The following is a 72,089-nucleotide window of genomic DNA, read 5'->3' on the forward strand; positions in this document are numbered from 1 at the left end:
TAAAGGGTTCCGCGAGAAATTTTTTGAGGTGAGACCAAAGGACAAGCAGACGTTGCTTCAATACGATTCGTGCATAGTAGGTCATTTCGACCGTTGGATGGAGCTGGTGAATGTGGACGAACCATATCACGCTCTTCACGATGTAATGAATTCAGAGCAGTTCTGGAAGGGATGCTGCCTCACTCTGCGGGTACTTCTGAAGGAAACGAATTGTAGGAAATTAAACTCTTTGGCGCAGAACGCTGATTGTTTTTTGAAAGCCCGACATTTGTTCAATTTGGGCAACGACAAGCTATGTGAGGAGAGCTGAGCAGATGCACATAAAACGAACACAGCTAAGCGCCAGTTCAAGGGCCAATGTCCTTACTCCCTCTCTATAAGGGGCTCGGCAGCAACACCAAGATGCAGTGCTCAAACCCGCTGCTGTTTTTCATGCAGATATTGCTTGGCTTGCTGCGGTTATCATCAACAGCGGCACAATGGGATGCGCTACAGCTGCAACATTTAGCGCCTAACACGACGATCGAAGGACTACCGCCCCATGACGTGCTTCGCTACCGGCCATGTGATGGCGTCCCGGGCGGCGCTACACTACAATTCTTGGAACCGGCAGATCTATCGGCATCGAGGATCACAGCTATAAAGCAAGCTCCGCAAGGACCGTGTGGCAGTGGGCTCGGCAGCAACACCAAGATGCAGTGCTCAAACCCGCTGCTGTTTTTCATGCAGATATTGCTTGGCTTGCTGCGGTTATCATCAACAGCGGCACAATGGGATGCGCTACAGCTGCAACATTTAGCGCCTAACACGACGATCGAAGGACTACCGCCCCATGACGTGCTTCGCTACCGGCCATGTGATGGCGTCCCGGGCGGCGCTACACTACAATTCTTGGAACCGGCAGATCTATCGGCATCGAGGATCACAGCTATAAAGCAAGCTCCGCAAGGACCGTGTGGCAGTGGGCTCGGCAGCAACACCAAGATGCAGTGCTCAAACCCGCTGCTGTTTTTCATGCAGGTGAGAAAACGCAACGCTAAATCTTATCATAGCGATGACGTCTGCCTACTTTTGCTGCCGTGCCCACGGTCCATAACGCTATTGTGTGAAATGTTACACGATGTCATTAATTCTCTAACATTTTTGTTGCTTCTCGGTGGCGACATCGAAGAAAATCCGGGACCTACAGTAGCAGAACAGCTAAAACTGATAGCTGAAGACATTCAGGAAATTAAGAACGGAAAAACTGAAATCAACGAAAAGTTGAATGCAATAGATAAAAAGATTGAGAAAATCGGCGGGCTTGAAAAACAAATAGTAGACTGCACGAAAAGAATATCGGAGCTGGAAAACGGTCTCTCGGCTATGGCGAAAAAAGTCGACGAGTTAGAAAACAGAAGCCGGCGATCTAACCTTATCATTTATGGTGTGAAAGAACAACAGAATGAAACGTCTAAACTTTTACACGATGTGGTTGCGAAAAATATATTCCAAGATATACTAGAATTCACTACCTCAGGAATAGAGAGAATTCACCGACTCGGTGCTCGAAAACCGGGTAACGAACAAAAAGTAAGACCAGTAATCCTAAGGCTATTGGACTACCGTGACAAAATTAACATCCTAAAACGGTGTTCAAGACTCAAAGACACAGGCTTCTCGATTAGCGAAGACTTCTCCCAGCCAATTCGTGACATCAGAAGAAAGTTGTGGCAAAAAACAAAAGTCAATCGTGAGCGCCATGAGAAGGTCTCATTAGTTTACGATAAAGTTCGCATAAATGGCCGCCTATTCTCCTGGGACAGTGAACGAAATGACATCGTTGAGGCTGAAAAAAACGAAGAACAAAGACGCGCAAAAACGCGACACACTCGCAACCATCCACGTTGACACTTTTGAATGTGAATTGTCGAAGCATTATCAATAAAACACATGAACTCGAAGCTGTCCTACTGTCTTATCAACCTGATATTGTAGCGCTCACTGAAACGTGGATGCATTCCGGTATCCTAGACCACGAGGTAGTACCGCCAGGGTATGCGATTCTACGCAAGGACAGGAAAACGAGAGGAGGAGGAGTAGCCTTATTAATTCGTCACGGTATTCCCTACACAGCTATGCCCATGGCATCTGACATCGAAGCAGTATGGTGTAAATTCTACGTCAAGGATGAAATAACCTACATTGGCGTCGTTTACAGACCACCTGATGCTGAAGTTTCATTTTTAGAAGCACTGTACGATTATATGCATACGCACGCTCTTCGCGGTAAAAAAATCATTGTAGCAGGTGATTTTAACCTGCCTGAAGTGAAATGGGACTCGCTGAATCTGGCGACGAAGACTGGTAACGTGCTTGCTGATATCATGTTCACATTTAACCTCACACAAGTTGTTACAGTTCCTACACGTAATCAAGGCTCTTTCGCTTCTATTCTAGATCTTTTTTTTGTAAGTGATCACTTTTTAAAATATCCTATTAACGTAGAAACATTAGAAGGCCTATCTGATCATAAAATAGTCTCGTGTTGTTTGCAATATCCAAGCGCTATTCATACGAAAGCTACAACAAAACGGGTACCTGCTTTTAAAAGAGCGGACGACGCTGCCATCATGACATACCTTGCTCTCGAATTTTCCAACTTTTTGGATCTCTACTCAAATGAACACTCAACGGTAAATATGATATGGTCAACATTCAGTAATATTGTCAGGCACTGCATAGACAACTTTGTTCCAACAGTTACAAAAAGCATCAAAAAGCACAATCCATGGATCACGCGCGACATAATTCATATGAAGCGTAAACTAAAAAGGCTCAGAAAAGCTCAGAAAGTTCACCCACGCAGTTGTATTGCGTCGGAAATCCCTGCACTAGCTAGGTCCCTTAAGAAACAAGTGAATTTGGCAAAAAAGCGCTTTCTCAGTCACTCTTTACACAGTTTTATCAAAACAGCGCCTCATAAGTTCTGGCGATACATAAGTGTGAAACATACTAACAAAGCCTATACGCCTACCCCGGGAGGAAAACAGACAGCCGATCATTTCAACAGCTACTTTCAGTCTGTTTTCACCGCTGATAATGGCCTACTTCAACGCGACCAGTTCAGACCAAGTGGCGTAGATACACCATTAGATACCCCCTTCATATCGCAGGCGGGTGTATTATCCCTCTTGCTAAACCTCGACGAAAAGAAAAGCACTGGTCCAGATGACATTCCAAATGCCTTTTTAAAGCGGTACGCTGAGCCTGTAAGCAAATTCCTTCAGCTAATATATTTAAAGTCACTTCGCGTTGGTCATCTTCCAGCTGACTGGAAATTAGCAAAGATAATACCCGTGCATAAATCAGGTGATACGTTTTCCCCTGCTAACTACAGGCCCATATCTCTGACATGCACATCTTGCAAAATACTGGAACATATCATCCTGAAATATTTAACATAGTTTGTCGAAAGTCACAACATATTACACTCCAATCAGCATGGGTTCCGCAGTGGCCTGTCGACTGTTACTCAATTAGTAGAAACGCTTCATGACTTTGCCAAAGATGTTAACAGCCAACTACAAACAGATGTAATATTTATGGACTTTTCAAAGGCTTTCGACCGGGTTTCCCACCTGAAGCTTAACTATAAACTAAGATGTCTATTAGGCGAAGGACCACTCACACGTTGGATTGAAGATTATCTTTCAGACCGTTATCAGTACGTACAGTACAATGCCCATGTATCTGATACTGTTCCCGTTCTATCTGGTGTACCGCAGGGTTCTGTATTAGCCCCGATGCTATTCTTACTATATATAAACGATATTACTAAGCACGTCGACGTAAACATTAGATTATTTGCAGATGACTGTGTACTGTACCACACAATCAAAACTGAAGATGACCAAACAAAACTTAGTAATTCTCTGTACAAAGTGTCTCAATGGTGCTCAGACTGGCAAATGGTGTTAAATGCAGAAAAGACAGTCTACATGAACATTACTAACAAAAAATCAACACTTACCTTTCCTTACAGTATCAACGGCACCCCACTACGAAATGTTTCACAGTACAAATATCTGGGTGTAACGATAAGCAGTGACCTAAGCTGGAATGCGCATGTGCAGCAAATTTCTAAAAAAGCAATGAATAAATTGTTCTTTCTCAAACGATCGCTTGCCGGATCTACCTTTGAAACACGTTCTCTTGCCTACACCAGTCTTATCCGACCGACATTGGAATACGCCAGTATTACGTGGTTTCCACACACTAAATACAACATCGCTGCGCTTGAGCGCGTACAAAGGAAAGCTGTCCGTTTTATTTTCAATCGCTACAGGCGTAGCGATTCCCCAACAGAACTTCTTCGGCAGGCTGGTCTCACTACCTTGTCTAACCGAGCGAGAGTGCACAGATTGAAATTCCTATATTTGTTGTTAAAAAATAATTTTAAGATCAACCCCAGGTCATTTGTTACATACAGCTCTGCCAGAGAAACGCGACACAAACACAAATTCACGTTAGAAGAATTTCGTCCTACTAATAATGTATTTCGCTTCTCTTTTTTTCCACGAGTTGTAAGAGACTGGAATGCCTTAGATGAAATTACTGTTACTCAGCCTACGCTAGAATTATTCTCTGAACTCGTGGAGAGAGCTGTGTGACACAGACACATGTCACTCTGGTTATTGTTATTGTGATATGGATGTAGTATGCTTGTTTTAATCTCTTGCTGTGTGTAAATTTAGAGTGTGTCTTTTCGTTTATACGTGTATATGTCTATTTATTACAGAGCGCATAATATGCTCTCCGCATTACTTCTGTACATTCATGTATAAATCAACTCCCACCCCTGTAATAATCCCTTTGAGGGATTGGCAGTATTTTGAAATAAATAAAATAAATAAATAAAATAAGTGAGGGCACTACGCGTCTGAATGTTGTTCTTGGACAAGAAATAACCCGCCAGCAATAACTCGGCTGATCGAGTCGCAGGTGCGGATCTTCTGCTGAGAAAACTTGAACCCAGGAAAAGTGGTCGGCTTCATGCATGCTGTCACCCAAAGAAGCGGAAAAACACTGACATACCAGCGAAACTGCATGAATGGTACGTCGTACTCCAAAATGAGGAGACTAACCTGACTTCGACACTTACCCTAACTGTGGCTGATATCAGACGGAACTCTGCCTGTAGTGGGAGAATCGCTCGGAGGCAAGGCTGTATCTGCAGTTCAAGACACGGTATGCAGCGTGGTAGTGGCACGAGAAAGGCTTGCCCCGGAATAAAATTTACCGGCACTAGAAGTCCTATTTTCTTGCTTCATTGAACAGTGCACTACTTGCCAGAGGCAATACTTCCTACTGACACGCCGTTCTTTACCGATGTCGTGCGAGCTAAATGAAAAGAGCCCTCTTTTTCATGTGGTGCTAGGCAACGCCTAATGTGTCCAGTCTGTAAAGCTAGAAGATCCGCACAAGCCGCAAGAGCATCGTGAGAGGCAACGTGAAGATAGCGAAGTGGAGGCCGTCAGTGAACTCGCTAACTAGCTCGTGCGCATTATCATGGATGACACGTAAGGTGATATCGAAAGGGTTCAGGCTACCTGCCAGCAGCCGCAGAGACAACTTGCACGCCTCATGGAACCGGAGGTTAAGAACCACTGGGTGACGGTAGTGCAGCGGTGGAAGAAACACGCACCACAAGCAGGCTACCTGTTCCGAAAGCCACTGCCACCATCGTAGATAAAATGACTCTTGAGGAATACTAAAAAATGTCCCACCTTTACGGCATGGTTATAAGAATCTCGATAAGAAGGTGTTTTTAAAGAATCGTGAAACCGCTAATTTTTGCCGACGGTATTTTATATCGGAAGCACAGACTACCTTCGAAGAAGAAACTCGCGCAAACCGAGGCAGTTGCGACCGATGGTGCTCAAGCTCGCCCCCGAAGGCAACCTCGCCGGCCACCAAGGGATATCACGAAAAACTGAGCGCATTATTGCATGATTTCACTGACCTGGGGTTCAATCGGAAACAAAAATGTTTGTAAAGTTCTGCGACATTTGTCAGTGGACTGTTCCGTGCCATTTAATCGGTCAGGCTCCGCTAAGTACCATGTTAATTATTAGAACCGCGTTTTCACGCTGGGTATTGACATCGTCAGCCATTTGTCGCCGACATCTTCCAAGAGCAACAGGTACATTATGACTATGGTGGATTTCGCGACGAGGTATGCAGACGCCATCGCACTTCTTTGGAGTGAAAGCGAGGTCCTAGCAGAAGGGCTTATGGAAATGCTGTCGCGAGTCGGTTTACCGCGTGAAATCGTAAGTCACGAAGGAGTTCAGCCGACTACTATCTATAAGACAACATACCGACAACTCTTATTACCCGATGGTAAACGCGTTAACGCAGCCATTCATCCGCACGTTGAAGTGCATGCCCCGTTGAATATGTCAGGAAAGTCCGAAAAATTGGGACCGCTACTTCGGCCCTCTTCTTTTTGCGTAGTAATGGGAGATGACACAAAAGAGTTTCAGGTACTCGCCATTCGAGTTATTCTATGGCCAATACATTCGCGGCCCAATGAAAATTTAGACAGAGTTTTAGACCACCCTCAAGTTGATTGACGTGACCAAGTCCACCTAAGAATATATTGTAGAGTTACGAGAATGACAGCAACGAACCAGTGAAACTGCATCTCAGGATCTTGCGAAGACACAGAATCGCCAGACCTATTATATAGGTGACCAAGTTCTCGTGCTGCTACAATCAGATCGCAACAAACGAACATACTAACATGGAAGGACTTCTTTACTGTATTAGACAAGCTTATTGGACTACGCTGTCGACCTCGGTTACAGAACCACTGCTTTTGACATTAACGTGCTGAATACGTACGAGCTGCGGAAGGCCCACGACACTTCAACGATGACAGCTGCTGAGGTAATGTCAATACAGCAAAGAAAAATCAAAAGCGCAGCAATTCATTATATGCCCCATTTGCGCAAACGCAGAGTTAGAGGGATGTGGCTGTAGCTTCTAGCTTTACAAGCGAACAAAGAAATAAGTCAGCGAGCTTCTTTCCACTGTAACGACAAATGAATACACGAGTCGTGCTCTAGAGCCTCCTCGTGATGGACTACGACTTTCGCTTAGAATACGTTCGGGGCTCAGATAATGTCGGTGCCGAATATCCTAGTCACGCATTCTTCACTACCAAATAGACTATCTTTCATTACTCGCGTAGGCACACATAGGCTACTTAACGTGATTATTAAGTTACACACTGAGGTTATGCCGCCCTTCTTCCTCTACCACCTCGATGTTCTTGAACTGCAGAGAAGATTTGGTGAGAAATATTGTCCCGGGGTCAGCTTCGTGGTTTGACCTAGAAGATTGGTGCGGAAGGCCTATTTTTTGGGATTGTTGTGAGGGGCTGGCTTATCAGTTCAAGTGCGTGGGTATCGCCTTGATGGTGGAAACGATGAAGCGTGCCCATGCGCCCGCTCGTGCGTGGACCTAAAAGTAAGCTATTCACTTGGAACACCGCAAAATCTATTTCCTGTCAATGTGAGGTGATCCTCAGAAGTTTCGCGGTAGAGTGCCTGGGTTAAATGTTTATCTCTACAAATCAGAATTTTCATTAACTAACCTATGTGCAGTTTGCAATAAACCGGAAACAAAAGAACACTTTCTTTTCACACGCTGCCACTTCGCCTCACTGTGCCGAATAATCTTTGGGAGACCAATTGGTATGCTCGGATTGCCAGCTAATACATCCACCTTTTTATCATTTGGAGCCAGTCAGTTGGGTGCGGGCCACAGGGCTATTCTACGAGCACTACATAAATTCATTCAGGCAACCGGAAGGATACGCTGCTAGTGGTACTGCCAGATATATTCGATTCTTTGTCCCCCTTCATCTTGCTAATTTGTTGTATAAATTCTGGTTTACGGAATTCTTCTGCACTTTTTCACGTTTTTTCAAAGGAACATTATTATTATTCTCATCTACTTTCGCTCTTTTTTTGCAAGCGTTTTATAAAAGATGTACATTATAAGGTACAGTGTGGCCAATCCCCCTTGGGGGTATGAGCCGAGATCTTCTAGGTGACAAGACAAGGCAAGGTAAGCTCCCGAGCCTCGGAGACAGCAGAGAGAAGAGTGGATGATCGAAGATTAGGCCACGCCACGACTGCCGTTCTGACCCTCTATGTTCGGGCCTCGTCTCAGCGTCAAAGTCCTCGGGAGCGTTCTGGACTGGGGATCGCCCCACGTGAACCCGAATTGGTCAGAATCCCCGTTGTACAGGGATTGCTACTGTTCTGTTTATGGGTGAGCTGCTGTCCCGGGTCTGTTCGTGGAACCCGTCGATAGCTTTTCTGGGTGGGTATGGGCGACGACTGCGATGCTGAAAAGATTCGAGGTCTTCACAAGTGGCAACAGACGCCCATGGAGGTAGCGTCACGCTTTCATCAGCAACACGCTGCGCAGGTCAACGACGGCTATCGGCACCACGATCTTTTGCACGTTGCGCCGAGAAAGTCATCATTCGCTCGCGGAGATTTATAATCGCGCCGTTCTGTTGATGCAAGTCCATACCAAGGATAAGCTGGCGAGAACATGATGATTAATTGATTTACATATCGGGTTTAACGTCCCAAAACCACCACATGATTATGAGGGACACTTGGTGAAAGTGCACTCATAATGTTGTAGCCGGCGAGCAAGGCGACGCTGGACTCAGTTGATGGCGAAGGTTTAATGTGATAAGCAAGCGGCTCGCATGCCAATATAAGTACAGGCACATGACTAAGCCTGTGACGTCAGTACGGCGCGTCATACGTTGGCTACTACATCTCTTCCCCCTTTATTTAGCAGCATAGCCAAAACGTTCGGGAGGCTTTCGAATTCTTGTGCTTCGTCGCAATTCAGGTGGCGCGACGTTTTCTTGGGAGCTGGCGTCAGGCGCCTGGTGTGATGGCAGTTCCGTCACGCTGGCTCGGTCAGGTGGCGGAAGTCGTTGCTCTGGTTCCGGCCCGTCCGGCGGCGATGTGGTGTCGCTGTCGCTTTGTGACGGAGTGGAACCCGGCTGTGCCATGCGGGTTTGCTCAGGAATGCACATGCTTCTGGGAAGAGGAGCAAGGCATGTGTTAGGAACAATATCGTCCGCATGCAGAAAGCGCTCGTGGTCTTCGTTTCGGACAATGTATGTTCCTTTGCGAACTCGTCGCACAACTGTTCCTTCCAACCAACGTGGATCACTCGGTCGGTTTCCTCGCACACGAACGTTGTCGCCAACCTCGAACTCCCTCCATGAAGTATGGGTTTCCTGACCCTGTCTTCGAGCTATATTTGCTTCGGCGCGTTTCGCTAGCTCCGGATGCAAAATGCTCAGCCTCGTGCGTGGCCTCCATGAGAGAAACAGTTCGGCTGGCGTCTTACCGGTCGTCGAACACGGTGTGTTTCGGTAGGTGAACAGAAACTGGTCTACCCGATGTTGCATCGTCCGAGTCACTCCCGTGTTCTGCTCGTCCCGTATCTGTTTGATGAAGCTTCGCTTGACGGTCTGGACAAGCCTCTCCGCCGTGCCATTTGAAGCTGGGTGGTAAGGTGGTGTCTTGGTGTGCTGCACTGCATTGGAGTTGAGCAAATTTGTGAATTCAGCAGACACAAATTGGGGCCCATTGTCAGTCACAATTCTCTCGGGAAGCCTAAATGCAGCAAAAACAGTGCGGAGTTTTTCAACTGTCGCCTGTGCTGTAGTGGACTTCATGTGCAGAACATCCACCCACTGGGAGTGCGCATCGAGAAACACTAAAAACCAGTCGTTCTTGTAGTAGGCAAAATCCAAGTGAACTCTCTGCCACCTGCGGGTTGGCCATCCCCACGATAATATCGGCACGTGGGGCGCAGAGTTCTGCGTTAGTTGGCAAGTTGAACAACCCCTTACAGTTTCTTCAATGCGGTCGCACAACTTTGGCCACCACACATGGCTTCTTGATAGCATTTTCATGCGAGTGATGCCTGGATGCCCTTCATGCAAAAGCGATAAGACTTCAGATTGTACCGCTTCAGGTATAACAACCCGAGTTCCCCATGTTATGCAACCACAGTCTACCGACAGTTAGTCTTTCCGCGAGAAGAATGGGGCTACGTTGTCTTCTAACACGTACGATGGCCATCCATTCAAAACATACATCAGCACCTTAGACAAAACTGGGTCTTTTTGAGTTTCGTCACTGATCCTTTTCGCAGATAGTGGTACGGCTTCTACTGCTGAAAAGAAGTGAATGTAGTCGCTTTCGTCGGTGTCGTTCGGAAGCGGTAATCGCGATAACGCGTCCGCGTTTGCTACTTGGGCTCCCTTTCTGTACACCAATTTGTAGCGATATGCAGCTAGCACTAGCATCCAGCGCTGCATGCGTGCTGCTGCCATTTGCTGAATTGGCTTTGTTTGCCCCAGCAGTTCCTCCAGGGGAAGGTGATCGGAATAAATGGTGAATTCACGGCCGTAAAGATACTTGTGAAACCGTTTGATTCCGAAAATCACAGCCAGCGCTTCCTTTTCCATGTGTGCGTAGCCACTTTCGGCCTTGCTCAAAGTGCGTGACGCATAAGCTGTCGGCCTTTCTTCCCCGTTCACGACATGAAACAACACTGCGCCAACCCGTAAAGAAAGGCGTCGCAGACTAATCCAAGAAACTTCTTTGGGTCATAGAATGTTAGCACGCTCGCTTGCGTAAGGAGGCTCTTACTCTCCGCGAAGGCTTTTGCTTCTTTTGCAGACCAGACCCACTTCTTATCCTTCTGAAGCAGTGCATGTCTTCGAGGCTTTAGCCTCGAAGACATGTTTGGCATGAACTTGGAGTAAAAAGTTATCATGTCGAGGTACGCTTTAAGCTCACTGATGTTGTCAGGTGTGGGTGCTTCTCTTATGGCTTCAACCATCTCGACGCACGGGTGCACACCATTTTCGTCAATGATATGCCTAAGATATTTGACAGAATTCAAGAAAAACTTGCATTTTTCCTTCCTCACTTTTACGCCGTGGTCCCTGAAAACCTCCAGGACTGCTTCCAGCCGAGCCAGGCATTCGGTATGCGATGCTCCCGTGATGAGGCTGTCGTCGAGGTAGCATACCACTCCCGGTAGTCCTTTCAACAGCTCGTTCATGATTGCCTGGAAAACTGCAGGTGCACTTGAGATTCCGTACGGCATTCGAACATACTGGAACAACCCCATGCGAGAGTTTATAGTCAGCAAGGGTCGCGAGTCAGGGTGCACCTCGATTTGCTGATATGCCGTCGAAAGGTCCAGACCGGCGAAAACTTTGCCCCCAGCCAGTGTCGTGAACAAATCCTCCACCGCGGGCAGTGGGTAATGGTCGGTTTTCACACATGGAATCACTGTCAATTTATAGTCTCCACACAATCGTACTGTGCCGTCTGGCTTGTGGACAGCTACCAGCGGCGTGGCCCAGTCGCTGCGGGTTACGGGCACCAGTACGCTTTCTTTTTGCAAGTTGCCTAGCTCATGCTCGACAGGTTCACGAATGGCATACGGCACAGACCGCGCCTTGCAAAAGACTGGCATGCTTCCTTCCTTAAGCACCAGTTTTGCTTGGTAACCCTTTATCAACCCTAAACCAGGTGAAAAAACGCTGGCATACCTTGACAGGATGCTGTCGACAGACGGTTGTGCGTGCACCCCGTGAATGCTGTTTAGGTCCATTGCGAGGTTCGCAATCCAGTCGTGGCCTAGGAGTGCTGGCTTCTCTCCTGGTACCACAATGATTGGCAGGACTTTCCGCTGCCCCTTATAATCGACCAAAACCTCCGCTTGGCCTTTCACTTGTGGCGTCGCTCCGCCGTAAGTCTTGAGCTTCATCTCGCACTTCGCAAGCTACGGCGGCTGCTTTAGCTGCCGGTAAACGCATTCCGGAACGAGTGATACGGCTGCGCCCGTATCTACTTGCATCTTCACAAGCTGGCCGGCTATCTCTACTTCAACTTCATATGGTTGTTCTGTGCCCACCAGATACACACCGTGCAGCAGCAGCTCTGTGCCTCCGCTCGCTTCGTCACTCACGTTGTGGACGGTGCCAGGCGCCGGTTGCTTGCATCTGCACATGCGCGCCAAATGTCCCACGCGCTTGCAAAGATGGCATTTGAATTTACGATAACGGCAGCAACGGGTGTCATGCTCTTGACCGCATTGATAGCAGCTTTGCATTGAACTGTTCTTCGGCTTGCTGGCAAACTCCGGTTCCTTCCCCGTCTTCTTTAGAGCGTGAATGTCGGCATCCGTGTTCGCAGTTGGTCGGAATCCCCTCGACTCCCGCTCCGCTAGCTCAACGCTCTTAGCAAAAACGCAGGCCGATTTGAACGTCAGTTTCTTCCTCTTCAGTAAACCCGTCTGAATGGTGGAATTCCGTAACCCAGCGACGAACCGGTCCCGTAAAGCGTCGTCGAGAAACGTACCGTAGTTGCACTTGGCTGCCATGTGCTTCAGCGTGACTGCAAATGCCGCGACGGACTCCCCTTCTCCTTGGTACCTCCTGTTGAATTTGAAACGCTCTGCAATGACTTGACTTGAAGGCTCGTAGTGGCCACTCAGCACTTTCACCAAGTCCTCGAACGTCTTCTCTTCAGGTTTTGCAGGTAGAAGAAGGTCCTTAAGCGTCTTGTACGCTTTCTTTCCTATGGCAGAGATGAAGGCTGACTTTTTAAGTTCTTCGTCTTGTACGCCGGCTACTTTGCAATAGTGCCCAAACCGTTTTACATACGATGCGAAATCTTCGTCTCCTTCTTCTATGAAGGCGTCAAATTCCCACATCTTCGCCATACCTTGCCTTTCGCCTTCCAGCTGTCGTTGCTCACAGGATCCGCCCCCGTCGTTCGGTGCAGCCTATCCCATCCTCATCGCCATCTGTTGTAGCCGGCGAGCAAGGCGACGCTGGACTCAGTTGGTGGCGAAGGTTTAATGTGATGAGCAAGCGGCTCGCATGCCAATATAAGTACAGGCACATGACGTAGCCTGTGACGTCAGTACGGCGCGTCACCGTAGTGAAGGGCTCGGGAAATTTCGACCACCAGGGGTTTTAACGTGCACTTAAATCTGCGCACACGGGCCTACAACACTTCCGCCTCCATCGGAAATGCAGCCGCCGCAGCCGGGATCTGAACCGCGACATGCGGGTTAGCAGCCGAGTACCTTAGCCACGAGACCACCGCGGCGGGGCGAGCCGGCGAGAACAGTCGCGCAGTACGGTGCAGGTGAGCACAAGTGTTGACTTGCGTATTTTCACTTTTGCGGTGCAGCTACTCAACGGAGAGACAACGTGGCGTCCAGCCATGGGAATACACGTCCTATTTCAAGGAGTCATTTTTTATAAGATTGGTAGGCAATTTGCCGCCAATGATAAAATATTGCGCACGAGCATTTGCAAATGCGCTGACTTGAATACCGTCTATCAGCACGGTAATGTCAAGCGAGACTCGATCACTGCGTTTAGATGTATTTTTCCAACGTTTCACTTGCACTGCACTCAAACGTCAATTGAATATCAACAGAATTCCGCGCAGTTGTCGATGGGAGTTCTTCCGCACTTTGAGTTCCTGCGATTTCGGCCCGAAGCTCACTGCCTTCAGTTTTCCCGCCAATGCTTCGGAAAGCGTCCCTATGCCATCCTATAGAAACTCGGTCCAATGGCTGCGGGTTTCCGGAGTGATAGAGACTGCTATTGACGCCGTGAGAAAGATAGGCGTTGCTGCGCAAGGTAGCCACCTCTCATCAACTTGGGGATGAGGCGAATCAATAGAAAAACCCCGCAGTCCAAGTTGTAGGTAGGGGTATTCCTGGCAGTTCATTTATTTATTTATTTAATTATTTATATATTTATTTTATTTATTTACAAAATACTGCAGGCCACGTGGCCCATGCAGGAGGGGCAGGGTGGAACATAAGTACATCTACAAAGCACAATTGAATATCACCAACAAGTCAGGTAACGATAAAAAACAACTCTAAATAAAATATAATTAGGAAATAGTGAAGAAGTATTTCTGTATTGATTCAGTCGAGTCCAGATTATCAATAGGTATTAGGTTCCATTCTTCTATGGTGCAGATAAAAAAAGAATATTCAAAGAGTTTAGATCTGTCAACATAAGGGGAGAGTGTGAGGGGATGGGAAGGACGGGTTTTCCTAGTCTCAGAAAGGGTTATGTAAGGACTGGGATCTATAAAAAATTTACGATTTAACAAAGAATAGAGGAACTTCAGTCGGGATATTTTGCGCCTCATTTGAAGTGTGTGAAAATTGTTAGAACGTATGAGAATCGTTACAGAATACTCATGGCTGTATTTAGAATAAAATGAATCACATGGCTTTTTTGTGTATTTTTTCAAGACAATAAATATTGATTTTGGTGCAAATAATGCAGGTGTATTCTAACTTGGGTCTGATAAAAGTTGTATAGGCTAAACTTTTCACGCCATGGGACGTGTGTTTAAGCTTGTGTCGGAGTAGACATAATTTTCTGAAAGCTGAAGAGGCGGTGTTAGAAATGTGGGTGCTCCAGCTGAGGTTGTTCGTAATGGTAACTCCAAGATATTTGTACTCCTTAACTTCAATCAATGGATCTTGGCCAACGGAGTATGAAAACATCAGTGGTACTGTTTTTTTAGGTATACGCAGCAGCACAGACTGAGAAGAATTTAGTTTCATGCCCCATTTATCGCTCCACTTAAAAATATTGTTTGAGGCTGCACTAAACAAGAATTGGACTTCAACTGTATTGATTTCGTTAAAAATAACACAGTCGTCTGCGAAAAGACGAATATTTACTGGGCTTGTATGACATCTGTTATGTCGTTGCGATAAATAAGGAATAATAGTGGGCCTAGTGCACTTCCCTGAGGGACCCTTGAGGTTACCGGGAAAGATTCAGATTGTTGTCTGTCAGTGATAACACACTGTTTCCGATGCATTAAGTAAGCAGATAACCATGATAGAATGAAGCCATGAAAACCAAGGAACTGTAATTTGCAGATTAATTTGTCATGCGGAACTACATTAAAAGCCTTTTGAAAGTCTAGAAAGACAACGTCCATCTGTCCACCTCTGTCAAGAACAGAAGCGAAAGAACGTATTCATTCTATCAAGGTTATCTGCTTACTTAATGCATCGAAAACAGTGTGTTATCATTGACGGACAACAATCTGACTCTTTCCCGGTAACCTCAAGAGAGAGCAATGTGGCAGCACGTTGACAGCAATGCTGAACGAGCACGTCTTCTTTCTTGTGCAGATTTTGACTGTCGCCTTTGGTGAGCATGCGCTTGCCTTGGAAAATGCTTCCATCCAGTTGGATTCGCCAGCTGCTGCAGTTCGAGAAGAAAACGACGCATTCACTGTTTCGACAATCTGCGATTTCATCGAGCCGATGCAGTATGAACGTGTGAAAGCTACTGACTACAGCGTTTCCTTCGGAGTGACGTCACGACTTGACAGCTACTTATACCGGCTGACGTCCCTCTGGCACTTCAGTGGGCAATGTGGCAGCACGTTGACAGCAATGCTGAATGAGCACGTCTTCTTTCTTGTGCAGGTTAGTTATCTGCCCAATGCCAAGTGTGTTCGTAGTAATAATGTTTGCTTAGTGCTGCTACCTTGCCCCCATGTGCTAAATGATGTTTGTTCCATTCTGTGCGTTTTTGTTGACTTGATTGTACAATGTGGGGATGTCGAGCAAAATCCGGGGCCTGATTCTGATAGCAATGAAGGGGTAACCGAGTTCAAAGCATCGCTCTCCGGTTTAAGTGATCGCGACTTGTTACTCAATGTTCTAACAGGCCAGAAAACAATTATCAAGCGCATGAATGACTTCAGTGCTGCGCAGAATACATTATCTGACACACTAACCGAATGTAAGGGTAGGCTTGATTCGTTGGAATCGGCTCTTGCCAATTTATCCTTGACGCAAGGCAAACTGGAAGCCGTTGAATCCGAAGTTAGCAATCTGCAAAAAATGGTTGTTGCTATGGTGGATAAAATTGATGATCTAGAAAATCGCGGTCGTCGTAACAACATTATTATTCATGGTCTTGAAGAACCCGCTAGCGAAACTCCTGCATTATTACGGGAGAGCATAATCCAAACTTTTTTGCTCGACCAGCTCGGCCTTACTATATCGGGAATAGAAAGATGTCACAGACTTGGTAGTAAACGGCCTGATGAAACGCGGCCTGTCATCGTGAATTCACTTGACTTTCGTGAAAAACTTACAATTCTAAAAAACTGCGCTAAGCTGAAGGGATCAAACTACTATGTCACAGAAGACTTTTCTCAGAAAGTGAGAGATATTAGATCAAAATTGTGGGACTGCACCGCAGAATACAGAAAAAATAAACAGTGAGTGAGGCTTATCTTCGACAAAGTGTCTATTAATGATGTTCTTTACATGTGAGACGAAACCAGCGGTTCTATTGTTCGTGTTACTAAACGCCATCATACATGACGAACAACCGGCTGCAATTCCTTAAAGCTGCTTAATGTGAACTGTCGAAGCATAGTGAATAAGGGTCTTGATCTTGAACACTTGGTGGCGATTCATGAGCCTGATGTTATTGCGCTTACTGAAACCTGGCTGCACATAGGTGTTTATGATAATGAATTCACTCCCCCAAAATTTTATGTTTATCGTCGTGATCGCAACTCTCGTGGTGGGGGAGTTGCCCTTCTCTTCAAAAAAAAAATTTGAACGTGGCCAGAATGTCTGATGCTGTAGACGTCGAAGCACTCTTCTGTAAGCTGTTGCATGAGGGCCAAAATGTGATCGTTGGTGTTGTATACCGACCACCAGCGAGTGATTTAGAAGTACTAGAGAATCTTAGAAAGTACATTGATTGCAATACAACTGATAACAATAAATTTATATTGTGTGGTGATTTTAACCTCCCCGGCATTAACTGGAACGCTCTTTCGGCTGACAGAAGCGACGCAAATAATAATGAAGCATTAATTGATATTGCGTTTCAATTTGGTTTAACCCAACTAGTTAAAGACTTCACACGTGTTCCCGGAACTAGTAAATCTGTGCTTGACCTTGTTTTGTTAGTTCAAGTATTCGTGGTGATTCTAAATGTGAAATAGTTGAGGGAATTTCCGACCATAAATGTGTTTTAATAGAGTTATCTTCATTACTGCAGAAACCCATCGTTAACGTATCTCATTTTCCTTACTTCTCAGCTGCTGATGATACGTTGATATTAAACAGACTGGAAATAGCCTACGATGAACTTTGCAGTAGTATGATCACTGAAGTGTATGACGTCAATTAATTATGGCTGAATTTCAAAATACAATTCACGCCTGCATTCAGCTCTTTGTACCAGTGAAGTATCGAAAAATCAATATTGCGAATCCTTGGATAACGCGTGATAGCATTCACATTAAAAGAAAACTAAACCGTGCCAGGAAACAAATTAAGAAGAACAGTAGTCAAAAACGTATTGCTGAAGTGGCAGTGCTCTCTCGTGAACTTCAGAAAAAGACGAAGCAGGAACGTTTCAACTTCTATAACGTCCGTTTAGGCACGCTGGTAAAGGAGGCACCAGCTAAGTTTTGGAGGACCATCACACCGAAGACCTCAAGTACTAATACACTTAACATAGGTAATGATTTCACATCCGATGCTGCTAAGATTTCTGATTCGTTCAACACCCTCTTTGAATTCATTTTTTCCAAAGATGATGGCAGCATACTCTTATTTGACAAGTTCCAGACATTGCCTCCGATTGAAGATTTGGAAATAACAGAACGTGAAATATTTAACCTCTTGCTTAATTTAGATTTGAAAAAATAATATGGACCCGATAATATACCTAATGCATTCCTTAAACAATATGCTGAGTGGTCCTCTAAACTTTTGTTAATTATTTACCGTACATCCCTTTTGACGGGTACTTTGCCTGATGACTGGAGAATTTCCAAGATAAAACCACTGTTTAAAATGGCGATAAGCAGCTTATTTCTAACTATCGACCTATTGCTTTAACATGCACGTGTTGTAAAATTCTCGAGCATCTTATTCATAAGCATATTACGCTCTTCTTGGAAAATTACTCAATATTAACACCAATGCAACTTGGGTTCCGTCACGGCTTTTCTACTGTAACTCAACTGGTTGAAATGACACATGACTTCGCTGCAGCTATTAATGAGAGAAAACAGATAGACGTAATTTTTTTAAATTTTGCTAAAGCATTTGACAAGATTTCCCATTCTAAATTGCTCATTAAACTGAACACATTATTAAAAAACAGGAAACTGTGTAGCTGGATTAAATCGTATCTAACATCCCGGCAGTAATACATTGTTTTTAAAGACACTCCCTCAAACATGTTACCTGTTGGCTCAGGGATTCCCCAGGACTGTGTGCTCGACCCGTTGTTGTTTTTGGTGTTCATTAGTGATATTGTTGATAATTGCATTTTTAAATTACGATTATATGCTGATGATTGTGCGTTGTATTCTCTTATTCACACAGTTGAAGACCAAGTAAAGCTTAACACAGAAATTGAGAAACTCATGAAGTGGTGTGATTCTTGGCAAATGTGTGTAAACTATCAAAAAAGTGTGGCCATGTCAATAACAAATAAGAAGTGTCCCCTTGTTTACAATTATACAGCTGATGGAAATATCCTAAATCGAGTAACAGAGTACAAGTATCTAGGCTTGCATATATGTAGCAACCTCCACTGGGATCGACATATCAACTACTTATCTAATAATGCAATGATGAAATTACATTTTTTGAGACGTTCTCTTCGCTATTCATCATACGACACTAAAATTCTGGCGTACAAATCTCTTATCCCACCCATTTTTGATTATGGAAACATTATCGGGGATCCTTACACCAATGTCAATATCCATAAACTAGCTAGAATCCAAAACAAGGCTGTCCGATTTATTTTCAAGAAATACGGCCTAACGCCAGTCTCTGAATTAGTTGCCAAAGCGGGATTCAAACGGACTTCAGAACGAAATAGAATTTCCCGTTTGTTGTTTTTCTTTAAGATAGTTAATGGTCGAATAAATAGTACCACAGGGGAATACCCGCAAAGTGTTCTCATATGAAAAAGGTGACTACCCATCACTGTCGCGTGAACTGGATGCATTTTTTCCTGAGTTCCAATCGCATAGTTCATCGTTAGACATGAATGCGCAGTGGAATTTCTTCAAAACAAAGATAATGTCCTTGACCCAAACTTTCATTCCTTCGTGTATCATTTCGGCCAGGCGACGCAATGATAAACCATGGCTCAGTAGGGAACTCCGATCAAAGATAAATAGAAAGAATCGATTGTATCAAAAGTATTGCCAAGTGCCTGATCCTGCGTTGCTTTCAAAAATGAAAGAGATAGGCAAAATGGTGACAAAAGCTATGCGCAGAGCACAAGAAATGTACCTTTGTGGTCTAGGCGAGAAGCTTAAAACCAACCCCAAGGAAGTGTGGAAATACGTGAAAAATAAAAGTAATTCTAGACCCACTATTCCTGACATCATGGACGGGATAAATTACGAATCTAACACGAAAGCCAAAGCTCATGGTTTCAATACATACTTTCAGTCTGTGTTCTCGCATCCAGTTAACACATGTAGTCTATGCCAGAATGATGGCTCGCTCCCGCAAATGAAGGACATAGAAATTTCCGAACGCGGTGTCGTGCTCTTGTTGGAAAAAATAAATGTTCACTCTGCTCCTGGTCCTGCCTGTATATCCAACTTCGTCTTGAAAAACTGCGCAGTGTCTATCGCCCCTTTTTCAACTCTCATGTACAAAACGTCGCTTGAACAATGCGTTTTACCGGCTGATTGGAAAAATGCCAACGTAACCCCAGTATATAAAAGCGGAGATAAAACAAAAAAGTGTAACTACAGGCCCATTTCTCTGACAAGCGTATGCTGCAAGACACTCGAACATATCATTTACACAAACTTAATGAATCATCTTCAAAGTAATAACTTCTTTCCCCATTGCAACACGGTTTCAGGGCGGGTTTCTCGTGCGATACACAACTGGTCGAGTTCACGCACGATATTGCAGCTTCTATTAACTCAGGCCTTCAGGTTGACTGTATATTTCTGGATTTCCAGAAGGCATTCGATTCCGTGTCACATGTGTTGTTGTTGCAAAAGCTTCATTGTCTAGGCATACCTAATGCCCTTCTCATGTGGATTGGGGCGTACCTTTCAGAAAGACAGCAGTGCGTGATTCTTGACGGTGTGTGATCATCAAGCGTCAGTGTATTGTCAGGAGTGCCGCAAGAGTCAGTTTTGGGGCCCCTGCTTTTTCTTATTTTTATAAATGATATCTCTGACAATCTCTCTAGCCGTGTTCGGTTGTATGCTGATGATTGCTGCATTTACAGTAACATTACCTCTGAAGCGGACACCGTTCAATTGCAGAATGACTTGAACTCCATAGTTTCTTGGTGTGATTCATGAAGAATGACACTAAATCTGTCGAAGTGTAAATTGGTGAGGTTTACGAACAAAAAACAGCCTCGGATTTCAAATTACGTCATGGCCGGGGCTACCTTGCCGGTTGAAACAGAATATAAATATCTAGGGGTCATTTTTTCTGCCAACCTATCTTGGAACGCTCATATTAATTACTTAACATTAAAGGCTAGTCGAGTGCTAAATTTTTTTAGGCGCAATTTCAGACAGGCACCAACTAAGTTGAAAGAAACACTATACATATCCAATGTGCGTCCCATATTAGAATATGCCTGCAGTGCCTGGGACCCCTCAACAAAATCAAATATAGAAGCCCTGGAGCGTGTACAGGCACGCGCAGCACGCTTTGTGGCAAGCAATTATAACTTTACCATAAGATCAGCTGACATTCGTTCAGGATTGCAATGGCCTCTGTTAGCTGACCGGCGAAAATACCTACGACTGTCCCTATTTTACAGCATATTCATGAACAAAACAGGCATCGACAAGGATCAGTATATAAAGCCACCTACCTATGTGTCACCCCGTACTGACCATTTTTTAAAACTGCGTGAATACACTTCCAGGATCAACGCATTCAAATGCGCCTTTTTTCCAAAGACCACGCATGAGTGGAACGGCTTGCCAGAGGAAATTGTCTTTGCGCCTCCCTTATCTTTTGTTAAAAATTTGCACAATTTTTTGTTGAACTAAGCATTACTGTACATTTCTGATACGTTCCGTACTAATTATTTTTTTGTTTTTATTGCCCTATGTTACCAATAGCACTCTTCTCTTTCAACGTTGTGCTTTGTATTTGCAATTTGATGCCTTATTTATGACAGTGTTGTTTCACTTCGTTGTTTCACTTTGTTATGAATATGTTCTTTCAAACGATACAGCCTTTTATCCGCAACCATCTTTTTCGGTATATCGACTGTACTGTATTCTTTTGCTTGTTCTCCCCCCTACAATAATGCCCGTAAGGGCGATGTAGGTACATGTATATATAAATAAAATAAATAGAATAAAGTTCTCTTCCGGTTACTCTACCAGACAATGTCACAAACACACTGTCGTTCCTTTCCAGCCCAATATTAATACTTCCAAGTATTCCTTTTTTCCGCGCACTGCCAAAGAATGGAATGAGCTTGACAGCAAAATTATTGAAACAGCCAGTATCGAGGCATTTGAAAAATCTATATCTGACTAGCTAAACATTTTTTATGTTGTTTGAAGTGCTTTGTTCTCTGTTGACTGCAGTATTGTACTGTCGATTTTGTTGTACTATGTACACCCACTCTGCTACGGCCCCACGTTGGGGCTAGCAGTATTGCTAAATAAATAAATAAAAATAAATAAATGTATGGCCGTACTTAATTGGGTAATTGTCGAAAGGCCCTTCCTAAAGCCATGTTGAAAAGGAGTTAGAATGTCATGCTCATTTAAAAAGTTATTATTGTAGTCCGAAGCGATATCCTCAATCATTTTGCAAGAAAATGATAAAATTGAAATGAGACGGTAATTTAAGACTGAAGATGGGTGGCCCTTTTTTGAAATTGGTACAATGCATGCAATTTTCCAGTCGGGTGGAAGTATCACGGATTCTAGAGAGACCTGAAAGATTGGGACAAGAAATATGCTTAGTGGTTCCCGCAACGCCGGAGGAAGGAGTTAAAAATGCTATCAGGACCAACGGAAGATTTTGTCTTCAATTGTAGAAGCATGGTAAGCACACCTTTTTGAGAAATATTGATATCCGAAAAGGAAGACCGTGAAATTTGAAAACATGGGTGAGTAGGCGGGAAGAAGACACTGTGAAAGTGGGCAATTAAAAGGTTAGCAATGCTTTTGGGGTCAGTTATTGCAGTACCGTCGTGGGTAATGCTCATTATTGATTTCTTTTGTTCCTTAATAAAGTTCAAAAACTTCTGTGGATCTTCCCTTATAAACTTAGGTAAATTGTTGCTGAAATAAAACTTCTTTACTTCTGTAATAGATTCCAAAAGAGCTGTACGAACAGTGGTTAATATAACGGCCGCAACTGCTTTTTTTCGTAATAGTTTGGTTTTATGTTTCAAATGAGTGGTACACCTGTTATTTCAAGGTGTTTGTTTATATGGTTTTACTCGTTTGTTCGGTATGAACTGGTCTATGCAGAATAAGCACATGGCTCTATACTTGGCCCAAAGCTCAACGACGTTACTTGCGCGAATTTCACAAAAGCAAGATTCAGTATACTCCATTACTCTGATATCGTCAGCCCGTGCAAAGTCTTTCACTATCACAGGTGCATGCGTGTCAGGCGTATGTTTAACATTCAACGAAAAGTATACAGCAACAATATCATGGTCAGATAGGCCAGGCTCGACAGATACACGGTAATTAGAAAAGGGACGATCATGAAAGACGAGATCAAGGAGCGAATCGATACCGGTTCTATGACTAGTACGCTCGCGAACTACTTGTACAAAATTGTGTAAAGCATCAAATCAAAAAGAACGTTTGCGTCACGTACAGAACCGGCACCCGATTTGATGCGATCCCAGGCAATGCCAGGTAGGTTAAAATCACCAACCACCAGAAGTTCACTTTTACGGAATTGTGAAATGTGGCCACTAATTTTTAGATAGATAGATATGTGGGGTTTAACGTCCCAAAACCACCATTTGATTATGAGAAACGCCGTAGTGGAGGGCTCCGGAAATTTTGACCACTGGTCACTAATTTTTAATATGTAATCAGGGGCTGAGTCAGGTGGCCTGTAAACGGTGCATAAAACAAAGACATGAACATAAATGTTTACTTTAACACAGGGGCTTTCGGTGTCCTTCGAATAGATCAACAAAATTACCTGAACAGATGACTTCGCAACAATTGCCACACCACCACTCCTACAGGTTCTATCTCTTCGAATTATTTTGCAGCCGGGTGGAATTAGGTATTTGTCGCTAACTTCATCGTGTAGCCAGGTTTCAGTTAAAACAATAACATGTGGGAAGTGTAACAAAAGAACCAATTCTAATTGATTAGTTTTATTCACTATACCATGTGCGTTAATGTTCAGTAACCTGACAAGCCTTTCCTTGACTTGTCAAGTAGAATGTACATTGGCACAAAAACCAGAAGTTATCACATGTTGGTTTGTTGTTTCATTTCAGATAAATACATCATTATCAACCCGTAGCTTATCGTGCTGAAGTGAAACTTTCTTCCCGGGTGACTTGTCATGCTTCGCACTTTCCCGAAATAGCTTACGTTTCTTCAAAGAGACTTGGGAATAGTCATTGTGAACAAAAATGTTTGATCTCTTCAGCTTTGAAACATTCTAAAAAATCGCTACTTTCTCGTTAAAATCCTGTAGAAACAATATTACTGGACTTTTAGATCCAGTCCTTCCAAGTCTGTGAATACGGCCAATAGAGATGCACCTAACACCTAGCCTATTTTTGAGTGTTTCAGTAATAACTTAACGCTTCAGATCAGTTTCTGTCTCGTTTGGCTCTTCAAGGATACCATGAATAACTACGTTGGAGCGCCTACTTCTGTCTTCGATATCGATGAGTTTGCTAGCGTGATTGTTCACAGACTCCTGAAAAGTTTTTACCGAGTTTTCAAGACAGGCCAAGCTAGCCATATTAGATTTCAGATCCGAGACCTGGACCTGAAGCTGCTTAAACAACTCTCTCGTCTCAGCTATCATCTTTTCTGTTTTAGTTTTCAAGTCCGCTAATTTATTTTGTAGCTGATTCTGATTATCAAGAATTTTGTGCATTAATTCAGCGTTAGTGGGTCCCGGATTTTCTTCAACATCACCACTAAGCAACAGTTTTAGTGCACAAGAACACTCATAACAAATTTCACAACACTGTCGTGGGCACGGCAGAACTAGCAAGAAACGACAGTCGCTATAGTAAACGTAGAAGAGCTAGAACAAACCAGCAAAAAAGCAGAAGAACGGCTTTGTGAGTGACATGCTTCGGCCAGCCCCACCGTGCCCACTGAAGATAAACTGATGAACTGATTCTTTTATGCGGGGACGCTAGACGACGTCACGTATCCAGGGGGCGTTGTAATGATTGATATGTGGGGTTTAACGTCCCAAAACCACTATATGATTATGAGAGACGCCGTAGTGGAGGGCTCCGGAAATTTAGACCACCTGGGGTTCTTTAACGTGCACCCAAATCTGAGCACACGGGCCTACAACATTTCCGCCTCCATCGGAAATGCAGCCGCCGCAGCCGGGATTCGAACCCGCGCCCTGCGGGTCAGCAGCCGAGTACCTTAGCCACTAGACCACCGCGGCGGGGCCAGGGGGCGTTGTAGCTTCCTTGAGATGGGTGGCAATTTCCGTTGGATTAACATTGTTCCATGTCGGCGCCTCAAAATGGTCCTTCAGCTAATGAAGGGATGTCATATTTCACCATGTGGTTGGCGAAGAACTGATGGCCTAGTGACCCAGAGAAGCAGGTACTGTAAAAAGCAGAAGAACGACTTGGTGAGTGACACGCTTCGGCCAGGCCCACCATGGCCACTGAAGTTTAGAATGGCTTCCCCGCTGTGGCCGCATAAGGGTCTCCTAACCTACGTACGTCAGATATTGAACTTCCGTGTAGAGGCAGGGCGACCATTGATGTCCGAACCAGCTTGTGCTCATTGAACTGCGGATAATACTGGTAATAGAGTTTACCTCCAGCTCTCTCGCCCCGTATATTTTCGCCATTTTTTCGTGGACGACGGAGTGAGCGACTTCACGAGTTCATTCAATGATGTGGCTTCAGACGATGGGAGAAAATTTAGGAGGTGATGCAGCATGCTTGCTGGTAAATAAGGCAGACTGTTGATGAAGTCTGCCTATTCAGATTACTTCCAGGTCAACACACAAGAACACTCCAGACATCGCCATAATATGTATATACCACCCCTAGTCCCACGTAACGATTGCTTTAAGTTCAGTTACTTTCCACGTGCTATTGAAGATTGGAATATGCTGCCAGAGTCTATAATTGGTTGTTCCTCGCTTACATCATTTGAACAGAATCTAAAACGTTTATTTTCCGAATAACAGTGACATATGTTTTTTTTTTTGGCGTGTGTGTGTACTTTTTGTTGGTTGCATGTTTCTGCAGTAGTTGTCTTTCAAATCTTCAGCGCGGTGCAAAAGTGCCGCCTCAAATGCGTCATGTACTGTTCTGCGCGTATGTATTGCATCGCATGTGTGTTCCATTTATGAATGTTATGTATAACTTCGAGTTGCTGGTCACAATAATACCGAGAAATTATCTCGAGACCTGTACGGTACTTCTTTTTGCAAATAATTGTTTGTACTTCCACCCTGTAACGGCCCACTTCTGGGCTAACAGTATAAATAAATGAGATGAAATGAAATGAAGTAACTTCTGCATAGTAGTGGCTGCAATCAGAAACTCCACCAAACTTTTCGGAGGACTACGCAGTAGACCAGCGAAAAATTGCTCTTTTACGCTTCGCTTCTAAGAGTTGAACGCGATAGTGAAATCCGGCCCCTAGTGTGCCCTTCAACTGCTAAGTGCATACTTGTAGATATTGTAGTGGATCATAGCAACGGGGTGACCGGCACGTGAGGGGTAGACCGGGAAAAGAGAATGACGAAGACAGTGTTGTGTTGGATTGTGTTCGAGTGAGTGGCTATTACATTGGCTCTTCGAAAACTAAATTATGAGCAATGAAAAGCTATTATTATTTCGGATTTTTTGTCTGTATGTACACATCTAACGTCCGCAAAGCAGTCTCCTCTTCTCAGGATATTTTGGTCTCTCGTACCGCATAGCCTATCAGAAGTTCGGTTTATTTGGGTCCCCGGGCATGCTGGAATTGTACTAAATTAAATAGCTGATTCGCTCGCTTCGGCATCTTTAAGTTTCCCGGTAGTGCTAGTAGCCCCACAGTTTCCTTTTATTGCTGCCGAACGATTCAAATGCCTGTTAATCTTAAAAATCAACGAAACGTCTCTCCTACAATGTGAAGAAGCCCCGCCGCGGTGGTCTGGTGGCTAAGGTACTCGGCTGCTGACCCGCAGGTCGCGGGTTCGAATCCCGGCTGCGGCGGCTGCATTTCCGATGGAGGCGGAAATGTTGTAGGCCCGTGTGCTCAGATTTGGGTGCACGTTAAAGAACCCCAGGTGGTCGAAATTTCCGGAGCCCTCCACTACGGCGTCTCTCATAATCATATGGTGGTTTTGGGACGTTAAACCCTACCAATCAATCAGTTACAATCCGAAGAATTTCGGCACTTGCAATTCACATGGAACACCGCAAAATGCCTTTCCCGTCAATGTGAGGTGACCCTCACAAGCTTTCGCTGTAAAGTTCTTCGGTTAAATGTTTATCTCAACAAATCAGGATTTTCAATAACTAACCTATGTGCAGTTTGCAATGAACCGGAAACAATTGATCACTTTCTTCTCACATGCCGCCGCTTCGCCTCACTGCGACGAATAATTTTGAAAGACCGATTGGTATGCTCGGATCGCCAGTCAATACATCCACACTACTATCGTTTGGAGCCAGTCAGTTAGGTGTGGGCCGCAGTGCTATTCTGTCAGCGCTACATGAATTCATTCAGACAACCGGAAGGATAGGCTGCTAGTGGTACTGCCAGATATGTCAAATTCTTTGTCACTCTTCCTCATCCTTGTTAATTTGTTTTATATATTCTGGTTTATCGCATTCTTCTGCACTTTTTCACGTTTTTTAAAGGAACATTATTAATGTTGCTATCTAATTTCTCTTTCTTTTTTAGCAAGCGTTGTAAACAAATTATCTATTATGAGGTACAGGGTGGCCAATCCCCTATGTGGGTATGAACCAACATATCCTAGGCGACAAGACAAGACGAGTGAGTGGCTCTTGAACGTTACATTTGGTGGTGTACGTTACACTACCTGACTGCCTGCAACCCCTTGTTTCACAAGGTGAGGCCGACAGACGAGCACTTATGTAAGATTTCGAAGCTCGCTTCGCTACCCGCTTGCTCTCTCTTGAGGCAATACTTTTTTGTAGGCTAGTTGGTTCATACGTGCAAAATTGAATTGCTGCACAAACTTGAAGAAAAACAAGGGAGACAGGAAAGAGCGCAGTCTACCAACTGTTTATTGTCGTTTTTTGAAGCCAATATAAACGCATGCTACGCTGCGCTTCCACGATGCGCACAAAACCAAAGACGCCGCAAACAAAGCCGGCCCAAAAAAAAATCAAATCAAAATATACTGCCACCACAATGACAAAAATGAAAAATGGCAAAATACAAAAGTGATACCCACCACAATCTAAACTGCGTAATCCCAAGGTGTGCGTTCATCTTTTTTATTTAAAATTTATTTTTTATAATTTATTGCACCAAACATCAACAAAGGCATGAAAAAATGAAACAAATGAAAACGTGCTCTAGAGACTTTTGTTTAAAAACACTAAAAATAGCACTTGACACTAAATATAACAATAAATTAACAATTTTATATTCACTCCAAGCAGCTCCAATTGAGAAACCCGGAGAAGCAGTACGCCGAGAGAGTCAAAAACTATAATAACATAAAACCTTACAAAACAATACGTAGCGTCACATGGTAAATAAAACAAGAACACTATTGAACAAAACAAAAGAAGAGAAATGGAAGAGAACACAACGCAAGGCGTTAGCCACAACATTACACATGACCGTGTAGGAAGACCATTTTCCTGTCTGAAAGTGAAATTGAAGGCATGCTTATGCACTTGTCATTATATTGGCTGATAAAGTACGCTTCGATTATCCCCTTTCGGTCTTTTCACGTGCCTTAGATATGACTGACACATTTTCGAACCGGGGGGTGCAACCGCATGTTCTACAGTGGAAATCTAAATGACCACCATTTTTTCCTTTTATGGCCAGACTGTGCTCACGCAAGCGTTCGTTGAGGCAACGCCCCGTCTGCCCTATGTACACCCTCCCACACGACAAAGGGATCAGATATACAACAGCAAAAACACACCTAATGAACACGTTCGCATGCTTTTTTGTGCATTTTGCCTTCTTCCGTTTACTCATTGACGAGCAGATCTGACGTAACTTTGTTGGCGCTGAAAACAGTACATCCACACCGTACCTATTAACCACCTTTTTTACATTGTGGGAAACACTATGTAAGTAAGGCATAACATAAATAGGCCTCCTCTCGCTTTCTCGACGCTTGGACCCCCGCCCTTGTATTTTTTAAGAAGGCTTTCACGAGCGTTAGCTAAAAACTGTGCTGGGTATCTAGCTGCACCCAGACGAGCTACCTGATTCTCGAAGCTTTCAAACATCAGATGGGGGCAAGACTTGTCGAGGGCTTCCGCACAAGCTGACAACACATTGCCCCTCTTAATCAACTTCGAGTGCGCGCTATCAAAAAGGAACAAGCTTTTCTTCGATCGCGGATTGTATTTGAAGCAGATGTGCTCCTTGGCAAACTTCAGCCGTAAGTCCAGAAACTGAATCTCATTTTCGACTGGCCTTTCGTGCGTGAACTTCAGGCCACTAGAGTGTCTGTTGAAAACCTCAAGGACACCTTTCACAACACCTTGTACCCATTCACATGGGACATTCCCAAGCAGGATGAGGTAGTCGTTCACATACCTGAAGGTGCGAACGACATCCAAATGGGACAGCTCATCTTTCAGGCGTTGGTCGAAGGCTGCCAAAAATATGTCACTTAGAACAGGTGCGACTGCAGATCCAATACAAATTCCAGCTTTTTGAACGTAGGTACCCTCCTGGTGGCCGATTGTAGTGGACTCAAGGTAGAATTTCAAAAGTTCCAAAAAGTTATTCACGAAGAAATCATGCTTGTTTTGGAAATTAACTTCACCGAATTCTTCGATTGCACTCCTGACAGCATCAAAAAGCGCGCCATGTGGAATTGAGTAAAAAAGTTCTTCCACATCAATTGAAAAAGCCGTGGACGCCACTGGTAAGCTTTCCTTCAACGTAGAAACGATTTCCAAAGAACTTCGCACTAAGAAAAGGTCACCGTTGTTAAGAGAACCAAGTATGCCTTGTAGGTACTGTGAAACTACCCTTTGCCAGCTGCCCTTCTCGGATACAATGAGGCGTAGTGGGTAGTCACACTTGTGCGTCTTGCAGGTGAAAAATGACTGTAGCGTCACATTGCTTGTTTTTACCACTTCTCTGCAAAGCGCATCAAGGTTCATTTCTTTCAACAGTTTTTGTACTATAGTCTTCCGTTTCTTTGGACAGAAATGCACCTCCTTGAAGTTTTTGCACACTGCATCTAGTGCCTTGTCCTCGTACATCCGTTCAGGAAGAACCACGAATCCTCCCTCTTTGTCTGAATCGTAATCTCAAGGTGTGCGCCCATCTTTTTTTATTTAAAATTTATCTTTTATAATTTTTTGCACCAAACATCAACAAAGGCATAAAAAAATGAAAAAAATGAAAACGTGCTCTAGAGACTTTTGTTTAAAAGCACTAAAAATAGCACTTAGCACCAAATATAACAATAAATTAACACTTTTATATTCACTCCAAGCAGCCCCAATTGAGAAACCCGGAGAAGCAATACGCCGAGAGAGTCAAAAACTGCGTACTGCGCTCTTTCCTGTCTCCCTTGTTTTTCTTCAAGTTTGCGCAGCAATTCAAGTTTTCTCTCTTGAGGCCACACTCGCCCAACTTGCCCCGGTGGCGGATGTCGTCGCCGACCTAGCTGCGTGGCTCTCTGTCATTGAGGAGCAGTCTGGCCTTCAGCAAAGTGTGTCCACCGCGGTCGAACGAAATGTTCCTCTGTCTGCTCAGCCTCGGTTTTTTCGGAGCACAACTTTCACCACCCACCTTCGAAGGCACAACGTCGGGGGCAGCCTTTTTGGTGCAGTTCGATTCCGTTGCTGTCCTAAACGGCTGATCAGTTCAACGTGAAGCTCAGGCGCTTGTTGTCGAGCTCCGTAGCGCAACCGTTAAATGCCTCTAGTACATCCCGCATGTCGTCCGCTCGAACTATGAGGCTCTGGTCCTTCTGCAGAGGCATTTAGAGGGGATAATTGTAAAAAAAATATCACAGCTTCAGATGCCTCACACTCTGAAAAAAAAAAAAATCTGCATTGTTATTTTTTCCGAGCCCTTCAATTGTTCATTCTCAATAAATCCTCCCAATTTTTATCAATTTCTTCGGCGGAATGACATGTCAAAATCTCAGCGCTTCAACCTCAGGTGTGGCCATAGTTACAGATACTTTATTTGTGTGCTCGTCGTTCACTAAAAATAGCGGTTCTAAATTACCACATGGCCTCGGCTCTTAAAACCCGAGATATTGTTATTTTTATTATTCCCAATAATAACATCAACTTTTCATTTTCTGTTTCCTACCCACGTAACTTTAGTCACATTATTCTGGGTACCGGGCCACAAAGGAACAAAATCAAACGAAAATGACCAAATAGCGGACACTCCGGCGAATGGTGGTCTCGATGGTCTAATATTCTGAATTATTCTGACAACAGCCCTCTCTATTCGTGACAGATTAAGAACACATGCATTAAGTTGTGTCACAGAACGAGCGCTAAAAATGGGCGCGCCGCCAAATTCTTGCGGTAACGCGTGGAAGAGACGCCGGGAGGTCAAAAGAAAAAAAATTACGGCATATTCACGGGGTGAATAATGATGAATGGGCGAAGCTCCGGAGGGATTCATCGGTAAACTGTGAATCTTCCGTGTAATTCGCCCAGTCGATCATCATGTAAAGACGTGAGAAACGCTGTGTGTGTATATACACAAATCAACTTTTATTTGTTCTGAGACGATGGATGGCTTGCGATGTCCCTTGCCTCGCGCGCTCGCACATCGGAATTCTGTCTGCGAGCGCGCGCTGCTGCCGCCTTGCGCTCTCTCCGCTGTGCAGCCTTATCCATCCGGCGACTCCGAGCGCGCGCCAACAGCGAACGTATTTTATTACAACGCTCCCCCTAGCGTACGTTGCCGCACTAAATCGAACGATTGCCTTCAACCAATGACACGCGCCATATGTGACATCATTCCTATTTTATAGGATCTCGCGTCTTTCATCAACTACAAGTACCACTTTCTAGTTTGTAACATCTTGCATCTTTTCATCATCAGCTACAAGTACCACCATCTAGTAAACACAACAAGAACTAAACGAGAGGTGGCTACATACAGGAGACGGTACCGCCATCTAGTGAACACTGCAAGAACTAAACTAGAGGTGGCTACATACAGGAGACGGTACCGCCATCTAGTGAACACTGCAAGAACTAAACTAGAGGTGGCTACATACAGGCTACAGGGGACGCACAGCCCACGCCCTAAGGAGCTTCGCCCCTAAAAAAAACAAACATCCAAGGCTCCCCGGGCGCGCGCTCTCCCCTTGGAAGCGTGGCTTCGCCGACGAACCTCCTCACCCCACATCGGCGGCCGAGATAGCCCGCGAAAGTTCTAGAACGAAAGGGGCGTGGTCATACCGAGTTGAGTCATCGGCCGCGGAGGGCATTCAAACCGTCTCGCACTCTCCCCAGCCTTCACTGCGTATCGAGCCGACGAAATGACGAGAACTTTCTGGAATGTCGTGCGGAAGGTATTTAACCGAGCAGCGGAGACGAGAAAGCAGGAGAAGACGGAAGTTAACGCCAGAGCGCGTAGTGATTCCGCCGTGTAGTCGGCGAAGGTTTTGCCCGTAGAGACAAAGCGGGAGAAGATGATTTCCACCTGAGGGGTGACGACTCGAGCTACAGGCAAGAGTGTGTGTTTACCGCTATTGAGCGAAGACGCGTGGCAACAGCTGCGTGTGTGAAGCCGACGTGTTCGGCCGAAGAAGTTTGAAGCTTGGAGAGTGGCCTATTGAAGACGGGAGGTTTCCTGGAAGAGAAACTTCGGCGAGGTTTCCTGGAAGAGAAACTTCGAGGGCAGCGGAACGACAACAACGCTGGACTTTGAGTGAGTGATTCTCGGAAGAGTATCATTCAGACTTTTGTTCCAAGAACTTTGGACTGAATAGGTTTTCTATCTCTTTAGTCTTCAAGTGTCTTGGTTGTTCAATGCATGCGACTGCATTGTAGTGCGTATTGTGTCTGTGTCCGTTGTTTCGAGTGTGGCTGATTGTACTGTGTAGTACGTTGTTTGGGGTGTGACATATTGTATTCAACTATTGCGGAGTGTGCGTACTTGTGCATTGTATTTTGATCTGCCATTATTGAGAATATAATTCTGTTTTGTTTACCAACTCTCGGCTCTGACTTGTTCTTTGGGCCACAGCCGGCGTCCGCGGGCGCACCAAAAAGGACCACTTCTAAATTGTCCACGCTTTCGTGGTGCTGTTCGGGGGGCCGATACTTCGGCTCTTGGAATTAGCCCGGCGATTGCCTCCCTAATTAACGGGACGTGTGTGACAATTAATCTGGCGTCCGCGACAGGACCTTTTGGTGCACAGTGTGTCGGGTAGTGAGAAAGAGCCTCGAGAGTTGATAGTGCTATCGGGACGATTTTGTGTGTTGTGCAGTGTTCTCGTTAACGAGTGCAGGGGAGTGTTCCGATAGACTGATTTAGGCACATGCTTTTTGCACGCGGCAAGGTTCTACTTGCGAGTTGCGAGACACCATGGATCTCGAAAAGTTAGTTGCTCGTGAGAAGATGGGTCTTTCTGGCGCCGAACTACGGAAATGGGTAAGCCAGAAGGAGAAAGAGGCGGTGGAGAGAGAGAGGTTGGCAGCTGAGAGAGCCAAGGAAGAAAAAGCAGCTGAGATGGAACGAGAGAGGTTGGCAGCTGAGAGGGCGAAGGGTGAAAGAGAGCAGCAGTTGAAGTTGGAGCTGGAGAGAGAAAAGCTGGCCGCTGAGAGGGCGAGAGAAGAAAGAGAGGCAAAGGAGCGACAGCTGAAAGAAGAAAGAGAGCAGCAGTTGAAGTTGCAGCTGGAGAGAGAAAAGCTGGCCGCTGAGAGGGCGAGAGAAGAAAGAGAAGCAAAGGAGCGACAGCTGAAAGAAGAAAGAGAAGCGGAGATGGCTGAGAGGGAACGGCAGCGGCAGCAAGAGATTGAACTCAGACTTGGGCAGCAGCAGCGGCACAGGAAAGGCGCGTCCTAAAACTACATTTCTACGTTTACAGTGTTTCCTGCCTGGCGAGGTTTTGGGCAGCTGTCTCGACACGTGCGAAGGAGTAGCCGGTGACCGGCTGCGCAGGACGTTGCGTGGAACTCTCAGTCCGCGTCAACTGTATTAGGAATCTCGGATCGCGAACGTACACGTGTCTGTAAGGCTGTCATCAGCAAGCCGAGCGCAGAGGACACCACACGTGACGAAGACGCCCCCCTGCCTTCTAGCAGCTTTAAAAGGAAGTTCCACTGACGCCGTCTTCACTTGGGCAGCAGCAGCGGCACAGGAAAGGCGCATCCTAAAACTACATTTCTACGTTTACAGTGTTTCCTGCCTGGCGAGGTTTTGGGCAGCTGTCTCGACACGTGCGAAGGAGTAGCCGGTGACCGGCTGCGCAGGACGTTGCGTGGAACTCTCAGTCCGCGTCAACTGTATTAGGAATCTCGGATCGCGAACGTACACGTGTCTGTAAGGCTGTCATCAGCAAGCCGAGCGCAGAGGACACCACACGTGACGAAGACGCCCCCCTGCCTTCTAGCAGCTTTAAAAGGAAGTTCCACTGACGCCGTCTTCACTTGGGTAGCAGCAGCGGCACAGGAAAGGCGCGTCCTAAAACTACATTTCTACGTTTACAGGTTTGTGAATCGCATCACGTTCTTATTATTTCTTAAGACACTACACACTTAACTGTGCCCTATACTGTTGCCCAAGAATTTGTCACCATGAGCACTGTTGCTAATGTACCTTGCTTTGATTGTGGCTTGTGTGTTGGTTCTGATGATGATTGCATGGTGTGCAGCGAATGCCTCAGTTCTTATCACATAGGAACTTGCTCAGGCATAAGTGAAAGAACATTTAGAGCGAAATCCGATGCAACAAAAAAAACAGTGGCGTTGTCCCACATGCAGAGGGGCACGGGCAAAGAAGGTTGTCGATCATCCCAATGTTTTAGCCATTGCAGAGTTAACAGAGACAGTGAAAAACCTGAAGGATACTATTGCCCATATCGAGGCCAGTGTCCAAATGCTGTCTGACAAATATGATGGAGTACTTACAGCCATTAAGGAGTAGGATAACAAGTTGTCAGATATGAAACGGAAAGTTGATTCCGCAGAATCAAGCTCGAACACTAAACAAATTCTAGACATAAAAGGTGAACTGAACGAACTAGAGCGGCATAACAGAAAGCTGAATCTCGAGTTTCATGGAATTCGTAAGACTGAGCACGAGAACTTATTGGATAAGGTCAACGCAATTGCTGCATCAATTGCGATGCCCGCTCTGACAGGAACTGATGTTACCGCGATACACCGCCTTCCCTCTAAGGCGGAAAGGACCCCGGGCATCATTGTACGTTTCTCACAACAGTCAGTTCGAGACAGCTGGCTACATAGTCGTAAGAAACTCAGGGATACCAAATCCGAAGTGATGATTCAAGAAAACTTAACCAAACAAACGCGAACTCTACTTCGGGAGGCAAAACAATGGGCGCGAGAGAATGACGTCCGTTTTGTGTGGTGTGCGAACGGTAAAGTTCTAATGAGACGCAGAGATGGTTTTCCTGCCGTTCTGGTGAAGAGAAAGGAAGATTTCTCTAAATTGGCTTGAAAAATCAGAATCGTTCATAACTTTACTTTTTAGGAATCATGTTCATTTTACCATCAGATCTACATAAATACATTGGAGACAACTATATGCCTGGCATAAAAATTTTTCAGCTAAACTGTCAGTCCGCCAGAAACAAATATGCATCGCTAAATTCCTTGTTTTCAGAGCTTCATTTCCGCTTTGACATCATCATGCTGACTGAAACTTGGTACACAAATGATGATAACCCATTTTCTATGCCTGGTTATAATGTTTTCTGTGTTAATCGCACGCACAGTAGAGGGGGTGGTGTCTGCTTACTTGTAAAAGAAACCTTTGATTGTCAACTCTTAACAGAATTTTGTTATTCAGAGCCTGATTGTGAAATGCTGACAGCTGTCCTAAGCAATTACGTCATCTCAGTTATGTACCGTCCTCCATCTGGAAGTATTACAACTTTCACGGCTCGTTTGGAGAGCCTATTTCACCACGCTATGCTCAATAACCATGTAACTGTTTGCGGCGGCGATATTAATATTGACATGCTGTCTAATGGAACTTCACAGCATGAGATGACGTGTTTGTTTGATAGCTTTGGATTGGCTAACATGATTAATATGCCAACAAGAGTTACTGCCTGTTCATCTACATTAATTGATGTCTTTCTCACGAGCATTAGTTCTGAGGATACTAAAGCTGGGACCATTTCATGCGACATTAGCGATCACCTTCCCATATTTTTAGCTATTAGGCAACGAATAAAAAAGAAACGACTTTCCATACCAGTGCGTTCTATAACATCCAAAAATCTTGAAAATTTTCGTCAGGAACTAATTAATACATCCTGGAACGATGTTCTCGCAAATGACAACCCGAACATTGCTGTCAATACATTCATAGAAAAATTCAAGGAGGTATATGACCATAACTTCCCTCGAATTACCCACCGCCCATCTAAAAAAATTAGGAAGCCATGGATCACACGGGACCTGTTGCATCAAATCAATGAAAAGGATGTAATGTATAATGCATTTCTCGTCTCTCGTGACCCACAGCTACTTAGTACCTTCAAAAAATTTCGCAATCGTCTAAATAAGGACATCCAAAAGGCTAGACAAAACTACTTTCATAACATTTTTATGCAATCAGCTGGAAATTCTGCTTCCACTTGGAAAAACATCAATAAAGTGTTAGGAACACCCACCTCAAATAGCGTAATTACGGAAATTACAATTAATGGTTGTGTTATTAATGGTAGTAACTTATCCAATACATTTAACGATTATCTAGTAAACTTAGCTTTTCCAGAAACATCTCTTGATGCGACATCATACGTTTCCAATAAATGCTCAAGTACTATGTTTGTAAGACCTACATGTGAAAGCGAGGTATATAAAACAATCATGCGGCTTAGAAATAGTAACTGCTGTGATTGTTTTGATTTTCAAATCAAACCAATTAAATACACCGCCGAAATAATTGCCCAACCATTTTCTGAAATCATTAACCTTTGTTTGGGAAAAGGAATTTTTCCTGCAATACTTCAAACTGCTAAAGTGTGCATCTTGTACAAAAAGGGAGATAAAAATAATTTAGCAAACTATAGACCCATCTCAATTTTGCCAGTATTCTCTAAAATAATAGCAAAAATTCTTCACTCCCAGCTGGCAGAATTCATTAACAAACATAATATGTTATGTGACGCACAACACGGTTTCAGGAAACATAGATCGACTGAGCTTGCCCTCCTTGATCAGAAAGAGTTCATTCTAAATAGCATAGAATGTAAACAACTAGTACTCGGTGTCTTTATCGATTTCAGTAAGGCCTTCGACTCTCTGAATAGACTATTACTTTTACGTAAGCTGGATTTATACGGTGTACGAGGTGTTGCTTTAGACTTGCTCGACTCATATCTAAGCGAAAGGAAACAATACGTGTGCATAAACAATTTTTCTTCGGTGACTAAACCAAATTCTCTTGGAGTGCCTCAGGGCAGTATTTTAGGTCCATTCCTGTTTAATTTGTATATAAATGATATTGTAAACATAGACCCTTCAGCAAAATTCGTTATTTATGCGGACGATACAAGCGTATTTTTTGCACATAACGATACTGACCAGTTGATTCAAAAAGGAAATAATATATTAGAGAAGATATATAAGTGGGCATGTTCCAATGGACTATTAATAAATGCGGAAAAAACCAAAGCGGTTATATTTCGAGCAAAAGGCAAGCAGCTACAAGTAAGTTCTCCGCTCTATCTTAATAACAGTCTGATTGAAATAGTTGACAATGTCAAAACATTAGGTATCGTATTTTCAAACAACATGCTATGGGATGCACAAGTAGAGCAGGTGGCAACAAAAACGGCACGTGTACTTGGTATAATTTATCGCAACAATTATCTACTTCCATTAAAAACAATACTTATTATTTATCATTCCTTATTTATGTCCTATGTAAACTATTGCTTTATAGTATGGGGTGACACAACACAAACAAATATTGAGAAGCTTACTAGACTTCAAACTAGATTTCTGAAAATTATTGCTAAGAAAGAACCATATCAATCAGTTATGTACATGCAACAAAAATATAAACTAATCAGTTTTCAAAATCTTTACAGTTACAACATTTGTAGGACTATAAAAAAAGAGCTGAAGCAAAAAACTGTACTATCTGACTTAGCCAACCTGCAACCTTCGGAAAATAAATACGATACCCGTAAGCATAACCTCTGGTTAATACCACGATCACGCACAAAGTATGGTGACCAAATGGTACGCAGTGTTATTCCCAGAATGTTGAATTATTTAAGCAGCAATGACGTAAATATAGAAACCATGACCACAAAAAATATTGCATCTCTGTTCTTATAAATTGTATTATGATGAAATCTACCCTTTTGTATCCGTTTGACCTCTTATGTATTTTTCAACACATGTATACACAGCCTCTTCAAGCTACTGATGTTTTGTTCTTCTATTCGTAGGAACTGTTGTATCCTGTTTACGTTCAGATTATGTAATTATTTTATTCCCAATAGCATGGGAATTTCTGTACATTATGCTTTTGTTCTCATTTGTATGCCACTGCTTGTGACCCATTTATTTTTAGGTAGCGGGAGCTAGTCAAGCTGTTTTAGTGCAGCTTTTACTCCCGCCATCCTTCATGTTGTACCAGACATGAAAATAAAGATTCAATTCAATTCAATTCAAACTCGAACGGCTCCGGTTGCAACAGCGAAGTGAAACTCCCGTCCAACCTAGAGTTGAAAGCAGCGAACGGGAAGATCATGGCTTCCGCTTGAACCCAAGCAAGCTGCTCGTGGCGTTTGATGAAAGGAAGGACGACCTTGACGCGTACCTTCACCGATTCGAGACAATTGCGAAGAGCCAGAATTGGCCGGAACATCAATGGGCAACTGCTTTGAGTACTTGCTTGAGTGGTGAAGCGCTCAGTGTGTACGGTAGGCTGACGCCGACCGATGCAGCCAACTATGCCAAGGTGAAAGCTGCTTTGCTGAAGCGATTTAGATTTACTGTAGAAGGATTCCGGGACAGATTTCGGACAGGAAAGCCAGCTGATGGTGAAACGGCTACGCAGTACGCCACCCGACTTAGCCATTATTTCGACAGATGGATTGAACTTTCCGGGACAGCGCAGGAGTACGATGAACTTAGAGAGCTCCTAATTAGAGAACAATTTCTTACTAGTTGCCACCCAAGCCTGTCGCTGTATTTGAAAGAGAGAAAGGCTGAGTCACTTGAAGGAATGCTTGAATTGGCTGATCAATTCTTGGAAGCGCAAGGTGGAACTAATTTGGCCAAGGTCAAGAAGCATTGTCCCGATGATTCGAAGAAATTGGCTCCCGAAGAAAAGAAGCGTGCACCAGAGGGCATTCCGCGATGTTTTCTGTGCAACCGAGTGGGTCATCGCGCGAAAAACTGTCGAACAATCTTTACGAGCCCTACGGCAGTAAAATATTTTAAGTGTGGTCAGACTGGCCACAAAGCAGACGCATGTTGAAACGGAGCGAGTCAAACTCACCAGGTATCCTGCGTGCAAGCGGCACCAAAGACCGATAATAATGTCGTCACTGATGGATTCGTAGAGTTGAAAAATGGGGAGAAAATTCCTATTGTGGGTGCTGTAATGTCAAATCAGCCAACCGGTGTCACGAAGGGAATGCCAACGCTGCCTGGAAAAGTTGCGGGCAAAAAGGTTATGGTGTTAAGAGATACCGGCAGTTCCACTGTTATCGTGCGGAGAAATTTGGTACGGAAAAGTGAGTTAACAGGCAAAACGAAACCCGTTTGCCTAATTGACCGTACGGTTTGGATGCTTCCCGAAGCAGAGATTGAGGTGGAAACCCCGTACTTCAGCGGGAAGGTTACTGCTTTATGCATGACGACCCCCCTTTACGACCTTGTCATCGAAAACATCGCCGGGGCGCGAGGACCGAATGATCCGGAATGTTTGGGAGAAGACCCTAAGATAGAGCCCTCGCCAACCCAGCGACCGCGAGATACAGTGGAGGAGCATCCCATGACGGATCTCACTAGAGCCCAAGGTGAAGCCGCGGCGCAAGAGACAGCGAATGAGAAGACGATCGTGTTGAATGAGTTCACGCGGTGGGCAGCTGGACGTACGTCGGCACGACCCCAACCGACCGACAGTGTAAAGGAGACGGAGTCGGCCAGCCAGGTCAAATGTAGAGATATGAACAAGCTGGTAAATAAACAGACCGGACCCGTCGAATGTCATGACCCGTTAGCAGGGTCAGAAGTGACAATGATGGCTGAGACGCTGCCTCAGATACCGTCGTTGGAAAAGGCTCGCCGAAAAAGAACAAGGAAAAACAAGAAGAGATCGAGCGAGCACCGCAAGAAAGGACGCAAGCGGAGCTCGAAATACACAGGATAGGTGCTGAGGTCAAATCAGAATGTGTTTGGCAGCGCTGAGTGCCATAGGTTGTGTTAATGTTGTGTTATCCTGTGTCACAAGTGTCGAAGTGTTTGTGCTGTGATGTGATGTATAGTGTTGTATTATTGTTGTAATGAGAGAACTTTGTACATTTTTATTATTGGGAATGTGTGGTGGAGTGTTGTACTCATGTGCCTGTGGTTATATTTCATTTGTTGTGTAATTGAATTACAATGTACAATTGTATTGAGTGAACTATTGCGAATGTAACGTGTCATGAGCGACGGACTATGTTACAGTCTTTGAGTGTGTGGGGACTGTTCGCGCTCGTTTGTGTGGTTCTGAATATTATGAGATAATATTCTTAAAGTGGGGGGCAGTGTCGCAGAACGAGCGCTAAAAATGGGCGCGCCGCCGAATTCTTGCGGTAACGCGCGGAAGAGACACCGGGAGGTCAAAAGAAAAAAAAACAAAAGACAAACATCCAAGGTTCCCCGGGCGCGCGCTCTCCCCTTGTAAGCGTGGCTTCGCCGACGAACCTCCTCACCCCACAACGGCGGCCGAGATAGCCCGCGAAAGTTCTAAAACGAAAGGGGCGTGGTCATACCGAGTTGAGTCATCGGCCGCGGAGGGCATTCAAACCGTCTCGCCCTCTCCCCAGCCTTCGCTGCGTATCGAGCCGACGAAATGACGAGAACTTTCTGGAATGTCGTGCGGAAGGTATTTAACCGAGCAGCGGAGACGAGAAAGCAGGAGAAGACGGAAGTTAACGCCAGAGCGCGTAGTGATTCCACCGTGTAGTCGGCGAAGGTTTTGCCCGTAGAGACAAAGCGGGAGAAGAAGATGATTTCCACCTGAGGGGTGACGACTCGAGCTACAGGCAAGAGTGTGTGTTTACCGCTATTGAGCGAACTCGCGTGGCAACAGCTGCGTGTGTGAAGCCGACGTGTTCGGGCGAAGAAGTTTGAAGCTTGGAGAGTGGCCTATTGAAGACGGGAGGTTTCCTGGAAGAGAAACTTCGGCGAGATTTCCTGGAAGAGAAACTTCGAGGGCAGCGGAACGACAACAACGCTGGACTTTGAGTGAGTGATTCTCGGAAGAGTATCATTCAGACTTTTGTTCCAAGAACTTTGGACTGAATAGGTTTTCTATCTCTTTAGTCTTCAAGTGTCTTGGTTGTTCAATGCATGCGACTGCATTGTAGTGCGTATTGTGTCTGTGTCCGTTGTTTCGAGTGTGGCTGATTGTACTGTGTAGTACGTTGTTTGGTGTGTGACATATTGTATTCAACTATTGCGGAGTGTGCATACTTGTGCATTGTTTTTTGATCTGCCATTATCGAGAATATAATTCTGTTTTGTTTACCAACTCTCGGCTCTGACTTGTTCTTTGGGCCACAGCCGGCGTCCACTGGCGCGCCAAAAAGGACCACTTCTAAATTGTCCACGCTTTCGTGGTGCGGTTCGGGGGGCCAATACTTCGGCTCTTGGAATTAGCCCGGCGATTGCCTCCCTAATTAACGGGACGTGTGTGACAACTTGACTACGGGAAGTATTTTATCACACACCTAAATGAGCATTGACACCTCTTGTTACCTTGGAGTACCAATTCCTGTTCAGCACGAAAAGTAGTTTAGTTACTTTTATAAAACCATCCCAAATTTAACTATATTATATACGCACAGAGATGGTGTGGCTACTTACCGTCTTTGCTAGTCTTGTATCAACAATGACAAAACTGAAAATATTTCTTATCTTACATCCACTTCAATTTATTGAGGGGAAACATTTTCAAAACAGTGTGTTAGGTTTCGATTAGGTTTCGTCATTTCAAATATTCTACTTTTGAGAGTCCTTCATCGTCATTGTCAGCGAGACTTCCGCTTTACGGTGAAATTTTTTAAAATTAATCTGGGTGGTGTGGACCTGAGCTGTCTAAATTAGCGTCATTAGTTTATTTTAACTAATATATGAATCATTGACCATACAATTCTTATGTGAACACTCTTCTATAATTATATCGTTTCTTGGCCAGTCCCGAAGAGTGGGCGTGAGCCATACATATAGGTAATCATCGTCATCATCAGAAGGTAGAGCAGCTCTAACACGTGAAAAAAAAACATAAATGATGACAAGAAACGAATAGCGAAAATCAAAGTGGCTCTGTCTCGTTTACTTCAGTGCGCCTACGGTTCTTACAAGACAAGAAAGGTAATCCTTAAGGTTTGCGATAACATCAAGGGAAGCATTTGGTGGCCTGTAAACGACACCAGTAAGATATTTATTATTGCCAATATACACTTTACAGAAGATTCTTTCTATGTCTTGAACGTCTGGCATTTTTACAACTCGTGTATTATTCCTAAAAAGAATAGCAACGCACCCTCCCCTCCCATCTCGATCCTTACGCAAAACTCTGTAATTTTCCGGCACAAACTCATTATCAAAAACATCATCTCGTAGCCATGTCTCAGTTGGTAATACAATATATAGGCCATGTGCTAAAAGCATGCCTTCCAAATTCTCAGCCTTATTAACAATACTGCAGCAATTTACATTTAACAACACTAAGCATCGTTCATCTAGTTTCCCTGAAGCTAGATTTGGTTAAATAACTTACATCTTTTGTCCTTATTATCATCCCGACAAAACAACTTTTCATCAATGCTTAATTTATCAAAAACTAACTTCACTTCAGATCCACTTGCACGCTCGCGTGGTGAACTTTGCCACAACTTTTTTCTGATATCACGAACACGAGCGGAAAAGTCTTCACTTATCGACAGCTCGGTGCCCTTCACCTTAGAACACCTCTGTAGAATAGCTACCATCGGTAATCAAGTATTTTTATAAAAACTGGGCGTTCTTTGCCAGTCTTTTTTCTCAATCACTGACATCTTTCTATGCCACTGACATTCACTCCCAGCTTTAATTCAAATAAGTCCTTTTTTATTATTTCAGTAGGGTCAGCAGTCGTTTCATTAGCTTCTTTTCTAGGCCAAAAATAATCAAGTTATTTCGTCGACTTCTGTTCCCTAACTCCTCAATTTTTTTGACCACGAATTCAAAGTCTTTCTCAAGCCGTTTTGCTCTTTGCTTTAAGTCGTTTACATCTGTTTTCAGTTCAATCAAAAGTTTTGTATGTATTTCGACTGAACTCATCCTTTCAGTCAAGCTAGCACCTTCTTTTTCAAATTTTTGTTTTTTTAAGAAGACACTGTTCATCATACCAGTCATGCGCTTTTGTCCTGAAAGAAGCTGCTGCAGTATTTCTATATCCGAAGGGGCAGGGGTTGCTTCAATATATCCGGAAACGGACAAATCCACACGAAAAGCCCAAATGCGTGAAAAAAAGCTACCAGGTGGGACGTGGCAGCAACACTAAAAAGTGGTTATTACTGCGCTAACATGGCACAGGGAAGTAGGAACTAACCTGCACCACAAAGACGAATGGTTTGGTGAGCATTTCGCCTAAAGTGCCGCTGCCTGGCCCCTGAAGTTCGACGCAGGTACGTGGCTTCTTATAGCCTTTGGAATACCCGAGGTTGCTGACGTCACCGATGTTGGCGCATGCGTTGGAGTCGGGGTTAAGGAAAGGACGGCTACTTCGCTAAGACAACGGTTACCACGCAGCGGAATCTCGATGCCATGAAGACCCAGTCATGTGATGGGTCTGTCACAACACATGTGTTGTTATGGCGCCCCAGGCGTGTGCCATGATTGCTTTTTAATTGACCATTGCACAAGTATGAACGCTAAATCTTGAGCAACATTGGTGGGCGCCATGGATGGGGTCAGCCGTTTCAAGTACCCAGTGCCATTAAGAGTGGACAAACAGACAAGTGTACAAACAGACAGGCCAAACTTTTTGCATCAAAGGTCCCAAAGAAAGACTACTGTCTTTAAAATGACACGTAGTTGAGCTTCGTGGCGTCATCCCAGTGGTTGTTCACGCTTACCCGTTCGTATTCGGCGAGCCAGTCTTCAACATCCTCCTCCTGTGTACCGCTCAAGATTGGTGAGTCGCGTTGACGCGATGGGCCAGGGCAGACCAATGTGGGCATCAGGACAGCAGGTTGTTGCTGCGCTTCATTTGGTACTTCACCTGGCATCGCAGAGGCAGGCTTGAGTTTTCGGCGGCGAAGCTCCAGGTTATCGCTACCCAGCACCTCCACCACTTGTTACGGAGGTTTAGTGAGGTACACAGCGACTGGGAGGATAGCAGCAACAGCAGGCAAAGCGTAGCCAGGGAGTGAACAGCCTAGTGAGCCAGGCGATGACAATGAGCTTCCGCATGTGTCTACCTTTCGCTCACAGTTCAATGAAATAAGTATCAAATACTGTCACAAAAGAAAGTCACTTGAACAGGCTATCGGTGATAGATTGACGTTAAGCGATGACAGAATGGTACTGAAATAAAAAATAAAAAACATCAACGAAAAAGCGGCCGCCACGTGCGAATGTGATTCGACACCACTGGCAGAATTCGATGCAGCACCACCATTTGTTTTTGTTTTTTTTTTCCAGTGATTATCGAGCAGCGGTACATTGGTTCCAAACTTGAGGCAAACAAGCAATGCGCGCTAGGTTTGTTCTTTAGTTCATGAACCATTATAGGGTTTGGCTCACGAACACTGCGCTGAAGGCAGTCTAGTGAGCATCGAACACATTGGCACATTGTATGTATAGGCGGAATATTGAATGTGTAGCACATTGAATGCATTGGCGAAAAGCACTTGTTAGCGTTGAATTTTCTTTTTCGTTGTTTTATTTACTCTGTTGTATAGGGCTGACATGGGTACCTGTTCCGAGTAATTCGGCAGTAAAGACAATATGCATGTGGTTACGCCTGAACTTAGCCTCTTAAGGGATACTCTTTGAACGGCGTAAAGTAGCATTGCGGCAACGAAACTTGTGTGTCATCGATTAATATTCCCGATGAAAATATGCTCATCAAGAGATCGCCGCATAAGAACAGTAGTTGTGGAGCTCAGCTTCTGACCAAGAGCTCGTGGGTTTGATCCCGGCCAGCGCGGTCGCATTGCGATGAAGTCGAAATGGTAGAGAGCCATGAACTGTGCAATATCAGTGCACGTTAAAGGACACCAGATGTTGAAAACTTTCGGAGCCCTCCACTGAGGCATCTTTCATAATCATCTTGTGGTTCTGGAGCGTAGAGCCCCAGATAATGTTATACTGATCAGGAAAGCAGAGTAAAATAAAGAAATAACGTGTTCAAAAAGTGTTGTTTTGCCTCCTAAAAATAGTCCTCAAATTTTGCATGCCTCTCGACTGCATTATCGACGAGCTTCCCGAAATTTTCACTCAACAACGGCAAGCATGTTATCAACGCGAGACGTTTTTTTTGTTCAATATAAAAGTGACGTGTGCTGATAATTCAAGGATGCAAACGCACTCCAGCAGCAAAGAAGCCGATGAAAGATATGTCGTCTGCTCCCTCCATAGCTATGACACAAGCCACAACGCCGACCCAATTCCAACCTAAACAGCAGTTAGGTAGTGAATTATGCTTATTTCTGTTGTGACGCAACTTACTGTAAGTGAACTGTCGGAGCGCGTGCGCATCGTAGACCGGCGTGGTTGTTCCATCATTGTTTTTTCTAGTGAGTATAATGCGTGTTTGCCCGACCTTAGGGAATACGCACATCCTATATACGTGGCTCAGAACACCGATGACAAAAAGTGGGTGCGCTAACAATGCGAAATCCAGAAACATGCGAGAAGCGGACAAAAAACCAAAGAGAGAGCAAGAGCACGTCAAAAATTTCCGTGTTTATTTAAGATGGCCGCACTGGCATGTGCCCCGCGCTGTCGGCTGCTAGCTGCCCGAAAGAAATCACTTGGAGGGTCCCGGGCCGCCCACAGGCCACCAGGCACGGAAAAAACGAACACGCTTCTGAGGGATTCCTGACCAGTGGGTGGAGCTTCCAGTTGGTCCCCGAAAAAAACAAATGTGGCGCCGGCATCTGGGGCCGTACGGAGCCGCCCGGGACCTATAAATCAATGAAGCGCACTGTCGGCCGGCTGCGGCAACTAATTTCGCGCAAGAGCAGAAAGTGCTGTGGGCGGTGCTAGTTTGTTTTCTGCTAAAGTTGTGGCCGCGCTCTCGATCACCGCGAAGCGTGGCCGAAGTCCCAGAATGCTAAAAATGGTCGCTTTTATTTGATTTTGAAAGAAAGGGACAGGAATGATCTATAATCAGATAAATATCGCCTGACACATCAGCTGGATTGTTGCCTTTTATTCGCCATTTCGTTGGATTCGCCACTTTTATTCGCCACTTCGAGAAAGGTTTTTAGTGCCACCACTCAAAGGCGCTTGTATTTTTTGTTTAGCTTATACGCACTGCAACAGCTCGAATCTGCACCAGTGCACATAACGTACGCGCTGCAAAAGAAAAAATACATATTTAGCAAGGCTAAGCTGAAAAAAAATGATTCGTTAAGAATACATGCTTTTTAAACACCGAAGTTATGAGGTAGTATTTTGTATAATATAATTTCCTTTCAATTGTGCCACAGCTTTCCATCAGAACATGGCCATTCAGTCTGCGGACAATTTTCAAAGCACAGGGATGGCTGGCTTCGCGGCGATGCGGAGCGCGGCACCAACTGAAGCAGACGACAAACTAGCGCCGTCCACAGAGTTCACTGCTCGTGCACGAAAGTATACATATTGTACAGGAGCATAGTGGCGCCAGCTCTGTGCCAGCGTGAAAGAAGACGTTGACGTCCGTGTGGCTCGTGCTTGCCGGGTTCCTGCCATTACCAGCTCCCCGATTTTGCCGTTCGGACGTGGCGGAGTCAACGGTGCTACGTGGCTCATCGGAGATCAGCTCATCGTCGAGCGGCAGGATCTTTGTAGCTAAGATTTGGTTTGCTTTTCATTCCTCGTATTTCTTGTTAGTTTCTCTCAACTGAAACGTTGTTGCAGCCCTTTGGAGGTCAGGCAAGTCAGAATTTTCTGATGTCTTTCTCATCACCCGGCCAAGGGCACTCCCCTTGGCTGGCCTCACTACCGGTCAAGGATTGACCGCTCGATACCTTGCTTCGCAGTGGAGACAGCTACGTCCCTGTGGCTCTGGTTCCTACAAAAGGGGGTTCCATTCCAATGAAGAATTCGAAGGTGATACAAGTGGAGCTTCGGAAAGCCTCATCGCTTTTCCATAAGATTACGGAGGTCCGCCAGTTCGGCCGAGGGGGTATCCTGTGCTGCTCTGCAGACCAGGATTGCGTCCGAGAGCTTCTGAATTGCTCTGAATTTGCTGCACAGCCGGTGAGCCCGTTTATTCCAGCTCATCTTGCATGTACGAAGGGCATTGTTCGTAGGCTGGATACGAGTCTGACACCTCAAGAAATTCTTGACTTATTTGCTGTAGCTGGGGCAGTTTCAGTCTATCGATGCACCCGAATGACCGATAAAACAAAATCGCCTACTGAATCAGTTATAGTAACATTTGCAGGAAGAGTTAGGCCAACAGAAATTAAGGCATGGCCACTAATCTACAAAGTAGAACCACTTCCCCCGAAACCTTTGAAGTGCTCGAAATGTTGGCGATTTGGCCACAGCATGAAAGGATGCAGATCACAGAATAGATGTCGTCTGTGCGGAGAGAGTCATGACAGCTGCGATTGCAAATCTGATGACTAGAAGTGCTGCTTGTGTAATGGAGCGCACCCTGCAGACTCTGCTGAATGTGGCGCAAAAGAAAGAGAAATGGGTGTTCTAGAAATCATAGAACGCAGGCGTTGCTCTAGGAGGGAGGCGGTAGCAGAAATGCATGAAAGATCGAAAGGTTACGCAGGCATAACATCCCGGCACACAGCTGCAATGGATGCATCGCTCGCAAAGTCGATAACTGAGGCTATTGAAAAGTCTACTGAAAAGGCAATGCGGCGTCTGGCAGCTACTCTTTTTGAAGCCTTGGCTGATATGTTAACACAACAGCTGACACAAATCATTGGTACAGTTTCTATGCAAAATCGGGATTCGCACACTCTGTTGATTTCAAGGGGTACAGGGGAGGAAAATCAGCCAGTCAATCATAGATCTATCTCTCCAAAAGCAGGACCTTCAAAAAATAGAGTTCAGGCTGAGTCAGAACCTGTGACAGATGATTCAGGAGACTTTACAAATATGGACACAGAATCTCTAAGAACTTTGAAACGTAACAGATCTACCCCTTCTAAAAAGTCTTCTCAGAACCCAAAATCCAAGAAATACTTGTCAAAGAAAGACTTCTTTGAGAACCTTTCAAAAATGATTTCTTGAAAAAAGATATTCTGGATCAGGCAGTTTCTTCTGCCGGTATAGCCTCAAAATAGGTTCCCTGAAAATTCTGCAGTGGAACTGCCGGTCTATTTGGTCGGCAACTACAGATTTACAATATATTTCTTCACAAATTTCTCCCGACATAATTGGCATTCAGGAAACTTGGCTTGGTAACGGTAAAGAATTTTACATGAAAAATTATCGATTAATACGGCTGGATCGGCCGAGTAGAGGTGGCGGTCTGGTTTTCCTAATACCAAATAAATTTAGTCACAGAGCCAAGATATCGTATCAGTGTATGGATACGAATTACGAAATTTTGGTGTTAGACATAACACTACCAAACTGCTCGCCTTTCTCTTTTGCAAATGTATACTTTCCTGCGGGAGTTCAAGACACGAGATGCCTCGATGTTATGGTAGCATCATGCAGAAAAGAAATAGTACTGTGTGGTGATTTCAATTCACACCATGTGTCTTGGGGCTTCAGATATGATGTATGCGGAAGACGTTTGTGGGAATGGACGCTTGATAATAACTTTTCCTGCTTGAACTCACACGTTGCTACATTTGTAAGAGGTAACTCTAAATCGACTATTGATTTAACATTTTCCAGCTCCACTTTAAGCATATCATCGTTGAGTATATTAGACTGGGCTACAAACAGCGACCACCTTCCCATTACGTTTGAAATTAAGTTCCCGAGGTTTAGTTTGGCAGGGAAAGTTGGCTCATTCGTAATTTATGCTAAATTACAAAAAGACTTAAAATCTACGTTAGCTTTGCGCGAGGAAATGCAGGAAGACCTTAGAGCTATGAGTCTATGTGCGGTGTTGAAACGATCACTAAAAAATTCAACGTTTACTGTAAACTCGAACACAGCGGGATCTTTTAGCCCGTTGTGGAACCTAGAATGTGTCAGGGGGTATAGAAAGCGAAAAGCAGCTTGAAAAAAGCTGTTAATTAACCAATGCCCCTAAAATTGAAGTGATTATAAATGCATGGCCGCCGATTTCAAGCGTCTAGTGCACAAAGCAAAAGAAGACGATGATATGAATAAATTTAATTATCTGTCTAAGTCTAAAAATAAGAAAATGCTTTTCAGGTTTTTACGTGCGAGAAAAATGATTCCACAGACAGAAAGCAGTCATTCCAACATTATGTCTTCTCGCGAACTCTCTGAATTCTCGGAAAATATTACTAAAGGCTTGCGAACCAGGTTTGTGACAATTATGCCAAAGTCCATGGTGAAATTAAGGGTGGATTGTGATTTCCAGGAGGTATCTATAGCTGAACTGGCGGATGTGATGAAAAGCTTACCGCCCGCTGCTTTCTGACCTGATGGGTGACCTCTACATTGATTAAAGTGCTATAAAAAATATCGCCACATGAAATTCATAATTTAGTTAATTATTCACTGAAAAATTCTTGGATTCCGGCCGATTGTAAACTTTCCAAAATAGTTCCGATACTTAAGAAACAGGAAATGGAGTTTACTCTGGATAACATAAGGCCTATTTCATTGACATCTAACCTGGTCAAGCTTGTAGAGAGAGTCTTAAATGCCCGTATAATAAACTACATCAATGAACATACAATACTAAACCCCAGACAAACTGGCTTCAGATCGGGATACTCCATTCGGTGTGCACATGTGGATTTGGAAAGTCGCATACAGCTGGCTCGGCATCGCCGCGAATACTGTGCACTAGTCACTTTAGACTTAGCTGAAGCGTACGACAAAGTGGAATATACTATCCTAATCCAGCAGATGCAAGGCTATCGCTTTCCCAAATATATAACAGCATGGATTACAGAGTTTGTGAAAGACAGAAAATTTTATTGCTTCTTGGATGGATGCTCTTCTAAAAAATATAAGCAGACACGAGGTGTACCTCAGGGCTCAGTATTATCCCCGGTGTTATTCAACATATTACTAAGTTCCATTCCAACTCATCAGGATATCCAAATATACGTATATGCAGATGATATTGCTTTCTTCGCAACAAACAGTGATCTGCACCCATTGTATCAGGCATTACATAATTACATGAACATGCTAGAAGGATGGCTTGACAATATCCATATGTCATTGAACGTGAAAAAAAGTGCGCTTTTGCCATTATCTTTTAAGGATCGTGTCAACATTTCCCTGATGTATCGTACCGAGCTCATTCCCCAGGTCGATTTCCTGAAATACCTAGGAATCATATATAATAAGACGCTAAATTGGAAAAGCCATATAGACGAGGTTGGCTGTAAAGCGTCACGTGCCTTGGGGTGGTTACGCAAATTGGGAAACAGAAAAATAGGATTGCGTAGGAGTTCATGGATAATGATTTACAAGATGTATGTGCGGCCTATTATGGAATTCGGGTGTGTATTATTTTCAGGCAGTGCGGCTTACAAGATGAGACAATTAATATTATTAGAAAGAGAAGCTTTGCGCTTGTGTCTTGGACTCCCAAAATTTGTGGCAAATAATGTTTTGTATGTGGAAGCGCGCCTTCCATCTTTGTTAACTCGGTTTAGAATACTTACCGTTCAAACTTTCTTAAAAATATACAATTCACCTTTGCAACAAGCTTCATACGTTTTTATTCAAGAACCAACCGCATTCTTTGGAACACAATGGTCTAGACTATACTCCCCTCAGATTAGGTTCGTCCAAGCGTTGCTAGAGCCTCTCAATGTAAATATTTATCAGAATGGCATAACAAACACACCTAATTCAAAACTTGAAAATAAATTTGATGATATTTTCCCCTCTAATGCGAAACAACTGCCCCTTCAATATTTAAATATTCGGTTAAAAGATTACTTGACTCATCTGTCCATAAACAACAATATTGCGACGGATGCATCCGTATTGAACAAAAAGGCTGGAATAGGCATCTTCTGTACTTTTTTCGACTGGTCTTTCTCAGTTCGATTGCCGGATTACACGCCTATATTCATTGCTGAATTATTTGCTATAATTCTAGCGCTCCGTAAACTTCCTGCAAGCGAATCAGAAGCGGTCATACTTACCGATTTTCTGTGAGTATGCACTGCACTATCTACAGCAAAAAATTTGACATTATTGAGTATTATTAGCAGTTTATTACCAGAAAACCTGAAAAAATATCACTTGCTATGGATAGCCGGCCACTGCGGGATTTATCCAAATGAGATAGCAGACTCGTTAGCAAAAGCATCTTTAAGCGGACCACTCTTACCTATTTTACCTGATTTCGCCTACGTAACAGCACTCAGATATAGAAAGGTTTGTTTGCACAAAGAAATAGAAAAATTATCATTGGATAAAGTCAGAGACTTCGTACATCTAAGATATTGCTGGAACAAACAGTGGTGTGTATCTCGGCAGTTAGAAGTTACAATCACCAGATTACGATGCAGAATTCCGCATCAGAATTACTACCTACATAAAGCTGGACTAACAGCATCTCCGTTCTGTCTCTTTTGCAAGGAATCGGAATCAATAGATCATTTCTTTTTATCCTGTCAACGTTATGCTTATCAAAGGAAAAGATACCTGGTCGAACCAATTGAGAAGCTAGGTTTAAAAATAAACGTGGAACTAATTTTATCCTTCGGAGGGATTACATTAGATTATAGCCACAGGGAGGTTTTCTCTGCTGTGTGCGAGTACATAAGGGCAACAAAGAGATTACCCTCTTTGCCTATTGTTACTATTTACGGCTACGAGACTACCTGAATGCCTGAATTAGCACACTTGATCCTGCCGCCCGGTTCTTGGCCGATCCCCCTTTGTGGGTGGGTGCCACCAAAGCTGAAGGTTCATCATCATTATCATCCTCAGCTTGTTACGGCTAATGCTTCTTGATTAATAACAAGTGTTTTTACGTGAACTCACTCGTTGCATTTGGTGGAAACGTGCTGGGTAACATCCTGGAGCTCCGCAGCCGTAAGCTACCATCTGATTCCGCAATGACCGAGCGTGTCGATCCCCCACAAGCCTATTCCACGTCGCCGCCTGTCGTGTGCCCTGGCGTACTTCGTCTGCGTGACCCACCAGTCTACAACGGCACTGAAGATCAAGATGTCGAGGACTGGCTGGCAGAGTACGAGCGTGTCAGCGCGATTAACAAGTGGGATGACCCTGCGAAGCTGACATCTTCTATCTGACAGATTTGGCCAACTTATGGTTCACCAACCACCAAGCCGACATCCCCACCTGGTCGGTTTTCAAGGAGACCTTGACCTCGTTTTTCAGTCGTCCAGCTATGCGCAAGCGTCGCGCTGAACTTGGCCTGCGGGGCGATTTCAGCGAAACGGTGAGAGCTTCAAGAGCTACGTTGGGGATGGGATCGGCCTCTGTAAGCGTGTGGATGTGAGAATGACGGAGGCTGACAGAATAAAGCATATAATGAAAGGCATTGATGACGACGCTTTTCATATGCTTGTGGCCAAAGACCCACAGACCATCACGGCTGTGATTCAACTTTGTCAATCTTTTGATGAGCTGCGCAAGCAGCGAATTTTTACACGTCGCGCTAATGCGCAAACGGCAGATTTTTCGGCTTTGGAATGGAAAAGAAGTCGCACCGACTACACCGTATTGATGCCTCAAATTCAACAGTATATCTGCGAATAAGTTGCTCGACAGCTTTTTCTTGTGACCACCATCGACGAGACCCCCCCAGCACTGGACCACTCACTTCGCTGTGCTATTCAGACGCAAGTTGCCGAGGCTCTCCCTTCGCCGCGTCCCCAATATCAGGTACTGCACCACTGACTTATGCAGAAGCCGCCCGCCAACCTCCTGCCTAACCGCTGCTCCCTTCATACAGTCCAGCCACCAACTACTACAGGTCGCTTGTTTCAGTTTATCCGGTAAATAACCCTTCTCGCCACCTTGAGCACCTGTTAACTCTTGGCGTACTCCAGATAACCGGCCAGTCTGCTACAACTGCGGTATTCCAGGGCATGTCGCGCGCTACTGTCGTAGCCATAGATTCTATTTTAATGAGGCTCAGCATTCCGGCAACGTTCCTCGGCAACCAGAATCGCATGTTACACCTGATGCACCTGACCGCCGCTGACGTCGACCAGTTTTCACCCCGTCTTCGCTCTCCTTCTCCCATGCTTCGCCGTTCCAACCCCGCCCAGGAGGAAAACTAACAGTCGCAGTTCCCGAGGCAAGAACTGCCCTACCAACGAAATTTCCAAGGCCTCATCTTTCGCCCCCTGACGAGATTGCCATGTTTGTGGACGGTTTCGCCACAACTGCTCTTGTCGACACAGGTGCCGCTATTTGTGTAATGAGTGAAGTGTTATGCCGCAAACTGAACAAAGTGACGACTCCACTGGTTGATATTTCCTTACGCACAGCGAGTTCGCAGAACGTTCAGCCTTCTGCCCCATGCACTACTCATGTTGTGATTCAATGGGTGCTGTTCATTGTTGAATTTGTCGTCCTCCCGCATGGGTCTCATGAAATCATCCTGGGATAGAACTTTCTTTCAACTAATCATGCGGTTGTCGACTTCGCCCGTGCACAACTCGTTTTGTTTCCATTCAGCACGACATTCATAGATCTCCCTTGCTCGCCTAAAAAGGTTACCGTCGCCACTGACGTCGTCATCTGTGCTTTTTTGGTCGCCGTGGTCTCTATTTTTTGCAACTCCATCCCTGATTCAACTGCCCTCTTTATACCGTCCCAAGAATGCGCTCGTCACCGGAACCTTGTCGTCCCGTTTGCCGTCATAACGCTTGCCAATGGTTCCAGTGCTGTGTACGTGTGCAGTCTGTTCCCTTGTCCCGCTACCTTATTACATGGCGAATCTATTTGGCATCTTCACGCTTATGATGCCATCTTTTCTTTCGATGGAGACCACCAAAGGCGCCGACTACTGTGGACGCGCTGATTTTGGCTCCTGCTTTTTTCAATGTTTTGGTTGGTTTCTTTCGTCAAAACCGAGTACATTATGTGTTCAACGACGCAGTGCGCTGCGAGGACTTGACCAACACCAGCCTTTCTACGGTGGGTGACTTTTTCCCCTTTTTGAGTGTGTGCAGCTCCGACCACACCACGGCACAGCTAATCCTAACGCGGTAAGCCTAACCTTGGCGAGGCAGCGTAGGTAGGCCTGTGCCTAACCCTGCGACCGCGGGAGCCTTAGCCCAAAATGGAGATTGTGGAGGGAGAAGAAATCTCTCGGGACGAAGCAAGCAGCCCCGGCTGGATGACAGCATATGACCGCAAGAACAGCAAGGGAATGAGAACGGCGACTACTACCCGCGAACGCACCCCAACGCGTGGCGGACGAAAGGGCGGTGGCCGCACCGCCACCCCACGGAACGCCTACCAACGCATCGTCGCCACCTCGAGGCTTCCTCAACTTCCGAGGGACACGTATCGCATCATCGTAAGACCAAGGGACGGTCTGAATGTGACCAAGAGACACGTATCGCATCATCGTAAGACCGAGGGACGGTCTGAATGTGACCAAGATCAGTCAAATACGTTTCGAGCAAGCCTTGGCCATGGCGGCGGCCCTGGCTCCAGCCGAAATTGAAGAGGACACCATTTGTCCCAATGGCACTCAAAACATTTATGTGGTGTGTACTCCTCATGAGAAGAATGCGTGCGCGTACGTAAAGGCGCAGCAAATCCGATTGGGCGATTGCACGTACCGGGTCTCTGTGTACCCAGCTCCCCCCGATGACACGTGCAAAGGTGTCATAAGGGGTGTCGACGTAGATATCAGCGAGGCTCAGCTCCGAGCACGAATTGTTAACCACCGCCACCCAGGAGCCATCGAGGTCAAAAGAATCAAGAACACCACAGCTGTGGTAGTATTGTTCAAGGATATGAAGGTGCCCAATTATGTGTCCTGTGGCGCGAGCATGTTTCGCTGCACATAATACAGGAGACACACGGAGGTCTGCTACGGCTGCGGAGGTTTGGGACACCGTGCTGACGTTTGCCCTAATCCAAACAGCAAGTGGTGCCGCACATGCAGACAGAAATCACCAACGGAGGATCATCATTGCACGCCAAAGTGTTCGCTATGCGGAGGTCCACGTCCCACTGCAGACAGAGCATGCAAAGACAGATTTCAAGTCCCCTACATCGTCAGAAGGAGACGACGCCAACGCCACCGGCGCTCCGAGAAGACGCAGATGGCCCTAGGAATGCAGTCCCGTGACTCCAGCGTCTCACCTAGCGTCTCTGGCACACCCAGGAGAGGCCGCTCCGTCACGCCAGCTGCGCAGTGGCGCAAGAGCCGCTCGCGTTCCAGAGGGCGTTCGGCGTCTAGAAGGAGAATCCAGGGGGAACTCACATGGGCGGATCGAGTCAAGAAGAAGACGCCCAAGCCCAAAAAGGTGACGCGGTTGGCATCGCCAGAGCATGATGAAAAGAGTGAGATGGAACAGTTACGTCGGGAGATTGCTAGTCTCAAAGCAGAGCTACGCAAGCAGACAGTCGCGCAGGCCATTTCCAGCAGAGTCGAGGGCGCGAACGTGGCGGATAACGCCGTGCATAAAAGCACGCAGGAACCCAAAGTCGAGGTCAACAAGGCCAAACGTAAGGCTCCACCTCGAAAGGATGAGAGCGACTCGGAGATGCAAGTGGAAAGCTCGCAGAACAAGATGCTAGAAGAGTTACTTAGGATTTCCAAAGAAAATCAGTTAAGCATTACTCAACTCGCGCTGCGCATGGGAGCACTTGAGAGTAAAGTAGGAGCCATAGAAAATAAGGTAGTCGCACTTGAGAATAAAATGACTATTAAGACCAGGCCAAAGGTTCGTACACAAGCTGCAATTAATGATAATGCGGGGGCGACCCCGCAGCGTCAATAAAACGAAAGCTAGCAAAATGGCGGGCACTCAAAATAATCTAGTAATTGCGCATTGGTGTTGCGCTAGCTTTCAAAGGCGCAAGACCTCACTGCAACAGTACGTTACGGCTCAGGCAGAAAGGCCCCAGGTAATTTTGCTACAGGAAACACTGTGCGACACACCCACCTTCGCTGGTTACAAATCGGTGGCGGCAAGGGGGGAGTCAAAGAGAGGTATAGCTACGCTGGTGAGCAAAAAGCTCGCATACGTTGTACATGACATTCAGCCAGGTCATGGCAGAGGGGAGGCGCTTTTCTTTGAGGTTATTCCTAACAGGTGGCTTAAACAAAGCGTGCTCATTCTAAATGTTTACAGCCCACCATCCGATCAGAGACAGTCTTTCCACTCCCTGTTTACGAAGGCCGCTACACTCGCTAGAGAGTCACCGTTAGTAATCGCGGGAGACTTCAACGCCCCACATAACGCATAGGGGTACATCAGGCAAACGGCTAAGGGCATAAATCTAGCGCGGGCAGTCGATGACCAACAGTCATCACCGATACCCGGTTTCTCAAGAGACTGGGCACGTCAATGGCTAGAGACACAACCCCTGATCTAGCGTTTATTAAAAATTTACAGCAAACAACCTGGGATAACAAGCAAGAAAACCTGGGCAGCGATCACTTCATCATTAGTGTTACCATTCAGGTCAGAGCCCCCCAGGCCAGGGAATTTAAAGTGACGGACTGGGATGCTTTCCGAAAGCTCAGAAACGAGGACACGGGCGAATACGACAGCTTCAGCGAACTCTTTCAGACACTCAGAGCAGACGTTGAAAAGGCCACAAAAGCTATTCAAACCGGGCTCAATGTTCCCAGGATGGATCCGCACCTCGCACGTCTCTTGGAAGCCAAAGCCTCAATTTTGAGGCGATGGAAAATACAGAGGCTTAACCGATGGTTACGAAAGAGGGTTGCGGAACTTAATAGGGAGATCGAACAGTACTGCACCGAGTTAGCTCGGCTACAATGAGATGAGATCTGTTCAGCAGTCGATGGACGCATGCGTACAGGGGGGAAATGGAATCTTCTTAAACACATGCTAGATGACACACAGACCAAAGGCAATCAAAGACAGGCACTGTGCCGCCTAATTCACAAGCGCAGAGACTAGGGTGGAACGGAAGAAACGCTCTTAGACGAGGTAGCGAATAAATATCTCCCGCTAGGCGCAGGACGCTCAGAAGAGTATCCTGAAATAGAATGCGACACGGTAAAAGAGCTCGATGACCCCTTCATATAATCTGAAATTAGGGCCGTCTTTCGCAACTTGATTAGCAGGTCAGCCTCAGGACCAGACGGCATCTCAAACTGTTAAGGATCCTGGATGACAGATCAATTGAGATGCTAATGAAAGAGGTCAACAAGACTTGGGAGAGTGGAAGCGTGCCGGCAGAGTGGAAAGCGGCCTCGATTGTGCTTATTCCAAAACCGGGTAAGCCCTTAAATCTTGACAACTTAAGGCCGATATCGCTAACCTCATGTGTAGGCAAGGTAGCGGAACATGCGATCCTCAATAGGATCTCAAACTACACAGAACGCAAGGAACTATTACCACACAACATGATCGGCTTCAGGCCTGGCCTTTCCACACAATATGTATTGCTACTTCTTAAGAAGCACATTTTCGATAACAGCACTAGGGATGTTAGGGGGATCTTATTCCTTGACCTGACCAAGGCTTTTGACACCGTATCTCATCGCTTTCTCTTGCAGGCCACGGCCAGCCTAAGTCTGGGAGCAAAGTTTCAGGCCTTGGTTAGGTCATTCCTGATAAATAGAACGGCTACCATAAGGATCGCTCAAGACAAGTCAGACGAGTTCGCCTTGGGAGCCAGAGGCACTCCCCAAGGGGTGGTCATCCCCCCCTTGGTATTCAATATAGTCATGAAGGGCTTATCGGAGAGGCTCAGATACCTGCCCAATATAGGCCACTCATTTTACGCGGACGATATAACGATCTGGTGCCTGGGAGGATCACTCGCAGAAGTATAAAACGCGCTGCAGTCAGCCCTAGACGAAACGCAGTCCTACCTAGAAGGCACAGGCCTCCAACTCTCTCCAAACAAATCAGAACTGTTACTGTACAGGCCGGCCAAGCAAGGCGTTAGGAGACTTCCACACTTCGACCAAATTCCCATCTCCCTTTTTGCAAGAAATGGACAGCGCATTCCACAAGTAGATTCAATCAGAATCCTAGGACTACTGATTGACGCGAAAGGGTGTACCGTCAAAGCCCTGACGCACATCACGGCCAAAACCGAAAGCATGCTGAGACTAGTTGCTAGAGTATCAGGACGCAGAAAGGGACTAAGTGAAGCCAACCTACTTCGGATCCATCATGCCTTCCTAATGAGCCACATTAATTATGTAGCGTCGGCGCTTACCTGGACTAGAACGGAAAAAAATAAGCTAGACACTCTCATCCGTAAGAGCATCAAAAAGGTGCTAGAATTACCAGTAACCACATGCTCTGACAAATTAGGAAAACTTGGTATGCACAACAAGATTGATGAAGTGATCGAAGCGCAGGTCACCGCCCAGGTGGTCAGGCTCTCGTCAACCAGGGCAGGAAGATGCATCCTGGACGAGGCTGGCATGGCTTCCAGAATGCTTGCTGAACGGGAAATTACCTTATCCCGGGAGGTCCGGGAAACCTTTGTGGTCAGCCCAATCCTTCGGAATATGCACCCGCAATACAATGTAGGGAGGCGAAAAGCCCGAGCACGGGCGATATTACAGAACGCCGCCGAGAATCGAGAATCGACTGTCTTTGTCGACGTGGCTCAGTACGACAAGTCTAGCACATTCGCGCTGGCAGTCATTGACGGCAATGGGGAATTACGCTCCTCAGCCTCGGTCAGGTTAGCTACGAGCGCAGTTGCAGAACAGGTCGCCATAGCCCTGGCCATGACCAACCGCTCACACACCACCGTGTTAACAGACTCACGGACGGCCATCAAATCTTTTGAGTCAGGTAACATAGCGTGGGAGGCTGCCTCCATTCTAGAAAAAAGAACAGACCCTGGCATTCACTTATTCTCTTGGTTTCCCGCCCATATGGGTGCGGACGTTCATCAGCACGTACCTAACCTCAACGAGCTTGCCCATGACCGTGCGCGAGATATAACGCGCCGCGGCGGCATGGAGACCTTATGGGGTCAGGATGAAATCCAGCATAACGATCCACTCCTTACGTTTAATGAAATCTCATCTCCCTATCAGCTAAGTAGAACCTATCCTCTTCCTCATCCGAAGTTAAATAGGTCTCAGTCAATTACACTTAGAAGGCTCCAGACGGGCTCGTTCCCCTCGCGGGGCTTTCTTAGTCGTATCTCCACAGACGTTGACTCAAGTTGTCCGAAATATAATGAAATTTATTGTTCCTTATCGCACATGCTTTGGCGATGCCCCGCGTTACCGAATGGCCCTCTATCCAGCGAAGCCGACTGGGAAGAAGCACTCCAGAGCTCATCGCTTCATGCACAAATCCAGGCAATCCAGAGGACCCAAGAAAGGGCGGAACATCACAGTGTCCCAGCCCTGACTTCGACGCGGCCAGCGGCTTCCGCGGGTCCCCGATAGGGGTTCCCGCGAAAGCTCCTCAGGATCAAATAAAGTTCATTGTCTGTCTGTCTGTCTGTCTGTCTGTCTGTCTGTTTTCTTTCAATGCCCCTTCCGATACAACGCCGATGTCCGTGGATGCTGTCACGGCTGCCACCACACCCTCACTACCTGACGAAGACGTTCTGTCGCACAGCGTGGACACCGGGCTTATGCAAGACCAGCGCAATCAGTTCATTCAACTACTTGACCGTTTCCGCACATCCTTCGACCACGGACAACCTCCCTTGGGACGCACGTCAGTTGTCGCGCACAATATCGACACCGCTCATCATAATCCACTTCGTCAATGTCCCTACCGCGTCTCGCAGGCTGAGCGTGACGTCATCACTCAGCACGTCGATGAGATGCTCCAACGTGGTGTCATTCAACACTCTCACGGTCCTTGGGCTCGCCAGTGGTCCTTGTGCGGAAAAACGATGGCTCCATTAGGTTTTGCGTGGATTATCAGCGACTAAACAAGATCACACGCAAGGATGTTTATCCCCTGCCACGCATAGATGACGCCCTGGATTGCAAAGCATCACAGCAAAGCATCACTCTGTATGTTGATACACCCTGTTGCGAAAGACGGCGACGCCAACACGGTCCCGAAGGCGCCACTGCTTCCAACTCCGCCGGGAAGGTCACCAGCCGTTTGGTAGCGTATATTTCTCAGCTCGCGACTGCTTCTGCGCAGAGCTGATAAGACGAGCGGACGACACGACGGTGAGTTAAACAAGGTTTATGTACAGCATATATACAGAGGCGTTACAAATTCGGCACTGGGGCCGACAAAGACTCGAAGAACCAAGCTCTCCTCTCTAACACATAGGTCTGCTCTCAAACGGGTCCGCTCTGACACACATGTCAGCTTTCACCTAGGACCGCCGATCGCGACGCGCCGCAGGGCTTCTTTTATTTGCACCGGGTCCAACCAAAATGTCCAATCAGAAGCGCCGCTGGTCGTCAGGGCAGACTCCTCCAATGGGGTCGCCGCGCAATGCGTCAGACCCCCAGACATGAAGACGCCAGTTGTTTACTCGACGGGTCGCTTGCCGAGGCTGACTCACTGCACGTGCACGCCAGAGAGGCGCCGTTGAGTTGTTGATCGCGTCAGGCGGACTGGCCTTGACACAGATTGCCTTTTTCAGAAGCACGGCCGTTCGCTGTGGACTCGCAGGCATAACAACCCCCTTCTTCAGTGGCCAGAAATCACCACTCAAAATGAGCGCGCTTCCATCCCTGGCAACCTCGTAAAATATATGTGCATTGATTACAAGTATACATTTGCGTGTAATACTACAACCTTTAAGATTTTTATACGAACAAAGTTCTCTAATCAATTATTTCAACTTAAATGTGCTTGTGTTAGCGCGCACCTCCCTGCCAGTAAACTTATACTCCATGTGTTCTTTTGTTCTCCTTACACACACTGAATGTGATATTAAAGCAATGTGCAAAAACTGAGAATGCAGACGCCAATCACTCACAGAACTGGCGATCAGTAATATATAAACTGCGATAAAGTACTTGTTTTCTCCGAAAAAGTAATATTAGGCTCTGAAAAACACCATGCGATTTTTAAGAATTGAGCACCCTAAAGAACATACAATAAAAAGATGCACCCCGAACAGCATTAGTATGGTAGCCCTCATAAGAGCTTTTCTTCCTCATGAAAAGCCGTCAGTCAATTAGGGGGTACCTCAGCGCCGGGTAGCTTGGAGTCGGACCCGCTCTCATTAATTGAATCTTCACCCCGTCGTAATATTGTTTTTTTCTTTCGACAAATGTCGATTAGTTGATTTTTTGAGCTCATTGTAAAGATATCACAGCTTCTAACATTTATGCGCATCTATAATCTAACCATTTCTTTTTCTCTAACCAGCACGGGTTCCGAAAGGGTCGTTCTTGCGAAACTCAACTCTTTGAGTTCACCACCGACCTACATTCTAACATGAACAGTAATCTACAGACAGATTGTTTATGTCTTGATTTTGCAAAGGCATTCGATCGTGTTGCTCATTGTCGCTTGATATTAAAACTGTAATCCCTAAAGCTTGATTCACTCATGCTAACATTGCGCAGGAACTTACTAACCGCCAACAATTCACTATCGCCAACAATCACTCTTCATCACATTGTTACGTTTCCTCTGGCGTACCACAGGTCAGTTTTCTTGGTCCCTTACTTTTTCTCATCTACATTAATGACCTGCCTGACAACTTATCCTCATGTATGCGTATATTTGCCGATGGCAGCATTATCTATCATCCCATCCGCAACAATAGCGATCATCAAACTCTTCAATAAGACCTCGAGCATATTAATGAGGGGTGCAAAACATGGCAGATGACACTTAATGTTTCCAAATGCAAACTAATCACCTTTAGTCGCAAACGTGAGAACTTTAATAGCAAACACACAATTGATAATTGCATTGTAGAACGCACTGATCATTACAAATACCTAGGCATAAACTTAACTTCTACACTTTCGTGGTCCACGCATATCTCTTCTATCTGTGCCAACACATCAAGATCATCAGGTTTTTTGCGCCGATATCTATACAGTGCTCCCTCCGATGTACGCAAACTAGCTTATCTTGCTCTAATGTGTCCTCAACTGGAGTTCGCATCTTCTATTTGGTCACCATATCAACGATACCTCATATATAAGTTCGAATGTATACAAAACAGAGCTAGTTGATTCATAGCGCGTAATCACAGCTACCCGTCCAGCGTAGCACAGATTGAACATAGCCTTGCACTCGAGCCACTGAAAATTCGGCGCGACATCTCACTTTTATCACTATTTAACAAACTCATCCACACCAGCATGATGCCATCTGTTCACCCTAATTTAGCACATCATACTTCGAGCAGACTACATAACACCTTTAGCTTATCACGCATGTACGGCAACACTGACGCTTTCAACCAGTCGGCTCTTCCATGAGCTATTCGTTTGTGGAATGATTTGCCAGAAGATCTTGCGTCAAAACAAGACCACGCGAAGTTCTACCATACTGTTAAAATACTTATGCACCAAAAACAGCTCTATCGCATCTTCGCAATCATGTGTGCTTATATGACTGCTGCCGATAATTTTGCACTATTGCTAGGTTGTAGTTAGTGTCATAATATTTCTTGTATTTCACCTTCACATATTGTAACTCACTTTTATAGCATGCATTTTGCTTACATGTTCTTAAGTTGAACAGCATTTTCTATTATATTCAATATTTGCCTATGTATGTGTAGATATATATCTATTTATATTTTTCTAAGATATTACCTGTACCGTCCCCCTTACACAATGCCCCTCGAGGGCTCTGTAAGGTACTGTAAATAAATAAATAAATAAAAATATGTTCCCTGTTCATTATACTGTCAGAAGTCACAAAAACATATGGGGAATGGTTTTTTTATTGTCTCAGTGGTCACAGCCTGCAGTATCAGCCATCTAAATGTGGGAAGCATAGGGTAGCGGGCTATACCTTCGAGCAATTCGTTTGACAGCACCAGTCTCTGGAACTTTTAGAAAACTTTGATCTACAGACGTCTAATCACCGAACCTGTCTGATGCAGTGCACAAAGCTTTATGATAGTCAAGAAATAATGCATGCTAGTCGTTTTATGTTCACGAAGCACTTTGGATATGACAACCTATAAAAAATATGCCACTTTCACCGCAAGGGTTATGTAATGAGTGCGATAGCGACAAATTAGGTCAGGCTAAATTTTTTAATCTAGTGTTGCATAACTCTACAAAACGCTGCTGTAACATAACACCGCCTTGGAAAGGGAAATCCGCTCAGTCGCTTCTCGTTCAGAGTGAAGAACATAGAACGGTATACAAGCCATCATCTGATGTCTATAAATGTAGCATTCGCCACCGCGTCCTTATCGTCAACGTTCACAGTCGCTGCTCGAACGCACCTCCCCCCTCACCCCCTTCCCCTCCACGTCTTTTTTATGCACGTTCAAAGCAAACGGAGCGTTTACGTTTTGCTTTAGCAGCATTTGATGGCATGCTTCACTCGCGTATAAATCTTATCGCATGCGCCCTCGAATCAACAGAGATGGGTCGATACATTTGATCAGCCGTATCCGTCCCCGCCGTTCACGCGTTTTGCCTGCGCGTAGATCATATAGTACACAGGGGAATGATGTCAATGGTGGTTTTTACGGAACATGGCGGTGATGGTGACGCCGACGGCGAGACCCTATCAATAGTGTCCATATAGTTGCTATCCCAATGACACATGGCTTGGATAAAACACGAACTTAAAAGTTCACTGGATTGCTATTTTTTCGTCTGTTCAAAGAAGCCCTAGAGATTGACTTACGTTTCAATCTCATAGACAGGAGAGACTTCTGGTCATTATAAGTAGCCGTAACATGTAACATAGGGATGAATGTAATTCGAAGCAAGCGCAAGGAGTGTGACCTTGTACCTTTTTAATTAAGCTAAAAATTACGAAATCGTGATGAATACACGACAACTCTCGTCGTTCAGTCTTATGTTGAACAGTGGCGTATACTTTATATTGTCACGTACTACAAGAGGGGGAACACACACAATGATTTATTGAGGGTGAACTTGTGCCCATAAAAGTAGCTATGTCACAAAGAAGAGTCTGCTAAAAGCGTTCTGCCTACGTGTCCCTTTCTGAACAACTACTCCGTCAGTCTTCCCGGCTCGTGCTCGTACACCAGAGACATGCCCTGCTCTGTCCGAGATGCGTGAGCAGGCGCGAGGCACAGTAGACGCCCACATAGCGTCTCGTTGGTTGCGAGGCACTGCAGACGCCCACATAGCGCCTCGTTGGTTGCGAGGCACTGTAGACGCTCACATAGCGTCTCGTTAGTTGCGAGGCACTGTAGACGCTCACATAGTGTCCCGTTGGTCCTATTTGTAAAATAATTAGTAGGAGCAATCTCTGTGGCATTACTCCCCCTTGGAAATGCGCATCATCTCGATGCGTGAATTCGGAAGGTTAATAGTGGAGGGGGTAGGTGTCTCATTCTCTTTCGTGGTATGGCTTCATGCGGACAACGTGGACGACCTCCGCATGGTTTTGCCGTTTCGAGCGCTCTTGTCCCTCAATGATTACTTCATAAGTTAGGTCACTTAGCCGGCGAAGGACCTTGTATGGACCAAACTACCGTCGAAGGAGCTTTTCTGACAGGCCGTGGCGTCGTATTGATGTCCAGATCCATACTTGATCACCTGGCTGGTACTTGACTCCCCTGCGGCGCAGCTTTTAGTAGTCCGCATCCTAGAACTGTTGTTGACGTATTCGGTGCCTTGCCAACTGGCGTGCTTTTTCAGCTTTCTGCAGAAATTCGTCAATGTCAGATGGCTCGTAGTGGTCATTGTTGACTGGGAGCATGGCGTCGAGAGTCGAATTGACTATGCGACCATAGACAAGCTGAAATGGGGTAACGCAGGTGGTCTCTTGGAGGGCCGTATTATAGGCGAACGTTGCGTAAGGCAGGATTTCATCCCACGTTTTATGCTCCAAGTCCACGTACATCGACAGCATGTCAGCGATCGTGCGATTTAGGCGTTCCGCTAACCCATTCATTTGGGGATGGTACGCAGTGCTTTTCTTATGGCTGGTGTTCATCATTATTATCAAACATTGCATCAACTCTGACGTGAAGGCTGCTCCTTGGTCGGTGATTACTACCTTTGGGGCGCCATGTCGAAGAACTATGCTGTGCACGAAAAACTTGGCTACTTCAGCTGCTGTTCCTCGCTCAAGGCAGCCGGTTTCAGCATACTGCGTTAAGTAGTCGGTGGCGACTACGATCCACCTCTTGCCCGATGATGGCATTGGGTCCAAGAAGATCCATTCCAACTTGTTCAAATGTTGTAGCAGGCGGTTCTACGGGCAGAAGCATGCCGGCCGTCTTCAGTGTTGGTCTTTTACGCCTTTGACATTCGCGACATGTCTTCACATATTGCTGCACGGACGCCAGCAGCTTGGGCCAGTAATACTTCTGATGAATTCTGGCAAATGTCCGGCTGACGCCCAAGTCACCAGACGATGGTTCATCATGACAAGCTTCTAGGAATTTGGGTCTCATTGCTAACGGAACGACGAGTAAGAACTTCGCTTTGTTATGCCCGAATTTCCTATTGTATAGCACATTTTCACGGAGACAGAATGAAGATAATGTTCTCTTAAATACACGTGGGACCTGGCCGGCACGCCCTTCGAGGTGTTCGATCAATAGGAGCAGTTCTGCGTCAGCTCATTGATGCTCCGCAATATCTGAGGCTTCCATCACACAGAGAAGTGTCGAGTCGTCTTCTTCTGAAGGAGTAGAGTCAAGAGGTGAGCGTTATAAGAAATCGGCATCCTTGTGATTTCGCCCAGACCGGTATACAACAGTAATGTCGTATTCTTGCAGTCGGAGGCTCCATCTGGCAAGACGTCCCGACGGGTCTTTTAAGTTTGCCAGCCAGAAAAGTGAGTGGTGGTCGCTGACGGCACAGAACGGCCTTCCGTAGAGGTATGGTCTGAACTTGCTGATAGCCCATACCACTGCCAAACACTCTTTTTCTGTCGCGGAATAGTTTTTTTTCGGCTTTTGAGAGGGTTCGGCTTGCGTAAGCTATCACTTTTTCTTTTCCATTTTGCCATTGTACGAGTACTGCACCGAGACCAATATTGCTTGCGTCTGTATAGAGTTTCGTGTCAGCGGTCTCGTCGAAGTGGGCAAGGATCGGCGGGCTTTGTAAATGTTGCTTTAATTCGTTGAAAGCTGTTTCTTGTTCTGCACCCCAAGCGAATAATTCTTCGTCTTTTGTGAGTTTGTTTAGAAGTTCAGCGATTTTCGAGAAATTTTCTACAAATCGTCTGTAGTAAGCGCATAAGCCCAAAAACGACGCACCTCTTTCTTGTCTCTGGGCTTTCGGAATCTTGCGACCGCCGCAGTTTTGTCAGGATCAGGGCCAACACATTCCGCGCTGATTACGTGTCCCAGAAAACGAAGCTTGTCGGAGCCGAACTGGCACTTTTCTGGTTTGATTGTCAAGCCGGCCGAATGGATAGCCTCAAGCACTGACCGCAGTCTCTTTACGTGTTGGTCAAACGTCGAAGAAAATACCACAACATCGTCCAAGTAGACTAGGCAAGAATGCCACTTCAGCCCCGTGAGGACACTGTCCATTATGCGCTGGAATGTCACTGGCGCACAACAGAGGCCGAAAGGTAGTGCTTTAAACTCGTACAAGCCATCCGGGGTTACAAAAACGGTCTTTTCACGGTCTCTTTCATCCACTTCGATTTGCCAATATAGGCTTTTTAAGTCGAGCGAAGAGAAATATCTGGCGTGGCGTAGCCGATCCAATGTGTCATCAATACGCGGTAAGGGGTATACATCTCGCTTGGTTACGCTGTTTAGTTTCCGGTAGTCTACACAGAATCTCAACGTGTTGTCTTTTTTTCTCACGAGAACTACCGGCGCTGCCCACGGGCTGCTAGATGGCTGAATGACATCATCCTGCAAGATCTCCTGCACCTGGCTCTTTGTAACATCTCGTTCTTTCGGCGAAACTCTGTAAGGGTGTTGATACACTGGCCTGGTTGTTTCCTCCGTTATAATCCTGCGTTTCACAATCTGCGTGCGACGTACTTTTGATGAGGTGAAAAAACATTCTGCGAATTCATCTATCAGGTCTTCCAGGATTTTCCTCTCGGTTGGCGATAGAGTTCGGCTGATCGATGCTGATGTTCCAGGGTCATGCGTAGTTTCCGAAGTAGGCGCCTCTGACGCAATGACACATAAGTCGGTAACTTCAGTAAAGCTGTGTAGAAAAGCGATGGCAGTGTCTTTTGCGACATGCTGAATTTCATTTCTGAAATTAGTGAGCAGTACTTTGGCAAGCCCACCACGTTAGCGAATAATGCCTCGAACTATGCAAATACCTTTCTTTAGCAGCAGCTCGACATTGCCATCCGTTATTCCTTCAGAGTCGACGAATGCGTCATTCATTATGCCAACCAGGACGCTGCATCGTGGTGGCACGGTTACTTCGCCGTTGATAACACGCAACGCAGAACTTCCAGTCTCCTCGTCTATGGCCAGCTTTGTCGAAAAAGAAATACTAGAATTCTGCAGGTTTATTAAGACACCGTTATCTAGCAGGAAATCTATTTCGATTTCGAGTCTTTCGAGCATTCTGGCAGAACTAGGAAATCAGCAACATAAGTGGAACCCTGAATGCCGATCCTGGCGGTGCATCTTCCCAGAGGTGTTATCAGATGACCCCCAGCCGTGCGTATTTTTGGTCCACTCCAAGGCGTCAAAACTTTCCTCAAATCTTTTGCAATTGCATAGCTTGCGACTGAATAATCGGCACCAGTATCAACCAATACGTTAATTTCCCGCATACGTTAAGTTCCCGCCCGTCCATAGTAACACGCAAGTCTGAAAAAATTTTTTCTTTACTTATATTCGTCGTCATTTTCTGCTCTTCGCTGCTTCGCTGGGGCCTTGACGGAGGATCTTTGCGCTGTCGGACATCAGGGCCTTGCCTCCCCAGGTCACTGGCTTTAGTTTTCCTGACGCGGGCTCGTTGACCGATGGTTTCGTGAATTTGGTGGTGAACTTGAACGTCGCGGACTTGGCGATCGATAATGATTTGGGGCTGGAAGCTAGCGGCTGGAGATCCGTGGCTTGAAAGGTACTCCTCTACTTCTATAGGCCATTCACCAATACGCGGGCATGGAGCATACACAGAAAACCCACCCAGACCAACCCTTCGGTATGGACAGTGTCGGTAAAGATGTCCAGCTTCTCCGCAGTAAAAACAGAGCCGTGTCCTGTCCGGTGTGCGCCACACATCGCTTTTCCGTAGTCTCATCTCTCCAAGAAAAGGTGGGCTGGTCGAAGCTGACTGGCGGGCACCGGGAGTCGCGAACGAGGCATTGTCGACGGTAGGTTGGCGTAAAGCGTCGGCGTACGTTGATACATGGCGTTCCTGCAGGGGTTGTTGAAGTCAAAGAGGTTGCACTTCTGGTTCCAGCTGAAGATTGGCGTGCCGAACTTCACCACGGATGACGGATGTGAGGGATGAAACTGTCGGCATGACTTGCGGTTGGAGAATGTTATGAAGCTCCTCTTTGACGATGGGACGCACCAGCTCCCTCAGCGTCTCGTTGCTGCTGTCTCGCTTTGCCAAAAGGACGCCCGTGGGCTCACTACCGGCATCCCAATTGTAGTGACGGGCAAGCTCCTTGCTCTTTCTATGGTCGTAGTTTCTGTTCGGAATTCAGCAACGGTACGAGGAGGATTGCGAACCAGGCCTGCAAATAAGTCCTCTTTGACTCCGCGCTTCAAATGGTGCACTTTCTTTTTTTCGGTCATGTTCGGATCAGCTCGTTTGAAGAGGCGGGACATGTTCTTGATATACACGCTGACAATCTCGTTCGTGCGTTGGTTTCTTGATTGAAGGGTATTTTCTGCCCTTTCCCGGCGATCCGTGCTGGCATACGCAGCAAGCAACTGCTGCCGAAAGTCTTCTCACGTCGCTATTGCCCCTTCGTGGTTCTCAAACCATATTCTCGCTCCATCCTTCAACGCAAAGTAGACGCGGCCCAATTTCCTTGCATCATCCCAGGCATTAGTCCTTGCGACCCGCTCGAAATGCTCCAGCCAGTCTTCCACATCTTCGTGCGCGTCACCGTGGAAGGGTTCAGGTAAGCACGGGGGAGACACGATGAGTTCAGATGTTGAAGCTGGATTTGCCATTTCTCTGAGATTGGCGGTTACCGCTGCCCGTGTTGCTGGAGTAGTGAGGAGTGGTCCGAATTCAGGTGACTCACCTCGGAGGCGGCGACTTGAACGCTGGTGTACTGGAGTAAGTTCGCCAGGCTCCAATCGCTGGGGTTCAGGGATTCTTTCTCTTGCGCCAAGGGGACTTCCAATCATACCCCGCACCTCCACCAGAATGTCACGAATGTCACAAGAGGGGGAACACACACAATGATTTATTGAGGGTGAACTTGTGCCCAGAAAGTAGCTATGTCACAAAGAAGAGTCTTCTGAAAGCGTTCCGCCTACGTGTCCCTTTCTGAACAACTACTCCGTCAGTCTTCTCGGCTCGTGCTCGTACACCAGAGGCATGCCCTGCTCTGGCCAAGATGCGTGAGCAGGCGCGAGGCACAGTAGACGCCCACATAGCGTCTCGTTGGTTGCGAGGCACTGCAGACACCCACATAGCGTCTCGTTGGTTGCGAGGCACTGTAGACGCTCACATAGCGCCTCGTTAGTTGCGAGGTACTGTAGACGCTCACATAGCGTCCCGTTGGTCCTCTTTGTAAAATAATTAGTAGGAGAAATCTCTGTGGCAAGATAACCAGATGTCTACAGTTGTGTAGTGATGCTAACAGCCACAAGGTTATTAACAACACAGAAGAGGTAAGGGGATGTGTAGTGCTTGTGCTTACGAGGATGGTAACTCTGGTTAGTGGTGGATGGTTGAACATCAGCGGATGTGGCTAAACTGTATAACTGACGCTAAGCCGACGTGAATCTTGTGTCATAGGAGTGCGTATGTGATGTTTATAAAATGAATGGCCAGCAACGCAACTACTAGAACTGTTTCGCCAGCAATAAGGTGTTTTTGGTGTTCCCGCCGCTCCAGTGGCAACATCTTAAACGATTATTAGCGCGACGAAAACTGGGACGGGAAAGAAAAAACAAACTACTCGCAATAATGTTTATTCCTAAAAGAAGCGAAATATATGACATCTGGGAAAAGCAAGGACTATACAAGAAAAAAGAAAAAGGAAGCCAAAGTATGCGAACGCTTACACTACGGCTCCTGCTTTATTCAACGTTTTCGCGACGCTACTTTGCGATTTCAGCGTTATATTAGTGCAACGAATTCTAGAAGACACAAGGACTCTGCCCACACAATTTGGACGCAGTGAATCCTTGTTTCTTTGCATTTTTATTGCACCTCCGCCATCGTCACCCGCCCACCGATAGGTCGCCCTGACGAGTGTCTTCTTTGCTCTAACGTGGCGTGTGCTCGCTCGCGCGCCCCGTAGCGGCACTGTCACTGAAAAATGGAGTACCAAGTGACAGGGGAAGACATTGGCCCGAAGGAAATCACACCATACAAAGGCTGGCAGACCGACTCGTGTCGCCGAGCGCTAGCCCAAAATTAGGGCTCTAAATGTGCGCCGTCATATAGCGCTTCGAAACGCAACGAGCACAAGCTCCGCAACAGAGAAAATGTGAAGAACAAAATTAATCAAGCAAGCCGAATGCCTCAACCACCAAAGGTCGACATCCGCATCATCATTAGACCCAGCTGGGGTCTTAACATCGCTAGGGTTGGCCCAACGACAATCGCTGAAGCCATTTATACTTCGGGAGGTATCAGTCAATTGGAACAGCAAGCAGACTTGCTCTGCCCAAATATTAAACAGAATATCTTAGTAGCAAGCACGCCAAAGAGAGAAAATTCTAATCGCTACGTGCACGTTAAAGAAATCCGCATCACTGACAAGACCTATGAAGTTAGTGTCTACGAAGCAGCACCACATTTTACATGCAAAGGCATCATTCGACGGATCCCCGTGCAAGACGGTTCGGTGGACATTGATGCGAATGTTGTCAACGACCGCAATCCCCTAGCCCTGGCTGCCAAGTGCATCAGAAGTACCACCGCAGTGATCGTGGCCTTCGATGGACATCGCGTGCCTAATTTTGTGCGATATGGTTCGGTGCTACTTCAATGTACACTACACCGTAGACAGATAAATATTGGCTACGCCTGCGGTCAGCCATCGAGCGGACGTTTGGCCGACCCCTGCAGACGTTATCTGCCGAGGCTGCAGCGTGCCGAACCCCCAAAATGAATACTGCTGCACACCAACATGCAAGAAGCCCACCTCACTGCCGACAAGGAATGTAAAAAACGCTACCACAATCCATACGTGGTGTGCGGACGACGATGAGAGCGAGCACACTCGACACGACACAACAAGGGTCACGAAGCAATGAACGAGTTAACGCAACCGCTGACGACGACCAAGCCTCGAAGCTTTCTAGAGACGGTCGATCCGATGGCAGCTGATCCCCGTTCCGATCCCAGTCCCGATCCCGGAATTGTCCCAGGAACCACACCGTGCGTGCATTGAGGTCCCGGAGCCACCCTCGGACTCAT

At 45.7% G+C, this 72,089-nt stretch overlaps 2 protein-coding genes across 3 annotated transcripts; both read right to left on the reverse strand.

Moving 5' to 3' along the window:
- Window positions 1-11,895: 11,895 nt before the first annotated feature.
- Window positions 11,896-12,828, reverse strand: LOC142784998 (uncharacterized). The gene has a single exon (XM_075883419.1). It carries the CDS (start codon window positions 12,826-12,828, stop codon window positions 11,896-11,898), a length of 933 nt encoding a protein of 310 aa, XP_075739534.1.
- Window positions 12,829-27,613: 14,785 nt separating this feature from the next.
- Window positions 27,614-47,251, reverse strand: LOC142784970 (uncharacterized). 2 transcript variants are annotated; one of them, XM_075883386.1, is made up of 2 exons: window positions 44,089-47,251; window positions 27,614-30,531 (listed from the first exon to the last, which is right to left on the reverse strand). In XM_075883386.1, the coding sequence occupies exon 2, from the start codon at window positions 29,813-29,815 to the stop codon at window positions 28,643-28,645; it is 1,173 nt and encodes a 390-aa protein (XP_075739501.1). In that variant the 5' UTR covers window positions 29,816-30,531; window positions 44,089-47,251; the 3' UTR covers window positions 27,614-28,642. Both variants share the same exon structure in this region, with proteins under 2 accessions (XP_075739501.1, XP_075739502.1).
- Window positions 47,252-72,089: the final 24,838 nt, after the last annotated feature.

Source organism: Rhipicephalus microplus, unplaced genomic scaffold (assembly GCF_043290135.1).
Source record: "Rhipicephalus microplus isolate Deutch F79 unplaced genomic scaffold, USDA_Rmic scaffold_16, whole genome shotgun sequence".
NCBI classification, from domain to species: Eukaryota; Metazoa; Arthropoda; class Arachnida; order Ixodida; family Ixodidae; genus Rhipicephalus; species Rhipicephalus microplus.

Excerpts from the sequence above, each read along its gene's own strand:
- LOC142784998 (XM_075883419.1), bottom strand. The coding sequence starts at position 12,828 with ATGTGGGAATTTGACGCCTTCATAGAAGAAGGAGACGAAGATTTCGCA.
- LOC142784970 (XM_075883386.1), bottom strand. The coding sequence starts at position 29,815 with ATGTACGAGGACAAGGCACTAGATGCAGTGTGCAAAAACTTCAAGGAG.